Source organism: Heptranchias perlo, chromosome 43, assembly GCF_035084215.1.
Source record: "Heptranchias perlo isolate sHepPer1 chromosome 43, sHepPer1.hap1, whole genome shotgun sequence".
Classification (NCBI taxonomy): Eukaryota; Metazoa; Chordata; class Chondrichthyes; order Hexanchiformes; family Hexanchidae; genus Heptranchias; species Heptranchias perlo.
This window is the reverse complement of record NC_090367.1, coordinates 8,071,606-8,142,180: the sequence shown is the minus strand read 5'-3', so window position 1 is coordinate 8,142,180 and position 70,575 is coordinate 8,071,606. Positions and strand designations below refer to the sequence as shown.

Genomic DNA, 70,575 nt, shown 5'->3' with positions numbered 1-70,575 from the left:
CTCGAACCCGCGACCTCCTGACTCGGACACGAGAGTGTTACCTACCAACTGAGCCAAGCTGACAAGCCTCCCACTGTTGGCCCGGACGGTCAGGTTGAGGTCTACCTGCCACGGCTTCAACAACATGGCGGACTAGTAACCTTTGACCCTGCTGGTGATGGCCGTTTGCCTCGGGGTGGGGGGGGGGAGGGTGGGGGCAGGGAGCTCGCTGCCTCCACAGGCAAGCACTCACTGGATTTATAACAGCACTGCTAACATTGGCTTAGCGTCTCAGCGGAAAGACGGCATCTCCAACATTGCAGCGCTCCCTCAGTACTGCACTAGAGTGTCAGCCTGGATTGTGGGCTGGAGTCTCTGGAGCGGGGCTCAAACCCGCGACCTTCCACCTCAGGAGAGAGATACAGGCTCTGATCAGACCCCATCTGGAGATACTGCGTTCAGTTCTGGGCACCGTCCCCTCAGGAAGGATATATCGGCCTTGGAGGGGGTGCAGCGCAGATTCACCAGAATGTTACCGGGGTTAAAAGGGTTAAATTACGAGGACAGGTTGCAGAGACGAGGCTTGTATTCCCTCGAGTGCAGAAGATTAAGGGGTGATCGAATTGAGGTGTTTAAGATGATTAAAGGATTTGATAGGGTCGATAGAGAGAAACTATTTCCTCTGGTGGGGGGAGTCCAGAACAAGGGGGCAGAACCTTAAAATTAGAGCCAGGCCGTTCAGGGGTGATGTCAGGAAGCGTTTCTTCACACAAAGGGGAGTGGGAATCTGGAACTCTCTCCCCCAAAAAGCTGTCGAGGCCGGGGGTCAATTGAAAATTTCAAGACTGAGATTGGTCGATTTTTATTGGGTGAGGGGATTAAGGGTCACGGAACCAAGGCGGGTAGATGGAGTTAAGATACAGATCAGCCACGATCTAATTGAATGGCGGAACAGGCTCGAGGGGCTGAATGGCCTCCTCCTGTTCCTATATTAGCCGAGCTGATCGCTAACCTTTCGCCTCCCCCCCCACCCCCTTCTCTCCGTTCCAGGGCGTCATCGACACCGCTCAGACGATCTGCGACGTGGCCGCCCGCGGGCACGAGCAGAAGGGCATCACGGGGGCGGTGGGCGGGGTCCTGAGGCAAATCCCGCCCACGGTGGTCAAGCCGCTGATCGTGGCCACGGAGGCCACGTCGAACCTCCTCGGGGGCATGCGGAACCAGATCAAGCCGGACGCCCGCAAGGAAGACTGCCTGAAGTGGCGCACGGACGAAGCCCAGGAATAGCCAGCCATCTCCGCCGTTTGATTTATCGTTCTTTTTATATTATTATTATTAATAAGGAAAGTGCCATCCACTTCAGTCGGGTTCAAGCGAACTGCATTTCAGATTAGCGACGACGAAAGCGAAAACAACCACCAACAAAAGCCCTTCATGTAGAGTGACTGAACCAGAGGGACAGACGGAGCAGGACTTGGGAGCGAGAGCAGGTATCCCTTGTCGGAGAAGTCCATGCGATCTCTGTGCTGCACAGAACCCTTGTCTGTCAGAGTGTGTGTGTGTGTGTGTGTGCGCGCGCGTGCATGTGTGTACGAATGTGGCGGGGACCAGCGTTAACCTGTCATTTAAAAAAAAAATGGAACATTCGGGATTGGCCCCCTTCCCCCCCCAATAAATAAAATCTCGTTCTAATTTCGGAGAATCGATCTTCTTCAGGAAACGGTCAGAAGGCTTTGTTGCAAAATGGGCGGACTCGACTCGTGCCTCCACGGTTACGAACGGATGCTTTCATGGCAGGGATGTATCCCCCGTCGCATACCGCAGCGATCCCGGCAATTGTCAAACCGGTGGGTTCGGAATGTGCTGTCGGCTGTCGCCAGAACGGAGACTGGGTGCTCCAGACGGAGGGTCGTTCACCTCAGGTACCCGGGTTCGAGTCCCCTCCGTGTCAGAGTCCCCACCCCTCACAATCCTCTGTGAGCCCTCTCGAGCTGGCACTGCTACCCGAACCCACTGCCCCAGATTGGCACTGACCTGCCAAGGAAAGTAGGCTGGTGCGGGGAAAATTAAGGCAGACTGGCGATGCCTGACAAATGCCCCCTTAGAGGGGGGGGGGGGCGGGGGGGGCGGAGGCTCAGTGTCGGGGCAGCGTGGAGAGACGGGTTTGCTGTGTAGCTGCCTGGGAGATCTTAACGCCGACACTGAGTGCCGGTGGAACTTTGAATGCTGAATACCCCCCTTGACCAGGGGGAAAAGTCGCTGTGACCAGGACTTGGAACCACTGACCGCATCCCTGTGGAGATCCAGCCCGTGGACGATATCCTGAAGCCCCTCCCCCTTCCACACCCGGCTCCGGATATCCCAACGCTGTGTCGAGATCGGGGGGTGGAGGGGTAAAGTGTGATGCCCACTGCAGTGGAATAGCCCACTGAAGATCGTCCGCCTTGCCTCGCACTTAAAGGACGGTCCTCTTGGGTGAGGGCTGTGTGTGCAGCGGGTCTGTGACCACCCCCCCCCCCCCCCCCACCTTCCTCCCTCCCCCCCCCCCCCCCCCCCAAATCTGGGGCTTCAAGAGGGCAAAATCTGGAGATTAACTGAACAGCGGAGCGGGAGCAATTACGGACCAGCGTCGGGAGTAATCCCCTCGGAGGCGCTGGCTAAAAGCAGACGCTCAGTCCCGCCGTACTGCTGAATGTCTCGTTCGCTGATGCCTGGGGGGCTGGCAGTCTCTCAGGACTCAGGTGAGAGGTAACTCAAGATAGTGCAGGCCGACGCCCTGGAGGTATCGCTCCCCCATTGCACTGGGGCGCGGAGCCAGAGGATGCCAGTGTTCCTCCGCCTACTGTGTTATTCCCGCTGTACTCGGAGAGGCCTTGTGGAGTCTGAGCACTTCCTGCAGGGCGGGAGTTTAAAACCAGGGGAGCTGTCTGTCCATCTGAGGGAGGGGGCAGGTTAGCCGTCCGCTTACTAAGTTGGGGCATGGAGTGGGCTCAGAGATGCATAGAACAGGGGGAGATAACTTCATGGGGTGATGAGGGGGGAGGGAGGAAGTGAAATTCCCTCATTAACCATTAAAATATCCCCACCCCCCACCAAAGTACCCTGGGCACAGCTCACTTTGAGACAGTAACTAAAAGGCAACAGGATGCCATTGACGGAGATGTGAGTTGTGACAGGTACAATGGAGTGTGTGCAGTTCCTCCAGAAACAGAGGTCAGAACAATCTTATCGATCGGAGGAGCTCCGTTGGAGTACAGGCTGCCCCAGATCATTGCCCCAGCAGCTAGTGTCCTGAGCCATCGCGGGTAGGTAAGAATACATTGAATTTTATAATGGACGGGGGAGGTGTTTATATTACTGATTTACGATGAGCGTCCCCACACTGGGATCTGGGGGGGTGCGGAGGGAGGGAAACCCAGATTTGGAAACACCCTGGTTGCCGACCCACTCCGCGCTGAGTCTGCCGATCTCGAAAACCGAAAGCAGCTGGATCTCCCCCACTCCCGATCCGCCGGGCAGCCAGTCAGGACTGGGCTGCGATGCCCTCCCTGGTGGAAGAACCGGGCAGCCGCCTTCGCCTGCGTCTGACGAACGGGCACTCGGGACAAGTTACCGGAGGCGGTGCAGGCTCTCCCGCCGGCAAAAATAGGCCCTGCTTGCCGGTGAATGAGTGACGGCACGGGGATGTCACTCGAGGCCCGGTCACGAGGGTGGTGTACATGCAATCTAGGTATGCTGCCTGTATCCCAACTCGCACCAAGTCCCGTTCACCCATCACCCACTGTGCTCGCTGACCTACATTGGCTCCCAATCCGGCAAAGCCTCGATTTTAAAAACTCTCATCCTGGTTCTCAAATCCCTCCATGGCCCTCGCCCCCCTCCCTATCTCTGTAACCTCCTCCAGCCCCTACAACCCTCCGAGATTTCTGCGTTCCTCCAATTCTGGCCTCTTGCACATCCCCCACTCCCATCCCCCCGCCATTGGCGGCCGTGCCTTCAGCTGCCTCGGCCCGAAGCTCTGGAATTCCCTCTCCGCCTCTCTCTCCTCCTTTAAGACGCTCCTTAAAACCTACCTCTCTGACCAAGCTTTTGGTCGCCTGTCCTAATATCTCCTTATGTGGCTCGGTGTCAAATTTTGTCTGATAATCGCTCCTGTGAAGCGCCTTGGGACGGTAAAGGCACTATATAAATGCAGGTTATTATTGGTGTAGAAACTGTCCCAAATTTCAGAAAGGTTAGGGACAATTTTGAACTAAAGTAACTGTGGGGGTGGGGGGGGGGGGGGGAAGAGTTAGAATCAAAAATAGAGTGGCATGCTATAAAATGCAAAAAAAAATATTAAGCAGCCTGAATGTTAGTACCCCATAAATTTGCATTTTTAAAATTAATTTCTACATTAACCGACATAAAATCTGGAGCTATATGAGAAAGCCAGAGAGTGAATTATACCCGCTAGTTCCAGTTTTCTTGGTGAGTTCTTTTATTCTGCATGTATGGAAGAAGTTTTGAGATTTTTAATTGAAATATATAATATATAATATATATATATATATATATATATAGCGAGAGAGAGAATTTTTAACATGTAAGTTTGGTGACAACACTCACTGGTTACTGAACTCAATGCCTGACGGTTCAGAATGGTTGTGGTGTGAACTATCTTAATTCTATTAAATATCTTGCTTCTGTGTGCACTTTCCCTAATATCAATTCCTTAGTCTACATTTATAATGGAAATTTCCTATGTCAACTTGTCACGCTGTAATTACACCCTCCCACCCAGTGGTGGCGCTGCAGTGCCGCCTCCCAACAGGACCGGGGCCCCCTTCAGAATGGGTGTAAATGTGGGAGGGGAATATATGGCTGAAGCTTACGTAACGAGCACCCATTTTTTTTTTGTGCGGGGTGGGGGGGTTGTCGCAAAACATCTCGTCCCCACATGGTCATTCAGCGGCGAGGATCTTTGACGGTTCGTTCCACCGACAGCGAGATCTGGCGACCGGCTTTGAGCAGAGTCTGGGGCCTGTGCGTGTGACTGGTTTGGGGCAGCGCCTGGGGTCCGCGCCCTGCTGGTTCCAGCACTGCGTTATTCTTGCACGGAAGGGTGATTCGTTTTTAAGTGGAGCTTAGCTGCGGAGTTGAAACAAAGTAAACCTAACCGGTACATGCTGATCCCACGTACACACGAGACCCTAGGCCAGGACGACCTCTGTGCACTTAGTGCAGCAAAATCCATTCTGTCTATTGTGCGTTTCCAGTTTCGGTTACACTGACACACACACACACACACAGGAAATCTCCTGCCTCGTGTCCCTGACTTGAAGTTAGGTCTCACGCGGACTGTATAACTGCTAAGTATTCAGCGACTAAATTCAAATCTTACCAGCGTTATCGATGACCGGGAACGGTTGTAACAAGTGCTCGTCATAACCACCTAGATGTAGGTGTCCCCCCAAGCTCGGCACAGATCCCAGCCTCAACCTGTGCCGAGTTTACTAATCTTAACCAGGGGCGGCTCTCGGGAGCTAGGATTATCCGCACCGACCACCTGTTAGGGATTTGGGAAGGGGGGGTAAGGGTAAGGGTGAGGGGAGGGGTGGGGTTGGGGGTGTGAGAAAGGGGGAATCAGCTCCCGATCACTGGAAAATGTGCCTGAGCGAGTCATCGGGCGAGGTTGGGACCGGGCGTGGCTGTGATGCCGCCTGTGGGCGAATAGCCCGGCGCCGCTCGTCCCTCCGGGCTGGCGGGTGCAGAGCGGGCACTCGGGGTGAGGTGCCAGCGAGCCCGTCTGAGTCGGGGCGGTGGGGTAAGGGAGGGGAGGAACGCGAAGATCAAACGGCTTAGCCGTCTCTTTGTCTTACAAAGGATGTATCAGGCCTGGCTGTACAGTAGATGCTTGTGTGGGCGTGCGAGATGTCTCTGTTGTTCACTTGCACACCATCGACACGCTGTGTGTGTAAATGTGTGTGAGTGCTGACCCCCCTCCCCCCCCCCCATCCACCTGTGTAATATGAGTGTTAATCTGTGTTCAGACACTTGTGTAAAAAATTATATAAAAGAACACACAATTTATGTAATAATAAAAGATGTTTAAGTGCAATTATTTAAAAAAAAACAAAGGGCTTCCTTGTGTGATTTACAGGGTTTTTTTTCTCATTCTCGCTGGCAATCTTTCGTTCAATTTTCTGCCCTCTCCTGGAATGATACAACGCAGAAGGAGGCTATTCGGCCCATCGTGCCTGTGCCGGCTCTTTGAAAGAGCTGTCCAATTAGTCCCATAGCCCTGCAAATTTTCCCGATCTGTCGATCATTCCTTGCTGGGATGTCGTTCCATGGGGAAGGCGAGACCAACCTTATACTATTCCACCTTGGAAAGAGGCCATTGTGCTTTTTAAAAGGAAAGACTTGCATTTATATAGCGCCTTTTACGACCTCGCGACATCCCAAAGCACTTCACAGCCAATGAAGTACTTTTTTTTTGACGTGTGGTCACTGTTGAAATGTAGGAAACGCGGCAGCCAATTTGCGCACAGCAAGATCCCACTAGCAATTTGATAATGGGCAGATCGTCTGTTTTTAATGATGTCGGTTGAGGGATAAATGTCGGCCCCAGGACACCGGGGAGAACTCCCCCCTGCTCTTCTTCCAATAGTGGGATCTTTCACCTGAGAAGGGCAGACGGGGCCTCGGTTTAACGTCTCATCCAAAAGGCGGTGCCTCCGACAGTGCGGCACTCCCTCAGTACCGGCACCGGGAGTGTCAGCCTGGATTGTGAGGCTCAAGTCTCTGGAGTGGGGCTCGAACCCACGACCTTCTGACTCGGTGAGGGGGGGAAAGAGAGAGAGAGAGAGACCTACTGAGCCATGACTCATGCAGTAAAGCTTTGCACCGACTTGCACGGTAGAGCAGGAGCAATTAAAGACCGAGGGATATATAGTTTCAGGCACGCAGTAACACGAGGGAAATGAATACATGAATGTGGGAAATGCAAGGGCTGTATTTAATTTGTTTCAGACGGAGTTGAGGGGGGGGGAGGTGGAAGATACTCGATAACTTTTACATACCAGAGAGCGAGCAGTGGGAGGGGCTAGCATTGATTGTAGGGGGTCTGATATCAAATAATAAGAGACTGGGGAGTCGAAACAAAAGAAAGTGCAGGCAACAGCACGAACTGGGACCGCGCAGATCAGATTCCGGTTGTGGAATCCGAGCCGGGGTTTTCCGTCTCATTCCGGCCGCTGCGCTGGAAGGATTTGCCCCCTCCCCTCCCTTAACCGCGTCTCTGCTCTGCGAAGGATCCACCGCCTGAGTGCCCCACCGAGGGGGGCTTCATCCAGGGCTCCTGCTCCTCATCGCGACTCTCGGGCGGACGGACGGGCCGCGGGTGAGATCAGGATCAGCTGTGAAGGCCCCCATGGTCGAATATGCCTCTGACGCCAAGTGACAGCGCAGCCTCTCTCCACCCAAACTCCTTTCTCCCACTTGTGATGCTTGCTAATTATTCTATAGTCCTTAAGAATGCGTCTTTTAAAATTGGGTCGGGTGGGAGTAGATCTGGTCAAAAGTATTCCATACCGAGTTACGGGCTAGTTCAGGGGCCATCCCCTCATAGTCTGGGCAACTCAACCTTACTGGCACGGATACAGCCTACTCTGCTTAATTCAGGGCCTAAAGGGTTAAATCACGAGGCCAGGTCGCATAAACTTGGTTGATGTTCCCTTGAATTTCGAGAGCCGATCTGAGCGAGGTCTTTAAAATGATAACGGGAGTCCAGAAGAAGGGGGCACAATCTTAAAATCAGAGCTAGGCCGTTCAGGGGTGACGTCAGGAAGCACTTCTTCGCACAAAGGAGAGTGGGAATCTGGAGCTCTCTTTCCCCCCCCCCCCCCCAAAAAAGGCTGTGGATGCTGGAGGGGGTCAGTTGGAGCTTTAAGACTGAGAGCGATAGATTTTTGTTGGGTGAGGGGATCGAGGGATATGGAGTTGAGGTACAGATCAGCCATGACCTGATTGAATGGGAAACAAGCTCGAGGGGCTGAATGGCCTCCTCCTGTTCCTAGGTAACAGGCTCGAGGGCCTAATAACCACCGTGCTGCAGAACACCCAGAGGTCGAAGAGAAGCTCTTTTTTTTTACTGGAATTGGCACAACTGACACGTACCTCTTTAACTTCTACTCTTGCGGAGACCATTCTATTGGGTTGTGGGACTCAGGCCAAAACTGGACCGGCCCCCACCCCCACCCGACGCAGCGTGTACATGAGGTTTCGTCTGCTGGCGCGGAGCCTCCTGCCTCTACCTTGATGGGCTGCATTGGAGTGTTTCACTATCAGTGAAGCCCCCGCAGGTCGATCCAGCAGAAGCCTCTCACCTTCCTCCAGCCCCGCAAGCCTCCGAGATCTCTGCGCTCCTCCAATTCTGGCCTCTTCCCCATCCCCGATTTTCACGGCTCCGCCATCGGCGGCCGTGCCTTCAGCTGCCTGGGCCCCGAAGCTCTGGAATTCCCTCCCTAAACCTCTCCACCTCTCCCTCTCTCTCCTTTTAAAACCCTCCTTAAAACCTACCTCTTTGACCAAGCTTTTGGTCACCTGTCCTAATATCTCCTTATGCGACTCGGTGTCTGATTTATGCGTCTGTGAAGCGCCTTGGGACGTTGTCCGAAGTTAACGGTGATATATAAATGCAGGTTGTTGCGAGAGGGAGGGTACAGATGGGCAGGGAGGTGAGGGTGAACTCCAAGGGGAGAGCGAGACATTGCAGTAAATGGCAGCTGCTGTAAGGTATGTGTAAAGCTGGTTTGTCAAAAACCCCTTTTGTTAAGCCTGTGTTCAACTCCTGTGTAACCTGAGTTGGTAAACCAATCTCTGAAAATGGTTTATCTCCTGTACAACTGGTTTTCCCTAAAAGCTGTCCCTCATCGGACGCAGTGCGAAACAAGCCTTCGATTCAGTTACCATGGTTACCACACCGTTCGATCCGAAACTTTAATGGGATTTTTAAAAAGCAAAATCCCCAGGAATGTTTGGGTGGGAGGAAAGACGTTAAGTTTGCCCTCCCCCACCCCGCCCCAAGGACGCGAGTGTTGGCAAGCTATTCGACCACAGAGGCCTCGCCTCAGCAGAGCAGGATCCTGCCAGGGGGGGATTAGAGGCTTCAGGGGAACCGGGAGCCGATGTAGGTCAGCGAGCACAGGGATGATGGATGAGTGGGTTAGGAGACGGGCAGCAGAGTGCAGGTCGAGCTCAGGTTTATGGAGGATGGGAGGCCGGCCAGGAGAGCATTGGCGTAGTTGAGTCTGGAGGTGACAAAATCATGAAAAGCCTTTCCACCATCTACAAGGCACAAGTCAGGAGTGTGATGGAATACTCTCCACTTGCCTGGATGAGTGCAGCTCCAACAACACTCAAGAAGCTCGACACCATCCAGGACAAAGCAGCCCGCTTGATTGGCACCCCATCCACCACCCTAAACATTCACTCCCTTCACCACTGGCGCACCATAGCTGCAGTGTGTACCATCCACAGGATGCACTGCAGCAACTCGCCAAGGCTTCTTCGACAGCACCTCCCAAACCCACGACCTCTACCACCTAGAAGGACAAGAGCAGCAGACACATGGGAACAACACCACCTGCACGTTCCCTTCCAAGTCACACACCATCCCGACTTCGAAATATATCGCCGTTCCTTCATCGTCGCTGGGTCAAAATCCTGGAACTCCCTTCCTAACAGCACTGTGGGAGAACCGTCACCACACGGACTGCAGCGGTTCAAGAAGGCGGCTCACCACCACCTTCTCAAGGGGCAATTAGGGATGGGCAATAAATGGCGGCCTCGCCAGCGACGCCCACATCCCATGAACGAATAAAAAAGAGCTTCAGCAGCCAGCACCCTGTGTTACTGACTGTATCTCTTCTGATGTTAATCCCTCTCCCTCACACTGTCACTCAGTAACCCCTCTCCCCCCAGCACCCTGTGTTACTGACTGTATCTCCACTGATGTTAATCCCTCTCCCTCACACTGTCACTCAGTAACCCCTCTCCCCCCAGCACCCTGTGTTACTGACTGTATCTCTTCTGATGTTAATCCCTCTCCCTCACACTGTCACTCAGTAACCCCTCTCCCCCCAGCACCCTGTGTTACTGACTGTATCTCTTCTGATGTTAATCCCTCTCCCTCACACTGTCACTCAGTAACCCCTCTCCCTCCAGCGCCCTGTGTTACTGACTGTATCTCCACTGATGTTAATCCAGCTCCCTCACACTGTCACTCAGTAACCCCTCTCCCCCCAGCGCCCTGTGTTACTGACTGTATCTCTACTGATGTTAATCCCTCTCCCTCACACTGTCACTCAGTAACCCCTCTCCTCCCAGCGCCCTGTGTTACTGATTGTATCTCTACTGATGTTAATCCCTCTCCCTCACACTGTCACTCAGTAACCCCTCTCCCCCCAGCGCCCTGTGTTACTGATTGTATCTCTACTGATGTTAATCCCTCTCCCTCACACTGTCACTCAGTAACCCCTCTCCCTCCAGCGCCCTGTGTTACTGACTGTATCTCTTCTGATGTTAATCCCTCTCCCTCACACTGTCACTCAGTAACCCCTCTCCCCCCAGCACCCTGTGTTACTGACTGTATCTCTTCTGATGTTAATCCCTCTCCCTCACACTGTCACTCAGTAACCCCTCTCCCTCCAGCGCCCTGTGTTACTGACTGTATCTCCACTGATGTTAATCCAGCTCCCTCACACTGTCACTCAGTAACCCCTCTCCCCCCAGCGCCCTGTGTTACTGACTGTATCTCTACTGATGTTAATCCCTCTCCCTCACACTGTCACTCAGTAACCCCTCTCCTCCCAGCGCCCTGTGTTACTGATTGTATCTCTACTGATGTTAATCCCTCTCCCTCACACTGTCACTCAGTAACCCCTCTCCCCCCAGCGCCCTGTGTTACTGATTGTATCTCTACTGATGTTAATCCCTCTCCCTCACACTGTCACTCAGTAACCCCTCTCCCCCCAGCGCCCTGTGTTACTGATTGTATCTCTACTGATGTTAATCCCTCTCCCTCACACTGTCACTCAGTCACATCGAGGTGGTCCATGTTGGCAGAGGAAGCTACAAGTAATGATCCAGGCAACATGAGGAGCTTTCTGTTTAATTGTGAAGGAGAAAGCCTAAATGTATTTACACAGTGAGTGTACACCACACGTGGAGTCTGTACATTTACAGACTGCGCTCTCAGCCGTTGTATTGCTCGTCGAATCACAATACACAGGGAGGTCAATACATTGTGACATTCCAACAGGAGAAAGCCTGAAAGAAAATGAGCAGCTTCGACACATGGGAATTAAGGCCGCTGTGTTTCCTTCCCAACCTGTGCCCACAAAATCATCAGAAATGACAGGGCGAGAGGCCATTTAAAAACTGAGATTGATCGATTTTTGTTGGGTGAGGGGATTATGGGTTACAGAACCAAGGCGGGTAGATGGAGTTAGGCTACAGATCAGCCATGATCTAATTGAATGGCGGAACAGGCTCGAGGGGCTGAATGGCTTCCTCTTGTTCCTGTGTAACAGGCTCGAGGGGCTGAACGGCCTCCTCCTGTTCCTGTGCAACAGGCTCGAGGGGCTGAACGGCCTCCTCCTGTTCCTGTGCAACAGGCTCGAGGGGCTGAACGGCCTTCTCCTGTTCCTGTGCAACAGGCTCGAGGGGCTGAACGGCCTCCTTCTGTTCCTGTGCAACAGGCTCGAGGGGCTGAATGGCTGGATGAGACTCTCTCATTCACTCCTGTGTAGTTTAATACATAAATTGGCTGCCATCTTGGAACTTGAGATAAACACAGATCGGATCTGGGGGGGATACAGAATTCCGACAGACCAAAATGCTCCCCCTTAATCCCATTGCAACAGAAATCCGACAAAGCATGCCCCATTCTTTCAGTACAAACAGCACCCAGACAGGGGCACCCTCCCAGATTTAAAACCAGTTTCGCACAAAATGTGCCTTCTGCTCTCGTACTGACGATTTTATAAGATTCGGAGCGCAGAGAAATTCTGCGATTATCTGAAATGATCGGATTTCTTGACTTCACAACTCATTGAGGCTAAAATCACCGCCTCGATGTGTCTCCCAGTCCCCGTGGGCAAAATAGTGTCAAGTGTTCCAGTTTACGGCTGTAGTGTGTTGAGAGGCTGCCCTGATACCAGACCAACTGTCCATCAGGTACTCCGCGAAACAGCTCTGGGACAGACCTGCTGCTCCAAGGACTTTTACATTCACATGCAGAGGGAGCTTTGCCCTGTATCTGACTCGTGCTGTACCTGCCCTGGGAGAGTTTGATGGGACAGTGTAGAGGGAGCTTTATTCTGTATCTAACCCGACACCTGCCCTGGGAGTGTTTGATGGGACAGTGTAGAGGGAGCTTTACTCTGTATCTAACCCTGTACCTTCCCTGGGAGTGTCTGATGGGACAGTGTAGAGGGAGCTTTACTCTGTATCTAACCCGTGCTGTACCTGCCCTGGGAGTGTTTGATGGGACAGTGTAGAGGGAGCTTTACTCTGTATCTAACCCGTGCTGTACCTGCCCTGGGAGTGTTTGATGGGACAGTGTAGAGGGAGCTTTACTCTGTATCTAACCCTGTACCTTCCCTGGGAGTGTTTGATGGGACAGTGTAGAGGGAGCTTTACTCTGTATCTAACCCGTGCTGTACCTGCCCTGGGAGTGTTTGATGGGACAGTGTAGAGGGAGCTTTACTCTGTATCTAACCCTGTACCTTCCCTGGGAGTGTTTGATGGGACAGTGTAGAGGGAGCTTTACTCTGTATCTAACCCGTGCTGTACCTGCCCCGGGAGTGTTTGATGGGACAGTGTAGAGGGAGCTTTACTCTGTATCTAACCCGTGCTGTACCTGCCCTGGGAGTGTTTGATGGGACAGTGTAGAGGGAGCTTTACTCTGTATCTAACCCTGTACCTTCCCTGGGAGTGTTTGATGGGACAGTGTAGAGGGAGCTTTACTCTGTATCTAACCCTGTACCTTCCCTGGGAGTGTTTGATGGGACAGTGTAGAGGGAGCTTTACTCTGTATCTAACCCTGTACCTTCCCTGGGAGTGTTTGATGGGACAGTGTAGAGGGAGCTTTACTCTGTATCTAACCCTGTACCTTCCCTGGGAGTGTTTGATGGGACAGTGTAGAGGGAGCTTTACTCTGTATCTAACCCTGTACCTGCCCTGGGAGTGTTTGATGGGACAGTGCAGAGGGAGCTTTACTCTGTATCTAACCCGTGCTGTACCTGCCCTGGGAGTGTTTGATGGGACAGTGTAGAGGGAGCTTTACTCTGTATCTAACCCTGTACCTGCCCTGGGAGTGTTTGATGGGACAGTGTAGAGGGAGCTTTACTCTGTATCTAACCCGTGCTGTATCTGCCCTGGGAGTGTTTGATGGGACAGTGTAGAGGGAGCTTTACTCTGTATCTAACCCTGTACCTTCCCTGGGAGTGTTTGATGGGACAGTGTAGAGGGAGCTTTACTCTGTATCTAACCCTGTACCTTCCCTGGGAGTGTTTGATGGGACAGTGTAGAGGGAGCTTTACTCTGTATCTAACCCTGTACCTTCCCTGGGAGTGTTTGATGGGACAGTGTAGAGGGAGCTTTACTCTGTATCTAACCCTGTACCTTCCCTGGGAGTGTTTGATGGGACAGTGTAGAGGGAGCTTTACTCTGTATCTAACCCTGTACCTTCCCTGGGAGTGTTTGATGGGACAGTGTAGAGGGAGCTTTACTCCGTATCTAACCCTGTACCTGCCCTGGGAGTGTTTGATGGGACAGTGTAGAGGGAGCTTTACTCTGTATCTAACCCTGTACCTGCCCTGGGAGTGTTTGATGGGACAGTGTAGAGGGAGCTTTACTCTGTATCTAACCCTGTACCTGCCCTGGGAGTGTTTGATGGGACAGTGTAGAGGGAGCTTTACTCTGTATCTAACCCTGTACCTGCCCTGGGAGTGTTTGATGGGACAGTGTAGAGGGAGCTTTACTCTGTATCTAACCCGTGCTGTACCTTCCCTGGGAGTGTTTGATGGGACAGTGCAGAGGGCAGGTACACTCTACACTGTCCCCATCAATATGACATTTCCTTCTCCCACACCAGCCGTTCTGTGGCCTCTCTAAGCGAGACAGGCAGTCGTGTACCAGTTAGAGCCATATTGGGGCAGTATCGAGACTGTCCAAACTCCTTTCACCTTACAGCCAGCACCCAATCAGTCTGGACCGGTGTGACCCTGGGCCCAAAGGTGAAAGGTCAGTGTCTGACCAATATGTACCCCCAGTGAAGCAGTGTCCGGGTGACCATTTGTTTTATAATGGGAGTGGGGGCATAAATAGTGCGTGTTATGGAGCGGCCAAGTGGTATGGGGGCAGTGAGAGGGTGTGTTTTAACACTGAGGCCTCTGATACAACAGAGGGAGCGTCCCGATATTCAGGGCCCCACATATCACCCACAATCTGACCTGCGGTCAAGAAACGGTTCGTCTGGTATCTGCCGGGTTGACCCCTCCCCCTTGCCCCTTGACCTCCTCGCCTAACCGTCGCCGGTCGATTCAGTCAGGGCGGCCTGTCTGGCCATGGTCTCGGAGAAAAGGTCCAGCAGGTTGTTGAGTCCCACCAGGTAACCGTCCTCTCGGTTCCCCTCCTCCCAGGCCAGGTCGTGCTGCAAGGTCTGGCCCGCGGGCAGGGCCATCGTCTTCCCAAAGTCGATCATCCAGACGTTGCCCTGACCTTTCTTCTCGTGGATGAACAGCAGGGAGCTCCCGATCACCTTGGGAGCGGGGGGGGGGAGAAGGGAGAAAGCATCTCTTGTGGATCGCACTCGAGGAAGAATTGAATAAATACTGGAAAAAGAAAATATCTGCAGGGCTTTGAGGAAGGAGCAGGGGGGAGTGGGACTAATTGGATCGCTCTTTCAAAGAGCCAGCACAGGCATGATGGGCCGAATGGCCTCCTTCTTTACGCAGAGAGTGGTGAGAATGTGGAACTCGCTCCCGAAAGGAGTAGTTGAGGCGAACAGATAAACACATGAGGGAGAAAGGAATAGAAGGATAGGCTGATAGGGTGAGATGAAGTAGGGAGGGAGGAGCCTAAACACCAGCATGGACCATTCGGGCCGAATGGCCTGTTTCTGGTGCTCTACGTTGGATGTCATTCTGGGCTGTATTATTCGATGATTCCTCCCCTGATCCCAAAATATTGTCCCCCTCCTCTCCCCAGGGGCCGACTTTTGCTCAGTTCCGCAGCCGCTGACAAGGCCACCTTCACATGCGAGCGTGGAATCACGGGGCGGGGGGGGGGGCGGAGGCTGTTTGGCTATTTGACCACGGAGGGCGTCGCAGCGGCAGCCGGACGGGAATCTGAATGGGGAAACCCCCTCCGTCTCCACCCCTCGCGTTTCCCACCCGAGCTCAGGGCGCTGAGACCAAAATTGATACGATACATTCACCCTACATCGTGACAGTGACTGCAGTTCAAAAACGACATGGGACGTCGTGAGACCATTAAAGGAACTACACAAATGTCAGTTCTTTGTCTCTCTCTCTCGCTAACTCGGCTGACATCAGCAATCTCAGCACAGACTGCAGAGAGAAATGGGGCCCTTCAGTATTCAGGGCGAGTCGGAGGATTGAGTGGGGGGGCCAGGCGTTGGGGGGAGGTGGGTGCAGAGGGCTATTGAGATATATTCATTTAATCACCAACTTTCAGTATCAAAATTCACAGGGGTTGGGAGCCGCAGGCAACAGTACCCTGAGATCCCAATATTGGAAGCCCAATTACTTTGGTTAAATGGCTAGAAGATTAAAGACTTGCATTTATATAGCGCCTTTCACAACCTCAGGACGTCCCACAGCGCTTTACAGCCAATTAAGTACTTTTCTGAAGTGTGGTTGTAATGTAGGAAACGCGGCAGCCAATTTGCGCACAGGAAGATCCCACAAACAGCAATGTGATAATGAGCAGATCATCTGTTTTTTAGTGCTGTTCGTTGAGGGATAAATATCGTCCCAGGACACCGGGGAGAACTCCCCCCTGCTCTTCTTCCAATAGTGGCCGTGGGATCTTTTGCGTCCACCTGAGAGGGGCAGACGGGGCCCTCGGTTTAACGTCTCATCCGAAAGACGGCATCTCCGGCAGTGCAGCGCTCCCTCAGTACTGACCCTCCGACAGTGCGGCGCTCCCTCAGTACTGACCCTCCGACAGAGCAGCGCTCCCTCGGTACCAACCCTCCGACAGTGCGGCGCTCCCTCACTACTGACCCTCCGACAGTGCGGCGCTCCCTCAATACCGACCCTCCGACAGTGCGGCGCTCCCTCACTACTGACCCTCCGACAGTGCGGCGCTCCCTCAGTACTGCCCCTCCGACAGTGCAGCGCTCCCTCAGTACTGACCCTCCGACAGTGCGGCGCTCCCTCAGTACCGACCCTCCGACAGTGCGGCGCCCCCTCAGTACCGACCCTCCGACAGTGCGGCGCTCCCTCAGTACCGACCCTCCGACAGTGCGGCACTCCCTCAGTGCCGACCCTCCGACAGTGCGGCGCTCCCTCAGCGCTGACCCTCCGACAGTGCGGCACTCCCTCAGTACCGACCCTCCGACAGGGCGGCGCTCCCTCAGTACTGACCCTCCGACAGTGCAGCGCTCCCTCAGTACTGACCCTCCGACAGTGCGGCATTCCCTCAGTACTGACCCTCCGACAGTGCGGCGCTCCCTCAGTACTGACCCTCCGACAGTGCGGCGCCCCCTCAGTACTGACCCTCCGACAGTGCGGCATTCCCTCAGTACCGACCCTCCGACAGTGCGGCGCCCCCTCAGTACTGACCCTCCGACAGTGCGGCATTCCCTCAGTACTGACCCTCCGACAGTGCGGCATTCCCTCAGTACCGACCCTCCGACAGTGCGGCGCCCCCTCAGTACTGACCCTCCGACAGTGCGGCATTCCCTCAGTACCGACCCTCCGACAGTGCGGCATTCCCTCAGTACCGACCCTCCGACAGTGCGGCGCCCCCTCAGTACTGACCCTCCGACAGTGCGGCATTCCCTCAGTACTGACCCTCCGACAGTGCGGCATTCCCTCAGTACCGACCCTCCGACAGTGCGGCGCCCCCTCAGTACTGACCCTCCGACAGTGCGGCACTCCCTCAGTGCCGACCCTCCGACAGTGCGGCGCTCCCTCAGTACTGACCCTCCGACAGTGCGGCATTCCCTCAGTACCGACCCTCCGACAGTGCGGCGCCCCCTCAGTACTGACCCTCTGACAGTGCGGCACTCCCTCAGTACCGACCCTCCGACAGTGCGGCATTCCCTCAGTACTGACCCTCCGACAGTGCGGCATTCCCTCAGTACTACACTGGGAGTGTCGGCCTGGATTATGGGCTGGATAAAGATCCACTTCCCAAATGGGATTTGGCGACATCCAACCAATGGGACCAATGAGGGAGAATAATCTGGCAGGATGTGGAGTGTGGAACCTCCTTGTGAGTTATGATGTTTGGTACAAGTAATGAGTTCAAGTAAGTAATAATGAACAGAAAGTGCGTTCTACACTGTGTATTGGATATAGATAACTCCAAGCATACAATCCCAACGGACCAAACCCCTTCCCATTCACCCCCATTGTACACAATCCCAATGGACCAAACCCCTTCCCATTCACTCCCATTGTACAGAATCCCAATGGACCAAACCCCTTCCCATTCACTCCCATTGTACAGAATCCCAATGGACCAAACCCCTTCCCATTCACTCCCATTGTACACAATCCCAATGGACCAAACCCCTTCCCATTCACTCCCATTGTACAGAATCCCAATGGACCAAACCCCTTCCCATTCACTCCCATTGTACACAATCCCAATGGACCAAACCCCTTCCCATTCACTCCCATTGTACAGAATCCCAATGGACCAAACCCCTGGATCAACACAGCAGTTATCTGTCAGCTGTGGCTCAGTGAGTATCTCTCTCTCTCTCTCTCTCTCTCGCCCCTGTGTCAGAAGGTCGTGGGTTCGAGCCCCACTCCCGAGACTCGAGCCCATAATCCAGGCCGACACTCCCAGTGCCAGTACTGAGGGAGTGCCGCACTGTCGGAGGTGCCGTCTCTCGGATGAGACGTTAAACCGAGGCCCCGTCTGCCCCTCTCAGGTGGACATAAAAGATCCCACGGCCACTATTGGAAGAAGAGCAGGGGGGAGTTCTCCCCGGTGTCCTGGGCCGATATTTATCCCTCAACCAACATCACTAAAAAAACAGATTATCTGCTCATTATCACGTTGCTATTTGTGGGATCTTGCTGTGCGCAAATTGGCTGCTGCGTTGCCTACATTACAACAGTGACTACACTTCAAAAGTATTTCATTGGCTGTAAAGCGCTTTGGGACGTCCTGAGGTTGTGAAAGGCGCTATATAAATGCAAGTCTTTCATTGTTTTCCCCTAAACAAGCTCTTGTAACCAAGGCAACCCATCGCTCTGGGCCAAACCCAGTTGACGCACTTGAGAATCCCACACAAGCTCTATCCTGAGGGCATGGGACGAGCTCTCAAGTCCAACTACAACAAACTTACAACATACCTCGTGGGATCTGAAAAAGGGAGACAGCAGTAATGCGTCCCTGATCGCTTGCAGTCGATTCCAATAGTCTTCCTGTGAAACAGAGAGAGACCTTTTCAAAATGAGACACTCTACGCCAAACTTAAAAACATACAGATTGTCCAAGCGTCCCCCCTTAACCCACTCCCCTCACAGAGAGCGTTCCCACCACCGTTAGACCAGGAGCAGGGTGAGGAGGACTCAATCCAGTTCCGAGTGGGATTGTCCCCAACTGGACACTAATTGGAAACCTGACTCAGGAAAGGCCACAGGACGGCTGGTGTGGGAACTGGGTCATGAGGCAGGAGAAGGGGCTCTTCGCAAACCGCCCTGGGAGTGTTTGATGGGACAGTGTAGAGGGAGCTTTACTCTGTATCTAACCCTGTACCTGCCCTGGGAGTGTTTGATGGGACAGTGTAGAGGGAGCTTTACTCTGTATCTAACCCATGCTGTACCTGCCCTGGGAGTGTTTGATGGGACAGTGTAGCGGGAGCTTTACTCTGAATCTAACCCTGTACCTGCCCTGGGAGTGTTTGATGGGGACAGTGTAGAGGGAGCTTTACTCTGAATCTAACCCTGTACCTGCCCTGGGAGTGTTTGATGGGGACAGTGTAGAGGGAGCTTTACTCTGTATCTAACCCTGTACCTGCCCTGGGAGTGTTTGATGGGGACAGTGTAGAGGGAGCTTTACTCTGTATCTAACCCTGTACCTGCCCTGGGAGTGTTTGATGGGACAGTGTAGAGGGAGCTTTACTCTGTATCTAACCCATGCTGTACCTGCCCTGGGAGTGTTTGATGGGGACAGTGTAGAGGGAGCTTTACTCTGTATCTAACCCGTGCTGTACCTGCAGAATAGAATTACAGAAATTTACAGCACGGAAGGAGGCCATTCGGCCCATTGTGTCCATGCCGGCCGAGAAAGAGCTATCCAGCTTAATCCCACTTTCCAGCACTTGGTCTGTAGCCCTGTGGGTTACGGCACCTCGAGTGCACATCCGAGTACTTTTTAAATGAGCTGAGGGTTTCTGCCTCTCCCACCCTTTCAGGCAGTGAGTTCCAGACCCCCACCACCCTCTGGGTGAAAAAATTTCTCCTCAGCTCCCCTCTAATCCTTCTACCAATTACTTTAAATCTATGCCCCCTGGTTATTGACCCTCTCTGCTAAGGGAAATAGGCCCTCCCTATTCACTCTATCCAGTCCCGTCATAATTTTATACACCTCAATTAAATCTCCCCTCAGCCTCCTCTGTTCCAAGGAAAACAACCCCAGCCGATCCAATCTTTCCTCATCGCTAAAATTCTCCAGCCCTGGCAACATCCTTGTAAATCTCCTCTGCTCCCTCTCTAGTGCAATCACATCTTTCCTGTAATGTCCCTGACTCTCTGCTCTCCCTGGTCTGAGACTCAGACAGATGGTCACGAGCAGCCATCAGATGAAGGACAACACTGTAAGAACGGGAACTTTGAACCCGAAACAGAAAGTTGTGGAAATGCATAGCAAGTCCCTCGGAGACTGGGAGGGGAAAAGCTTGCTGCGTTCTACTGAGAACCTGTACCCCCAAACGTTACCCTGTCCCCTCTCTCTTTATGGGTGCTGACGGACCTTGCTTGTGGATTTCCAGAACTTTCTGTGTAGGTTTCTGAGAGGAGCCTGAACGCCCTGATATTTAGCGAGTTCTGGTATTGGGCCGGGCAGTGTTGTGTTTGTGTTGGCCGATCGGTTGACCTCTGAACTCTAAAAGATCAAATATCTTCTGTCTAAAGTAAAAGAGCCTGCCACGTTCCACGTTCTGCCCTCCGCCCCGTTCCGCCCCCTCCAATTTCTGCCCCCTCCGACCCCTCACGTTCCACGTTCCGCCCCGTGCCTTGTGAAGAGGGAGAAACAAAATGTGAGCAGACAAAGCACCTTTGTCCAGAGACTCCCATGACGCCCTTATGGGTTTGGTGAAAACCGGTATCTTAATCGGGGTTTGGCAGCATTCCCACGACGGTCACGGTGATGTGGCAATTCTGTCGAGTGCACCTCCCCTTTAACCCATTCCGTAAGAGTGCACCTCCCCTTTAACCCATTCTCTCGGGTGCCCCTCACCTTTAACTCATTCCGTAAGCGTGCCCCTCCCCTTTAACCCATTCTCTCGAGTGCACCTCCCCTTTAACTCATTCCGTAAGCGTGCACCTCCCCTTTAACCCATTCTCTCGAGTGCACCTCCCCTTTAATCCATTCTGTAAGAGTGCACCTCCCCTTTAACCCATTCTGTAAGAGTTATCCCTCCCCTTTAACCCAGTCTCTCGGGTGCCCCTCCCCTTTAACCCATTCTGTAAGAGTTATCCCTCCCCTTTAACCCATTCTGTAAGAGTTATCCCTCCCCTTTAACCCAGTCTCTCGGGTGCCCCTCCCCTTTAACCCAGTCTCTCGGGTGCCCCTCCCCTTTAACCCATTCTGTGGATGGGTTATTGGGAAGGAGGCGATGTTGCAAGTCTCCTCTCTCCGTGCGAAGCCTCGCCGGACAGCGACGTGGGCCCGAAGGCAGCCGGTAACACCACAGCCTCGCGTGGCCTCACACCAGGACTGCCGCCTCGCAATCGCTCCTGACCCACCCCCCGCCCCCAGCTCTCTCTGAACGGCAGATTTAAATCCTTGTAAAAACAGACTTCAAAAACTAGAGCTGTGCAAACACATGGTGGGAAAGGGGACTGAGTGGTTTTAGGGTCATCACTGACCCAGCAGATAATTAATGAGCTGTGTGGCGGTCGGGGGGGGGCGGGCAGGTTATGGAGAATCGATGATGCCAATCATGGTTGAATAGTGGAGATGGGAGGATGGGAATATATCCGGGGGTACTGATTGATTATCAGTGGGGAGTATTTACACAGGAGATTCAATGGGGGGCGGGGGAGGGTGGAGTCCACGATGAGCATACATGGGCTGTGAGAGGGGTGGGATTGATGGGCTGAATGGCCTCGCCTTAGTTGCAGGGTTTGTGGCGTTTGCAGAGATGAGGCGGGACCGAGTCCTCAGGATGTGGAGGTTTGGCCTATTTATAAATTCGGCAGAGGGCACCGCCCCTTTAATGCATCGCTTTGGCAGGTTAATTAAAGCTTTGGGATGTCACTGTAGTGTCAAATTATACAGTTCCTTCAGAAACAGAAGGATGAAAATTTGCTGCAGGGTCGAAGCCGTGCCCTAACCTCCATGGAAACCATGGCTGCAGTGACCGAATTCTTCAAAGTCCAGGCGAGCTGCCAAACACCTATAATGCTGGCAGGAAACTGCAATTATCTGCTGTGCAAGGTATGAGCCCAGGATTGCCTGAGCTTGTTCTGACGACAATACGCTCGAAAGGACCTGCAGGTGTTTTTCCAAAATGCAAATGTTTTGCAGTGGGTGTGACCTTCTGTTATGGAGTTGAGAGGAATGAGTGTACAAGGAACAGGGGCTACTTCAAATGACTCTCCCAGCGCCTGAGATACAGAGTAAAGCTCCCTCTACACTGTCCCGTCAAACACTCCCGGGGCAGGTACAGGGTTAGATACAGAGTAAAGCTCCCTCTACACTGTCCCGTCAAACACTCCCAGGGCAGGTACAGGGTTAGATACAGAGTAAAGCTCCCTCTACACTGTCCCGTCAAACACTCCCGGGGCAGGTACAGGGTTAGATACAGAGTAAAGCTCCCTCTACACTGTCCCATCAAACACTCCCAGGGCAGGTACAGGGTTAGATACAGAGTAAAGCTCCCTCTACACTGTCCCATCAAACACTCCCAGGGCAGGTACAGGGTTAGATACAGAGTAAAGCTCCCTCTACACTGTCCCATCAAACACTCCCAGGGCAGGTACACAGGGGTTAGATACAGAGTAAAGCTCCCTCTACACTGTCCCATCAAACACTCCCAGGGCAGGTACAGGGTTAGATACAGAGTAAAGCTCCCTCTACACTGTCCCATCAAACACTCCCAAGGACATTTCCATTTCTCACACCAGGCGTCCTGTGGTCTCTCTGAGTAAGTCTGCTAGTTTAATAGGGGTAATTATGTGCTCTGGGCCTATGACCACTGGTAAGTGTATTGCGACTGTCCTGATCTGGGCCCCAGTTGAGGGCCAAGCAGTGATGTCATACTAATGGCAACCGGTCTGAATGGAGCTGGGTCATCACACCGCCCTTTCACCTCTGACCCCTGGGCTTGAATGCAGCCTGGTCGGACTTTTGGTGAAATGGTCTTTCTACATCCTAGTGGGCAAGGTAGGTCTGAGATAATAGAGGGGGTCTGGTTGGGGTTGTGACCAAACACTTGGTCGAAGAGGTGGGCTTTAAGAAGGGTCGTAAAGGAGGAGAGGGATGCGGAGGGGGGAATTCCAGAGCGTGGGGCCTAGGCGGCTGAAGGCATGGCCGCCAATGGTGGAGCGAAGGGAGGGGATGGGGAGGGGTGGACAATCGTCTGCAATCAGAGGGACGGAGACCTCAAACGAGAAGGGACAAACCTGTCACTCGTCCTTTGGGCTCTGTACAACCTATGTACTGACTGCTGTTGCCCTGTCCTGGGGTTGCCAACTCTGGATGGACGCATTCCTGGAGGTTTCATCACGTGACCTCCCATCTCCCGCCTCCCATTCCCCCCTCCCCCCCCACAATTGGTCAACCAACGCGTCCGTCCTCGAGATGCCCCGCCTTCCCAACGGCCAATCGCGAAGCAAACAGACTCCTCGTTACCCCATCGACTGATTCTCAACTTCAGGTCGACAGCCCGTTCTCCCCTCTCTCAATTCTAACCAATAAACGAGAGGGTTCGTAGGAGGTCAATTCATTAAAAAAAAACACTGCACTTTTTGACGTCCCGACGACTTTTCTCCAGGACTTGCTCGCAGCGGTGTCCTGGAGATCAGTCTTCAATTCCTGGAGACTCCAGGGCAATCCTGGAGGATTTGGCAACACTGCCTCTGTCCCCTTTCATTCTGAAGGATGAGGACGAGCCAGTGAGCCACCTGCACTGGACTGGCCCCGTGTCGACCGGGAGACGGGCCCATCCCACCGTTTGCCGGTTACGGACGGCGCTGAGTTCGGGAAAACCCACCATAATTCCCAAGTGTCCTTTGGTGAAACGGGTCAGAGCGTTGATAATCTGCTCCCTTGTCTTTGTCCTCTTGAAGTCTTTCAGGACTGCCCCGTCATCCATCTGCAAAGCAAGAATCATCAGAGTCGTGCAACACAGGAAGACGCCATTCGGCCCATCGTGCTTGTGCTGGCTTTCTTCGCAGACGCCAATTGATAGCGCGCCCCCCCCCTCCCTGGAGAGTGGAGCCCGGAGCTCGGAATTCCACGATCGAGGGGGATACTCGTATCCGGTGGGTGTGGGTGGCCCCTCCCTCATCGTATGGGTTGTGGGAGCCAATGAAACCCCCCTCCGTCATCTGATATAGAAATGGTTGCAGCCATGGGAGGAGCGTTCAGGTCGCGGCCCGTCAGGCTGTTAATCAGCCTGCTAATCCTTCCACTACACTATTCTCCAAGGGAAGAGTGTGAAGATGAGAAATAATGAATTGGGACAGTGGTCAGGTACAGTTTGGGAAGGGGGAACTCAGCCAGCTTCTGACCGCCCGGCTGGAAAAGCTCACCTGTGATGCCCTCGTGGTTGAATAGCCAGCGAGCATTCATTACCTGCGCCCCTCGATGGAGAACGGCCACTTGGAGGCGGACCCTGGGTGCCCGCGGGCCTGCGCCCCTCGCCACCTTCGAGAGGGCAGAGGGGGAGGAACGTCGTATCCTTTGCAGATGCGCATGGACCCACCAACTCCGAGACGGGGGGCAACGTCCCAGAGTCAGACCCACCGTCCCTCGAACGTCGCACTCCCAACGGGCGATGGCAAGCGCAGGACGAGGCATTTTCCCCACTGCCGGGGGGGAGGGGGTGGGGGGAGTAAAAGATGAATAGAAAAATGAGGGCCATCCCCCCCCAAGTATGACCCTCAACGGGAGGAGAGGGCATGGGTTAACACGGGTCGGTGTGCCACGCCATAGCGGGGGAGGGCAAGTCGGCATTTTAAAAAATTCGTTTATGGGATGTGGGCGTCGCTGGCGAGGCCGGCATTTATTGCCCATCCCTAACTGCCCCTTGAGAAGGTGGTGGTGAGCCGCCTTCTTGAACCGCTGCAGTCCGTGTGGTGACGGTTCTCCCACAGTGCTGTTAGGAAGGGAGTTCCAGGATTTTGACTCAGTGACGATGAAGGAACGGCCGATATATTTCCAGGTCGGGATGGTGTGTGACTTGGAGGGGAACATGCAGGTGGTGTTGTTCCCATGTACCTGCTGCTCTTGTCCTTCTAGGTGGTGGAGGTCGCGAGTTTGGGAGGTGCTGTCGAAGAAGCCTTGGCGAGTTGCTGCAGTGCATCCTGTGGATGGTGCACACTGCAGCCACAGTGCGCCGGTGGTGAAGGGAGTGAATGTTTAGGGTGGTGGATGGGGTGCCAATCAAGCGGGCTGCTTTGTCCTGGATGGTGTCGAGCTTCTTGAGTGTTGTTGGAGCTGCACTCATCCAGGCAAGTGGAGAGTATTCCATCACACTCCTGACTTGTGCCTTGTAGATGGTGGAAAGGCTTTGGGGAGTCAGGAGGTGAGTCACTCGCCGCAGAATACCCAGCCTCTGACCTGCTCTCGTAGCCACGGTATTTATGTGGCTGGTCCAGTTACGTTTCTGGTCAATGGTGACCCCCAGGATGTTGATGGTGGGGGATTCGGCGATGGTAATGCCGTTGAATGTTAAGGGGAGGTGGTTAGACTCTCTCTTGTTGGAGATGGTCATTGCCTGGCGCGAATGTTACTTGCCACTTATGAGCCCAAGCCTGGATGTTGTCCAGGTCTTGCTGCATGCGGGCACGGACTGCTTCATTATCTGAGGGGTTGCGAACGGAACTGAACACTGTGCAATCATCAGCGAACATCCCCATTTCTGACCTTATGATGGAGGGAAGGTCATTGATGAAGCAGCTGAAGATGGTTGGGCCTAGGACACTGCCCTGAGGAACTCCTGCAGCAATGTCCTGGGGCTGAGGTGATTGGCCTCCAACAACCACATGTCGCTACAGGGACCAGCGCTTGGAGGGACAACAATAAACTCAAGGTGGAAAGGGGTTGGAAAACTGGAAAGGGACGGACGAGAGAGCTGGAGTTAAATTTTCCCACGCACTGTTATCCCTTCTATACGGAAGCCTAGAGTGGCGGTCGAGCTGATGGTCTCCCTCCATTGCATGTAGCGGGGTTTGGTCACGCCCCCTTGGCTGTGCTCTTCCTCGGTCGGGGCCCCCGGGTCCACCTTGGTCATCTTCTGGTACATGTCCTTGCGCACGCACTGCTTCTGCCGGGCTTTGAAGAGCTCCTCTTCCAGGTAGGTCCTGCGCAGAGAAACAAAGTGCCAACTTGCATTTATATAGCGCCTTCCACCACCTTTCAGGACGTCCCAAAGCGCTTGGCAGCCAATGAAGCACTTTTTTTTTTGAGGCGTAGTCGCTGTCGTGATGTCGGAAACGCGGCGGCCGATTTGCGCACAGCAAGATCCCGCAAACAGCAATGCGATAAGCAAGCAGATCATCTGTTTTTTTTAGGTGTTGGTTAAGGGATAAATATCGGCCCCAGGACACCCCCCTGCTCTTCTTCCAATAGCGGCCGTGGGATCTTTTACGTCCACCCGAGAGGGGCAGACGGGGCCCTCGGTTTAACGTCTCGTCCGAAAGACGGCGCCTCCGACAGTGCGGCGCTCCCTCGGTACCGGCACTGGGAGTGTCGGGCCTGGGTTATGGGGCTCGAGTCTGACTCACTTTGGGGATGGGATGGGGAATTGGAATTCCCCAACTGGTACCCAACACTCAGTGAGACACCAGATGCAGCAATTCCCCATCGGGGAGCCTCTCAATGTGGAATCGAGCAGAGAAGGGGGCCGCACTTTAGGTACCTGATGTAACAACAAATTGCATTTATATAGTGACTTTAACATCCCAAGGCGCTCCACAGCAGCGTGAGCCATCAAAATTTGACACTGAGCCACATAAGCAGATATTAGGATAGAACATAAGAACATTAGAAATAGGAGCAGGAGTAGGCCAATCGGCCCCTCGAGCCTGCTCCGCCATTCAATAAGATCATGGCTGACCTGATCCTAACCTCAAATCTAAATTCATGTCCAATTTCCTGCCCGCTCCCCGTAACCCCTAATTCCCTTTACTTCTAGGAAACTGTCTCTTTCTGTTTTAAATTTATTTAATGATGTAGCTTCCACAGCAAATTCCACAGACCTACCATCCTCTGAGTGAAGAAGTTTCTCCTCATCTCAGTTTTGAAAGAGCAGCCCCTTATTCTAAGATTATGACCCCTAGTTCTAGTTTCACCCATCCTTGGGAACATCCTTACTGCATCCACCCGATCAAGCCCCTTCACAATCTTATATGTTTCAATAAGATCGCCTCTCATTCTTCTGAACTCCAATGAGTAGAGTCCCAATCTACTCAACCTCTCCTCATATGTCCGCCCCCTCATCCCCGGGATTAACCGAGTGAACCTTCTTTGTACTGCCTCGAGAGCAAGTATGTCTTTTCTTAAGTATGGACACCAAAACTGTATGCAGTATTCCAGGTGCGGTCTCACCAATACCTTATATAACTGCAGCAATACCTCCCTGTTTTTATATTCTATCCCCCTAGCAATAAAAGCCAACATTGCGTTGGCCTTCTTGATCACCTGCTGCACCTGCAAACTAACTTTTTTGATTTTCTTGCACCAGGACCCCCAGATCCCTTTGTACTGCAGGACTTTCCAGTTTCTCGCCATTAAGATAATAACTTGCTCTCTGATTTTTCCTGCCAAAGTGCATAACCTCACAAGCTTGGTCAAAGAGGTAGGTTTTAAGGAGCGTCTTAAAGGAGGAGAGAGAGGCGGAGAGGTTTAGGGAGGGAATTCCAGAGCTTAGGGCCCAGGCAGCTGAAGGCACGGCCGCCAATGGTGGAGCGATGGGTGAACGGGACCTGGTGCGAGTTAGGATACGGGGGGTCGGCCGAGTTTTGGATGAGCTGGAGTTTACGGAGGGTGGGGGATGGGAGGCCGGGCCAGGAGAGCATTGGAATAGTGGAGTCTGGAGATAAGTGAAAGTATCATCTTTTGATAGACGTACAAAGACATGAGGACGGGGGAGGGGGAAGAGTCATGCTTTGAAGGTGGCAGGACAAGTCGCAAAGGCTGATAAAAAAGCATATGGGATCCTGGGCTTTATTAATAAGAGTACAAAAGCAAGGAAGTTATGCTAAACCTTTACAAATCACTGGTCAGGCCTCAGCTGGAGTATTGTGTCCAATTCTGGGCACCGCACTTTAGGAAGGATGTCAAGGCCTTGGAGAGGGTGCAGAGGAGATTTACCAGAATGGGACCAGGGATGAGGGACTTCAGTTATGTGGAGAGACTGGAGAAGCTGGGATTGTTCTCCTTAGAGAAGAGAAGGTTAAGGGGAGATTTAATCGAGGTGTTCAAAATCATGAGGGGTTTTGATAGAGGAGATAGGGAGAAACTGTTTCCAGTGGCAGGAGGGTATCCTGGGGATCCCAAATCGGACTTGGCTCTTATGCGTTTGAGTCTGGCTGAGTCGTGTGATAATCTGTTCTTTTGTCGTCCGTGAAGAATGGAAATCAAATAAGGGGGTTTGTTGCTAGAGGAACGGAATTCAGAAAAGCAGAGAGGTCATGGGCCTGGCCACAGTGAGGGGAGCAGAGAGGGGCCCGGCCACGGAGAGGGGAGTGGAGAGAGACCTGGCCATGGCGAGGGGAGTGGAGAGGGGCCTGGCCATGGAGAGGGGAGTGGAGAGGGGCCTGGCCACGGAGAGGGGAATGGAGAGGGGCCTGGCCATGGCGAGGGGAGTGGAGAGGGGCCTGGCCATTGAGAGGGGAGTGGAGAGGGGCCTGGCCACGGAGAGGGGAGTGGAGAGGGGCCTGGCCACAGTGAGGGGAGTGGAGAGGGGCCCGGCCACGGAGAGGGGAGTGGAGAGGGGCCCGGCCATGGCGAGGGGAGTGGAGAGAGGGGCCTGGTCATGGCGAGGGGATTGGAGAGGGGCCTGAGCCATGGCGAGGGGAGTGGAGAGGGGCCTGAGCCATGGCGAGGGGAGTGGAGAGAGGGGCCTGTCCATGGCGAGGGGATTGGAGAGGGGCCTGGTCATGGCAAGGGGAGTGGAGAGAGGGGCCTGGTCATGGCGAGGGGAGTGGAGAGGGGCCTGAGCCATGGCGAGGGGAGTGGAGAGGGGCCTGGTCATGGCGAGGGGATTGGAGAGGGGCCTGAGCCATGGCGAGGGGATTGGAGAGGGGCCTGAGCCATGGCGAGGGGAGTGGAGAGGGGCCTGAGCCATGGCGAGGGGAGTGGAGAGAGGGGCCTGGTCATGGCGAGGGGATTGGAGAGGGGCCTGAGCCATGGCGAGGGGAGTGGAGAGGGGCCTGAGCCATGGCGAGGGGAGTGGAGAGGGGCCTGGCCATGGCGAGGGGAGTGGAGAGAGGGGCCTGGTCATGGCGAGGGGAGTGGAGAGGGGCCTGAGCCATGGCGAGGGGAGTGGAGAGGGGCCTGGTCATGGCGAGGGGAGTGGAGAGGGGCCTGAGCCATGGCGAGGGGAGTGGAGAGGGGCCTGGCCATGGCGAGGGGAGTGGAGAGGGGCCTGAGCCATGGCGAGGGGAGTGGAGAGGGGCTTGGCCATGGCGAGGGGAGTGGAGAGGGGCCTGGTCATGGCGAGGGGAGTGGAGAGGGGCTTGGCCATGGCGAGGGGAGTGGAGAGGGGCTTGGCCATGGCGAGGGGAGTGGAGAGGGGCCTGAGCCATGGCGAGGGGAGTGGAGAGGGGCTTGGCCATGGCGAGGGGAGTGGAGAGGGGCCTGAGCCATGGCGAGGGGAGTGGAGAGAGGGGCCTGGTCATGGCGAGGGGATTGGAGAGGGGCCTGAGCCATGGCGAGGGGAGTGGAGAGGGGCCTGAGCCATGGCGAGGGGAGTGGAGAGAGGGGCCTGGCCATGGCGAGGGGAGTGGAGAGGGGCCTGGCCATGGCGAGGGGAGTGGAGAGAGGGGCCTGGTCATGGCGAGGGGAGTGGAGAGGGGCCTGAGCCATGGCGAGGGGAGTGGAGAGGGGCCTGGTCATGGCGAGGGGAGTGGAGAGGGGCCTGAGCCATGGCGAGGGGAGTGGAGAGGGGCCTGGCCATGGCGAGGGGAGTGGAGAGGGGCCTGAGCCATGGCGAGGGGAGTGGAGAGGGGCTTGGCCATGGCGAGGGGAGTGGAGAGGGGCCTGGTCATGGCGAGGGGAGTGGAGAGGGGCTTGGCCATGGCGAGGGGAGTGGAGAGGGGCTTGGCCATGGCGAGGGGAGTGGAGAGGGGCCTGAGCCATGGCGAGGGGAGTGGAGAGGGGCTTGGCCATGGCGAGGGGAGTGGAGAGGGGCCTGAGCCATGGCGAGGGGAGTGGAGAGGGGCCTGGCCATGGCGAGGGGAGTGGAGAGGGGCCTGAGCCATGGCGAGGGGAGTGGAGAGGGGCCTGGTCATGGCGAGGGGAGTGGAGAGGGGCCTGAGCCATGGCGAGGGGAGTGGAGAGGGGCCTGGCCATGGCGAGGGGAGTGGAGAGGGGCCTGAGCCATGGCGAGGGGAGTGGAGAGGGGCTTGGCCATGGCGAGGGGAGTGGAGAGGGGCCTGGTCATGGCGAGGGGAGTGGAGAGGGGCTTGGCCATGGCGAGGGGAGTGGAGAGGGGCTTGGCCATGGCGAGGGGAGTGGAGAGGGGCCTGAGCCATGGCGAGGGGAGTGGAGAGGGGCTTGGCCATGGCGAGGGGAGTGGAGAGGGGCCTGAGCCATGGCGAGGGGAGTGGAGAGGGGCCTGGCCATGGCGAGGGGAGTGGAGAGGGGCCTGAGCCATGGCGAGGGGAGTGGAGAGGGGCCTGAGCCATGGCGAGGGGAGTGGAGAGGGGCCTGAGCCATGGCGAGGGGAGTGGAGAGGGGCCTGAGCCATGGCGAGGGGAGTGGAGAGGGGCCTGAGCCATGGCGAGGGGAGTGGAGAGGGGCCTGGCCATGGCGAGGGGAGTGGAGAGGGGCCTGGCCATGGCGAGGGGAGTGGAGAGGGGCCTGAGCCATGGCGAGGGGAGTGGAGAGGGGCCTGAGCCATGGCGAGGGGAGTGGAGAGGGGCCTGAGCCATGGCGAGGGGAGTGGAGAGGGGCCTGAGCCATGGCGAGGGGAGTGGAGAGGGGCCTGAGCCATGGCGAGGGGAGTGGAGAGGGGCCTTCAAGGCTTTTAAATCCTGCATCTGCCACACAAATTCCACTGCCAACTTTATGTTTGCCTCCCCCCCCAACTCTTTTCAGGTGAACTGTTCCAATGGATCGCATGAACAGGAATGAGATTCAACCAATGACATCAGCGGAACGGTCCATTGGTAATGTGGGGGGGGATGGGGATAATGCCAATCCAATCTAATTAAAGGCACACACACACTGTTTTTGTCCAGTTCCACATTCTCACCACTCTCTGGGTCAAGAAGTTTCTCCTGAATTGCCTATTGGATTTATTAGTGACTATCTGATATTTATGACCCCTAGTTCTGGTCTCCCCCACAAGCAGAAACATCTTCTCTACGTCTACCCTATCGAACCCTTTCATAATCTTAAAGACCTCCATCGGGTCACCCCTCAGTGGGTGAATGGAGTTAAGATACAGATCAGCCATGATCTCATTGAATGGTGGAACAGGCTCGAGGGGCTGAATGGCCTCCTCTTGTTCCTATATTCTTAATGATCTCGAGGGGCTGAATGGCCTCCTCCTGTTCCGATATTCTTAACGGCTTCGAGGGGCTGAATGGCCTCCTCCTGTTCCGATATTCTTAACGGCTTCGAGGGGCTGAATGGCCTCCTCCTGTTCCGATATTCTTAACGGCTTCGAGGGGCTGAATGGCCTCCTCCTGTCCCTATGTAACAGACAACTTGGCCACCCTTGAGCTGTCTGCCTTCCGGAATAGTCCGTTTTCCGACGGCCTGGCCGCGCCCCCCCTCCCCCTCCCCCTCCCCCTCCCCCCCTCCCCCCCTCCCCCCACCCCGAGCTCACCGCGTCCCCATTTTGCAGTCCATGATGCTCGGCGAGGTGAGCCCCGCCAGGAGGTGCTCCATCTGGACGAACCGTTCCCCTTCCTTCTCCACCACCCCGAAGTAGCTTGGGACGAAGGGCCGCAGGACGTCTCCCATCAGCTGCTCCAAGCAGCGGCTTTCGATCTCGCTGAACTTCTTCAAGATCTGGCCCGTCTCGCTGAGACGGAAGTGGCCTGGGAGAGAAACGGGAGGCGGGTTTGAATCAAGGGATGCGGTGGGGGGGGGAGTCAAATCAGGGGCAATCAGAAGAAAGCCCCCCCCCCCGCGGCCCACCCCAACTCCCATCCCTTCCCAAGGACGTCCCAACTGTCCATTTCCCCTAGACTGAGATCGACAGATCGTCGTTGGGTAAGAGTTTGCATTTATATAGCGCCTTTCACGACCTCAGGACGTCCCAAAGCGCTTTACAGCCAATGACTGTTTGAAGTCTGGTCGCTGTGGTAATGTGGGGGTGGGGGTGGGGGCGCGGCAGCCGATTTGCGCTGTTGCTAAGCGTCAGCACCGACTGGGTCAGAGGTCGTGGGTTCAAGGCCCAGTCTGGGACCTAGGCCTGTAATCCAGGCCGACAGTGCCAGTACTGAGAGACGTTAAACCGAGGCCCCCGTCTGCCCCTCTCAGGTGGATGTGAAAGATCCCACGGCCACTATTGGAAGAAGAGCAGGGGGGAGTTCTCCCCGGTGCCCTAGGCCGATATTTATCCCTTGACCAAATGAAACTCTTTGTCGAAAGCTCAGGCTGCAGTCGGTGACATGTAGTCTCAGTCCCTGAACTTTAAAGCCCAGACTTTAAGCACCAACACCACTAGCCTCCCTCCCTCCAGAGGCTCGTCAGCCAGCTGAGACCTTACTTCAAGTATCTATAATCCTGAGGGCCTGTTACTTGGGTCCGTCTGCCCACTAACTCCAACCCTTCACCACCTCCAGCGAGCGGAGATCTCTCCCACCCTCACACCACTGATCTGACTCCTCCGGAACTCTTGCTGAGTCTCTCCGTGCCAGGAGCTGGGTTACTCTTTGCCCCCCTTCTCCCGAGGGGTACAGTTCCACCCGTACCTGCTCCCCTCTGATACCCCACCCAGGAGCCTCTTCAAGCTGTGTGACCATGAGTCCAGTCCTGTGCTAATTGATATTGGTACACACAATACGCACATGTTCAACAACACGCACATACGCACAACACGCACATGTTCAACAACACGCACATACACACAACACGCACATGTTCAACAACACACACATACACACAACACACACATGTTCAACAACACACACATACACACAACACGCACATTTTCAACAACACGCACATACGCACAACACGCACATGTTCAACAACACGCACATACACACAACACGCACATGTTCAACAACACACACATACACACAACACGCACATGTTCAACAACACACACATACACACAACACGCACATGTTCAACAACACGCACATACACGCAACATGCTCATAGACACAACACTCTCACACAAACAACGGGCTCATACACACAACACGCTCATACACACAACACGCACATGTTCAACAACACGCACATACGCACAACACGCACATGTTCAACAACACGCACATACACACAACACGCACATGTTCAACAACACACACATACACACAACACGCACATGTTCAAGAACACGCACATACACGCAACATGCTCATAGACACAACACTCTCACACAAACAACGGGCTCATACACACAACATGCTCATACACACAACACGCTCATACACACAACATGCACATGTTCAACACCACGATCATACATGCAACACGCACATACACGCAACACGCTCATAGACACAACACGCACACGTTCAACAATATGGACACAACATGCTCATACACACAACATGCACACACAACACACTCATACACACAACACGCTCATACACACAACATGCTCATACACACACAACACGCTCATACACACAACACGCTCATACACACAACACGCACACACAACACGCTCATATGCACAACGCGCACATGTTCAACAACATGCACACACAACATGATCATACACACAACATGCACACAGAACACACTCATACACACAACACATACAACACGCTCATACACAACACACACAACACGCTCATACAACACACACAACACACTCATACATACAACACACACACAACACGCTCATACACACAACACACACACAACATGCTCATACACACAACACACACCTACACAACACGCACATAATGCACACGCACACAACCTGCATACACGCAACACGCACACACAACACATGCTCAACGCGCACACATATACAACATACTCAGACACGCCCCCGCCCCCCCCCTCGGGGAGAGGCCAGCGGAGTTGGTTTACGGTCTAACCTTCATGTCCCGCGAGCTGGACCCAGGTGTTTGACCTTCGGAAGGACCAGTGCACCACTGCGAAAAAAGTCTTCCAGGATTTAGACTGTGAGAGGCGGAGGGGGGGGGGGAGAAGAGAGAGAACAAATCACATCGAGTCTCACTTAATTCCGTCCAAAGGGTCGGGGACTTTTGGAGGCATCAATTGTTTGCGGAGAGGGCCTGAAAATAACCCTTCAAATTTTCAGGGAAAAAAAAATCGTCGACAGTTGGTCTCAGAAACCCCCTGGGATCAGCAGTGGAAAAATTAACCCAGGGCCTCACACGGGTCATGTGTGTGTTGGCATCGAATGACGGAAGGATCTGGCTTGGCTCTGATGGCCCTCACATCCCTAATAGTTACTGTCTGGAGTTGTACTTCGAGAAAGACCAGCCCAGAAATCACTAAAAGCCAGCCGACAGGTACAAAAAATAATTAAAGAGGCCAATGGATTGTCGGCCTTTATCTCGAGGGGGCTGGAATACAAAAGGGGAGGAAGTTGTATTACAGCTGTCCAGAGCTCTGGTCAGATCCCGTCTGGAGATACTGCGTCCAGTTCTGGGCACCGTCCCCTCAGGAAGGATATATCGGCCTTGGAGGGGGTGCAGCGCAGATTCACCAGAATGATACCGGGGTTAAAAGGGTTAAATTACGAGGCCAGGTTGCAGAGACGAGGCTCGTATTCCCTCGAGTGTAGAAGATTAAGGGGTGATCTAATCGAGGTGTTTAAGATGATTAAAGGATTTGATGGGGTCGATAGAGAGAAACTATTTCCTCTGGTTGGGGAGAGTCCAGAACAAGGGGGCAGAACCTTAAAATTAGAGCCAGGCCGTTCAGGGGTGATGTCAGGAAGCGTTTCCTCACACAAAGCCCAGGAGACAAATCATAGGGGCATTAAATAATTGTGTGTTTTTTCAATTTTCTTTGAACGCTTTTGATTTGCTCTCCGATTGGCCGTGGGAAGGCGGGGCTCCATGAAGATGGACGTGTCGGGCGACCAATGGCGGGAGTGTGGGGGGCGGGGCTCCGCGAGGTTGGACATGTCGGGCGGGCGTGTGGGGGCGGGGCTCCGCGAGGGTGGACATGTCAGGCGACCAATGGCGGGCATGCGAGGGCGGGGCTCCGCCAGGATGGACGTGTCGGGCGACCAATGCCGGGTGTGTTTGGGGGGGGGGAGGCGGGGCGTTTGGAGGCAGGAGGTCATGTGATGAAACCTCCAGGGAAACGTCCAACCGAAATTGTTTATCTCGTTCACGCCCTGGTTTCGTCGCGCGCTGTGCCTTTAAGACAATGGCTGCTCAGCAAAAGTTCCAACAACAATAGGAGGGATTCCAGTCCGGAACTGTCCCTATCGACCCCTCGCAAAGGTTTGCAGGCTCACTGCGCGGACACACGGAGCTTAGAGCCGATAAAGGTGACTCGGGGGTCGTGACACCGGGCCGCTGTGGACAGTGAGGGTCGTGACCTTTCACCTCCAGGGTGGGGTTCGTCTTCAGACTATTGGCCGAGATATGAGAGAGGGCGCAGAGGAGATTTACTAGAATGGGACCAGGGATGACGGACTTCAGTTATGCGGAGAGACTGGAGAAGCTGGGATTGTTCTCCTTAGAGCAGAGAAGGTTAAGGGGAGATTTAATCGAAGCGTTCAAAATCATGAGGGGTTTTTGATAGAGGAGATAGGGAGAAACTGTTTCCAGTGGCAGGAGGGTCGGTGACCAGAGGACACAGATTTAAGATAATTTACAAAAGAACCAGAGGGGGGGAGATGAGGAGAATTTTTTTACGCAGCGAGTTGTGATGATCTGGAATGCGCTGCCTGAAAGGGCGGTGGAAGCAGATTCAATAATAACTTTCGAAAGGGGAATTGGATCAATATTTGAAGGGGAAAAAATTTGCAGGGCTACAGGGTGACTAATTGGACAGCTCTTTCGAAGGGCTGGCACAGGCACGATGGGCCGAACGGCCTCTTTCGATGCTGTAGGATTCCATAAATTGAGCTTGGGACTGACTCAACGCAGTTTCTGGCTGCAATATTTTTGTCTCAAATTCTCTTATTTTAGCTGCAATTTATATTTAAGGACGAAGTTAAATTTAGCGACCAAACATGCAATCATTCTCTTTCCCGTTCGACCTGGCGAAAATAAAACAGACTCTTCGGGAGTACGAAGGCACGGGGAGAGTCCAGACAACGAGAGCTGCTTTGACTGGGCGCAGCTGGCTATCACACATGTGTCTCTCTCGGACTTGCTTTCTGTAGTTCACTTGGGTTTTTACTGAGGCCACGGTTCACTTTTAAGGGATTTGAAAAGGTCGAACTTGCATTTATATAGCGCCTTTCATGTCCTCAGGACGTCCCAAAGCGCTTTACAGCCAATGAAGTACTTTTTCTGAAGTGTAGTCACTGTTGTAATGTAGGAAACGCAGCAGCCAATTTGCGCACAGCAAGATCCCACGAACAGCAATGTGATAATGAGCAGATAATGTTGTGAAGTGGGTTGAGGGATAAATATTGGCCCCAGGACACCGGGTTAGAAAGCAGCAGAAATCTCTTCACACAGAGAGTTGTGAGGCAGGTACAGCACGGGTTAGGTACAGAATAAAGTAACTTCCAGAGTTAGTGGTCGAAGCAGTAACTGTCTCAGCATTCAAGATTAGATTGGATAGGTGGACAAAAAGGGGGTGAAGGGATATTGGAACAGGGTGGGAATGTTTGATGGGACAGTGTAGAGGGAGCTTTACTCTGTATCTAACCCCCTGTACCTCCCTGGGAGTGTTTGATGGGACAGTGCAGAGGGAGCTTTACTCTGTATCTAACCCTGTCCCTGCCCTGGGAGTGTTTGACGGGACAGTGTAGAGGGAGCTTTACTCTGTATCTAACCCTGTACCTGCCCTGGGAGTGTTTGATGGGACAGTGTAGAGGGAGCTTTACTCTGTATCTAACCCTGTACCTGCCCTGGGAGTGTTTGATGGGACAGTGTAGAGGGAGCTTTACTCTGTATCTAACCCTGTACCTGCCCTGGGAGTGTTTGATGGGACAGTGTAGAGGGAGCTTTACTCTGTATCTAACCCTGTACCTGCCCTGGGAGTGTTTGACGGGACAGTGTAGAGGGAGCTTTACTCTGTATCTAACCCTGTATCTGCCCTGGGAGTGTTTGATGGGACAGTGTAGAGGGAGCTTTACTCTGTATCTAACCCTGTACCTGCCCTGGGAGTGTTTGACGGGACAGTGCAGAGGGAGCTTTACTCTGTATCTAACCCTGTACCTGCCCTGGGAGTGTTTGACGGGACAGTGCAGAGGGAGCTTTACTCTGTATCTAACCCTGTACCTGCCCTGGGAGTGTTTGATGGGACGGTGTAGAGGGAGCTTTACTCTGTATCTAACCCTGTACCTGCCCTGGGAGTGTTTGACGGGACGGTGTAGAGGGAGCTTTACTCTATCTAACCCTGTACCTGCCCTGGGAGTGTTTGACGGGACAGTGTAGAGGGAGCTTTACTCTGTTATCTATCTAAAATTCAACTCGAATTGATGAATAAAGAACATGGCTCCCTGCCTTCGATTCCACCACAGTTCATTTTGTGCCTGCTATGTGTTGACTCTGGTTGTCTCATCGTGATGGCAACTGCTTTGTTTAGGAACGATCTTGGTCTATTTTCAGTTGCTCGCGAGCTGATATCATGTGTTGAATCTGATGATGTTATCTGGGAAACAATGAGAAAGGCCAAGCAGGAAGCTTGAGTAAAAAGATCCACATAGTGCAGTGGAAGTTTCCAAAATAAGTGTTTCACTCCAACTGAGAAATTCGGCTGGGGGGGGCGGTCCCAGAGTCCAGGAGAGAAGAAATTAACAGAAGACTTGCATTTATGTAGCCTGTTTCACAACCTCAGGATGATCTCACTGACACTGGGCTGTCCTCCACCGCCTCACCCAAAAAAACAGCGAGAGTCCACCGTGGGGGGCATCGCAGGGAGAGTCTACCGTGGGGGGTCATCGCAGGGGGATTCCGCCGTGTGGGGCGTAGCAGCGAGAGTCCGCCATGTGGGGCGTCGCAGGGAGAGTCCGCCGTGGGGGGGCGTCGCAGGGAGAGTCTGCCGTGGGGGGCGTCGCAGGGGGAGTCCGCCGTGGGGGGCGTCACAGGGGGAGTCCGCTGTGGGGGGCGTCGCAGGGGGAGTCCGCCGTGGGGGGGCGTCGCTGGGAGAGTCCATCGTGGGGGGCCTCGCAGGGAGAGTCCGCCGTGGGGGGCATCACAGGGAAAGTCCACTGTGGGGGGTAGCGCAGGGTGAGTCCACCATGGGGGGCACCTCAGGGAGAGTTGACCATCGGGGGCATCGCAAGGACAGACCACCGTGAGGGGGTATCGCAGGGAGAGTCCACCATGGGGGGCATCACAGCAAGAGTCCACCGTGGGGGGTATCGCAGGGAGAGTCCACCATGGGGGGCACCTCAGGGAGAGTTGACCATCGGGGGCATCGCAAGGACAGACCACCGTGAGGGGGTATCGCAGGGAGAGTCCACCATGGGGGGCATCACAGCAAGAGTTCACCGTGGGGGGTATCGCAGGGAGAGTCCACCGTGGGGGGTATCGTAGGGAGAGTCCACCATGTGGGGCATCTCAAGGAGAGTTGACCATGGGGGGCATTGCAGGGAGAGACCACCGTGAGGGGCATCACAGGGAGTGACCACCGTGAGGGGCATTTCAGGGAGCGTCGACCGTGGGGACATCACAGCGAGAGTCGACTGTGGGGGGGGGGCATCGCAGCCGATCCCATCCTGATGTCCACACTTTCCCTGGAGTCCCTGGACAGTGTTGAGGAGTCAATGTCTCCCCTCATTTGAGCCCAGGAACGTTCCAGTCAATTGAGTGACCCACCTGGTTGAGGAGATCAGCTGACTCTTGCCGTGCGATGCACCCCATGGAGGACTCTCCCTGTGATGCCCCCCAAGGCAGACTCTCCCTGCAATGCCCCCGAAGGTGGACTCTCCCTTTGATGCCCCCGACGGTTGACTCTCCCTTTGATGCCCCCCCCACGGTGGACTCTCCCTGCGATGCCCCCCCACGGTGGACTCTCCCTGCGATGCCCCCCACGGCGGACTCCCCCTGCGATGCCCCCCACGGCGGACTCCCCCTGCGATGTCCCCCACGGCGGACTCTCCCTGCGATGCCCCCCACGGTAGACTCTCCCTGAGCCTTGGACCACACCTCGGATCTCCTACTGGGGCTCAGTATCCCACCAGGGGTGGGGAGTGGGGGGAGAGGGAGACGCCTTTACCCATTGGTCATTGAGTAAAGAATGACTTGTATTTATTTTACAGCCAATTAAATACTTTCTGAAGTGTAGTCACTGTTGTTATGCAGGAAACACGGCAGCCAATTTGCGCACAGCAAGATCCCACAAACAGCAATGTGACAATTGACCAGATAATCTGTTTTTTAGTGATGTCGGTTGAGGGATAAATACTGGCCTCAGGGCACCCCGGGGAGAACTCCCCTGCTCTTCTTCCAATGGCGCCAATATCGCTAAAACAGATGATCTGGTCGTTCATCTCATCGCTGTTTGTGGGATCTTGCTGTGCGCAAATTGGCTGCCTCCATTACAACAGTGAGTACACTTCAAAAAAAAAAAGTACTTCATTGGCCGTAAAGCGCTTTGGGACGTCCCAGGGCCGTGGGAGGAGGGACAGAAATGGAATTTCGTTCTTTAATCACCGCGATCGTTTTTTTGTAATCTACGGCAAAGAGGAAGCAGAGAGCAAGAGATGGGTGAAACAAACCGAGATCAGGCCAAGTTAAGTCACACACCTCTTGGTTCCCATCATGCGGAACGCAGAGGAAACCCCAGTCCTGGCTCGGGACCAGCTGATTTCAGAGTTTCCACTGTGGTTTTCAGTTAAGCTTGCAGCGTCAAAGCCTGACAAGGCTTGCCTTGTGCTGCGGATTCTCTCCGCAGAGCTCTGGTTAACCCTTTGCTGGCTGCATCGCTTCCATTTGGTGAATATTCTTCGGTCCATGTGTCTGAGCCTGAATGTTTCTTTCCTCCCCGCTCTCACTCCATGCCCGATTTTCACCACCCTCCCTCCCCCTTCAGCTCCCGAGGGCGCTGACTCTTTTCCTGTGTGTGAGTGTCGGTGGGTTACGTGACTCACCGCACTGTCCCAGAGCAGACAATAGGGGCGTCCCAGAGCAGACTCTAGGGGTGTCCCAGAGCAGCCACTAGGGGCGTCCCAGAGCAGACACTAGGGGTGTCCCAGAGCAGACACTAGGGGTGTCCCAGAGCAGACACTAGGGGTGTCCCAGAGCAGACACTAGGGGTGTCCCAGAGCAGACTCTAGGGGTGTCCCAGAGCAGACTCTAGGGGTGTCCCAGAGCAGACTCTAGGGGTGTCCCAGAGCAGACACTAGGGGTGTCCCAGAGCAGACACTAGGAGTGTCCCAGAGCAGACACTAGGAGTGTCCCAGAGCAGACACTAGGGGTGTCCCAGAGCAGACTCTAGGGGTGTCCCAGAGCAGACACGAGGAGTGTCCCAGAGCAGACACGAGGGGTGTCCCAGAGCAGACTCTAGGGGTGTCTCAGAGCAGACACTAGGGGTGTCACAGAGCAGACACTAGGAGTGTCCCAGAGCAGACACGAGGGGTGTCCCAGAGCAGACACGAGGGGTGTCCCAGAGCAGACTCTAGGGGTGTCCCAGAGCAGACACTAGGGGTGTCACAGAGCAGACACTAGGAGTGTCCCAGAGCAGACACGAGGGGTGTCCCAGAGCAGACACGAGGGGTGTCCCAGAGCAGACACTAGGGGTGTCCCAGAGCAGACTCTAGGGGTGTCCCAGAGCAGACTCTAGGGGTGTCTCAGAGCAGACACTAGGGGTGTCCCAGAGCAGACACTAGGAGTGTCCCAGAGCAGACTCTAGGGGTGTCTCAGAGCAGACACTAGGGGTGTCCCAGAGTAGACACTAGGAGCGTCCCAGAGCAGACTCTAGGGGTGTCCCAGAGCAGACACTAGGGGCGTCACAGAGCAGACTCTAGGAGTGTCCCAGAGCAGACACTAGGAGTGTCCCAGAGCAGACACTAGGAGTGTCCCAGAGCAGACACTAGGAGTGTCCCAGAGCAGACTCTAGGAGTGTCCCAGAGCAGACACTAGGAGTGTCCCAGAGCAGACACTAGGAGTGTCCCAGAGCAGACTCTAGGAGTGTCCCAGAGCAGACTCTAGGAGTGTCCCAGAGCAGACACTAGGAGTGTCCCAGAGCAGACACTAGGAGTGTCCCAGAGCAGACTCTAGGGGTGTCTCAGAGCAGACACTAGGAGTGTCTCAGAGCAGACACTAGGAGTGTCTCAGAGCAGACACTAGGAGTGTCCCAGAGCAGACTCTAGGGGTGTCTCAGAGCAGACACTAGGAGTGTCTCAGAGCAGACACTAGGGGTGTCTCAGAGCAGACACTAGGGGTGTCCCAGAGCAGACTCTAGGGGTGTCTCAGAGCAGACTCTAGGGGTGTCTCAGAGCAGACACAAGGGGTTTCCAGAGCAGACACGAGGGGTGTCCCAGATCAGACTCTAGGGGTGTCCCAGAGCAGACACTAGGAGTGTCTCAGTGCAGACTCTAGGGGTGTCCCAGAGCAGACTCTAGGGGTGTCCCAGAGCAGACTCTAGGGGTGTCCCAGAGCAGACACTAGGGGTGTCCCAGAGCAGACACTAGGAGTGTCCCAGAGCAGACACTAGGAGTGTCCCAGAGCAGACACTAGGGGTGTCCCAGAGCAGACTCTAGGGGTGTCCCAGAGCAGACACGAGGAGTGTCCCAGAGCAGACACGAGGGGTGTCCCAGAGCAGACTCTAGGGGTGTCCCAGAGCAGACACTAGGGGTGTCACAGAGCAGACACTAGGAGTGTCCCAGAGCAGACACGAGGGGTGTCCCAGAGCAGACACGAGGGGTGTCCCAGAGCAGACACTAGGGGTGTCCCAGAGCAGACTCTAGGGGTGTCCCAGAGCAGACTCTAGGGGTGTCTCAGAGCAGACACTAGGGGTGTCCCAGAGCAGACACTAGGAGTGTCCCAGAGCAGACTCTAGGGGTGTCTCAGAGCAGACACTAGGGGTGTCCCAGAGTAGACACTAGGAGTGTCCCAGAGCAGACTCTAGGGGTGTCCCAGAGCAGACACTAGGGGCGTCACAGAGCAGACTCTAGGGGTGTCCCAGAGTAGACACTAGGAGCGTCCCAGAGCAGACTCTAGGGGTGTCCCAGAGCAGACACTAGGGGCGTCACAGAGCAGACTCTAGGAGTGTCCCAGAGCAGACACTAGGAGTGTCCCAGAGCAGACTCTAGGGGTGTCTCAGAGCAGACACTAGGAGTGTCTCAGAGCAGACACTAGGAGTGTCTCAGAGCAGACACTAGGAGTGTCCCAGAGCAGACTCTAGGGGTGTCTCAGAGCAGACACTAGGAGTGTCTCAGAGCAGACACTAGGGGTGTCTCAGAGCAGACACTAGGGGTGTCCCAGAGCAGACTCTAGGGGTGTCTCAGAGCAGACTCTAGGGGTGTCTCAGAGCAGACACAAGGGGTTTCCAGAGCAGACACGAGGGGTGTCCCAGAGCAGACTCTAGGGGTGTCCCAGAGCAGACACTAGGGGTGTCTCAGAGCAGACACTAGGAGTGTCCCAGAGCAGACTCTAGGGGTGTCTCAGAGCAGACTCTAGGGGTGTCTCAGAGCAGACACAAGGGGTTTCCAGAGCAGACACGAGGGGTGTCCCAGATCAGACTCTAGGGGTGTCCCAGAGCAGACACTAGGAGTGTCTCAGTGCAGACTCTAGGGGTGTCCCAGAGCACACTCTAGGGGTGTCCCAGAGCAGACTCTAGGGGTGTCCCAGAGCAGACTCTAGGGGTGTCCCAGAGCAGACACTAGGGGTGTCCCAGAGCAGACTCTAGGGGTGTCCTAGAGCAGACACTAGGGGTGTCCCAGAGCAGACTCTAGGGGTGTCCCAGAGCTGACACTAGGGGTGTCCCAGAGCAGACTCTAGGGGTGTCCCAGAGCAGACTCTAGGGGTGTTCCAGAGCAGACTCTAGGGGTGTCCCAGAGCAGACTCTAGGGGTGTCCCAGAGCAGACACTAGGGGTGTCCCAGAGCAGACTCTAGGGGTGTCCCAGAGCAGACACTAGGGGTGTCCCAGAGCAGACTCTAGGGGTGTCCCAGAGCAGACACTAGGGGTGTCCTAGAGCAGACACTAGGGGGTGCCCCAAGAGAAGACACTAGGGGTGTCCTAGAGCAGACACTAGGGGTGTCCCAGAGCAGACTCTAGGGGTGTCCCAGAGCAGACTCTAGGGGTGTCCCAGAGCAGACTCTAGGGGTGTCCCAGAGCAGACTCTAGGGGTGTCCTAGAGCAGACACTAGGGGTGTCCTAGAGCAGACACTAGGGGTGTCCCAGAGCAGACTCTAGGGGTGTTCCAGAGCAGACACTAGGGGTGTTCCAGAGCAGACTCTAGGGGTGTCCCAGAGCAGACTCTATGGGTGTCCCAGAGCAGACTCTAGGGGTGTCCTAGAGCAGACTCTAGGGGTGTCCCAGAGCAGACTCTAGGGGTGTCCTAGAGCAGACTCTAGGGGTGTCCCAGAGCAGACACTAGGGGTGTCCCAGAGCAGACACTAGGGGTGTCCCAGAGCAGACTCTAGGGGTGTCCTAGACTCTAGGGGTGTTCCAGAGCAGACTCTAGGGGTGTCCCAGAGCAGACTCTAGGGGTGTCCCAGAGCAGACTCTAGGGGTGTCCCAGAGCAGACTCTAGGGGTGTCCCAGAGCAGACACTAGGAGTGTCTCAGTGCAGACTCTAGGGGTGTCCCAGAGCAGACACTAGGAGTGTCTCAGTGCAGACTCTAGGGGTGTCCCAGAGCAGACTCTAGGGGTGTCCCAGAGCAGACTCTAGGGGTGTCCCAGAGCAGACACTAGGGGTGTCCCAGAGCAGACTCTAGGGGTGTCCTAGAGCAGACACTAGGGGTGTCCCAGAGCAGACTCTAGGGGTGTCCTAGAGCAGACACTAGGGGTGTCCTAGAGCAGACTCTAGGGGTGTCCCAGAGCAGACACTAGGGGTGTCCCAGAGCAGACTCTAGGGGTGTCCCAGAGCAGACTCTAGGGGTGTTCCAGAGCAGACTCTAGGGGTGTCCCAGAGCAGACTCTAGGGATGTCCCAGAGCAGACACTAGGGGTGTCCCAGAGCAGACTCTAGGGGTGTCCCAGAGCAGACACTAGGGGTGTCCCAGAGCAGACTCTAGGGGTGTCCCAGAGCAGACACTAGGGGTGTCCTAGAGCAGACACTAGGGGGTGCCCCAAGAGAAGACACTAGGGGTGTCCTAGAGCAGACACTAGGGGTGTCCCAGAGCAGACTCTAGGGGTGTCCCAGAGCAGACTCTAGGGGTGTCCTAGAGCAGACACTAGGGGTGTCCTAGAGCAGACACTAGGGGTGTCCCAGAGCAGACTCTAGGGGTGTTCCAGAGCAGACACTAGGGGTGTTCCAGAGCAGACTCTAGGGGTGTCCCAGAGCAGACTCTAGGGGTGTCCCAGAGTAGACTCTGTGGGTGTCCCAGAGCAGACTCTAGGGGTGTCCCAGAGCAGACTCTAGGGGTGTCCCAGAGCAGACACTAGGGGTGTCCCAGAGCAGACACTAGGGGTGTCCCAGAGCAGACTCTAGGGGTGTCCCAGAGTAGACTCTAGGGGTGTTCCAGAGCAGACTCTAGGGGTGTCCCAGAGCAGACTCTAGGGGTGTCCCAGAGCAGACTCTAGGGGTGTCCCAGAGCAGACTCTAGGGGTGTCCCAGAGCAGACACTAGGGGTGTTCCAGAGCAGACACTAGGGGTGTCCCAGAGCAGACTCTAGGGGTGTCCCAGAGCAGACTCTAGGGGTGTTCCAGAGCAGACTCTAGGGGTGTCCCAGAGCAGACTCTAGGGGTGTCCCAGAGCAGACTCTAGGGGTGTCCCAGAGCAGACTCTAGGGGTGTCCCAGAGCAGACTCTAGGGGTGTTCCAGAGCAGACACCAGAGGGTGTTCCAGAGCAGACTCTAGGGGTGTTCCAGAGCAGACACTAGAGGGTGTTCCAGAGCAGACACTAGGGGGTGCCCCAAGAGAAGACACTAGAGAGTGTGCCCCAGTACAGAAACGCCAACTGGAAATGTTTCAAAAACAAGCAAAGGCCAGAGAAAGACACTGGGTCACTGGTGAAAGACATTGGATCACTAGTGAAAGACATTGGGTCACTGGTGAAAGACACTGGGTCACTAGTGAAAGACACTGGATCACTAGTGAAAGACACTGGATCACTAGTGAAAAACACTGGGTCACTAGTGAAAGACACTGGGTCAGTAGTGAAGGACACGGGGTCAGTAGTGAAGGACACGGGGTCAGTAGTGAAGGACACGGGGTCAGTAGTGAAAGACACTGGGTCAGTAGTGAAGGACACGGGGTCAGTAGTGAAGGACACGGGGTCAGTAGTGAAGGACACGGGGTCAGTAGTGAAAAACACTGGGTCAGTCGTGAAAGACACTGGGTCAGTCGTGAAAGACACTGGGTCAGTCGTGAAAGACACTGGGTCAGTAGTGAAAGACACTGGGTCAGTAGTGAAGGACACGGGGTCAGTCGTGAAAGACACTGGGTCAGTCGTGAAAGACACTGGGTCAGTCGTGAAGGATACTGGGTCAGTCGTGAAAGACACTGGGTCAGTCGTGAAAGACACTGGGTCAGTAGTGAAAGACACTGGGTCAGTCGTGAAAGACACTGGGTCAGTCGTGAAAGGCACTGGGTCAGTCGTGAAGGATACTGGGTCAGTAGTGAAGGATACTGGGTCAGTAGTGAAAGACACTGGGTCAGTCGTGAAAGACACTGGGTCAGTCGTGAAAGACACTGGGTCAGTCGTGAAGGACACGGGGTCAGTAGTGAAGGACACGGGGTCAGTAGTGAAGGACACGGGGTCAGTAGTGAAAGACACTGGGTCAGTAGTGAAGGACACGGGGTCAGTAGTGAAGGACACGGGGTCAGTAGTGAAGGACACTGGGTCAGTAGTGAAGGACACGGGGTCAGTAGTGAAAGACACTGTGTCAGTAGTGAAGGACACGGGGTCAGTAGTGAAGGACACGGGGTCAGTAGTGAAGGACACGGGGTCAGTAGTGAAGGACACGGGGTCAGTAGTGAAAGACACTGGGTCAGTAGTGAAGGACACGGGGTCAGTAGTGAAGGACACGGGGTCAGTAGTGAAGGACACGGGGTCAGTAGTGAAAGACACTGGGTCAGTAGTGAAGGACACTGGGTCAGTAGTGAAGGACACGGGGTCAGTCGTGAAAGACACTGGGTCAGTAGTGAAAGACACTGGGTCAGTAGTGAAGGACACGGGGTCAGTCGTGAAAGACACTGGGTCAGTCGTGAAAGACACTGGGTCAGTCGTGAAGGATACTGGGTCAGTCGTGAAAGACACTGGGTCAGTCGTGAAAGACACTGGGTCAGTAGTGAAAGACACTGGGTCAGTCGTGAAAGACACTGGGTCAGTCGTGAAAGGCACTGGGTCAGTCGTGAAGGATACTGGGTCAGTAGTGAAGGATACTGGGTCAGTAGTGAAAGACACTGGGTCAGTCGTGAAAGACACTGGGTCAGTCGTGAAAGACACTGGGTCAGTCGTGAAGGACACGGGGTCAGTAGTGAAGGACACGGGGTCAGTAGTGAAGGACACGGGGTCAGTAGTGAAAGACACTGGGTCAGTAGTGAAGGACACGGGGTCAGTAGTGAAGGACACGGGGTCAGTAGTGAAGGACACTGGGTCAGTAGTGAAGGACACGGGGTCAGTAGTGAAGGACACGGGGTCAGTAGTGAAGGACACGGGGTCAGTAGTGAAGGACACGGGGTCAGTAGTGAAAGACACTGGGTCAGTAGTGAAGGACACGGGGTCAGTAGTGAAGGACACGGGGTCAGTAGTGAAGGACACGGGGTCAGTAGTGAAAGACACTGGGTCAGTAGTGAAGGACACTGGGTCAGTAGTGAAGGACACGGGGTCAGTAGTGAAGGACACTGGGTCAGTAGTGAAGGACACGGGGTCAGTAGTGAAGGACACTGGGTCAGTAGTGAAAGACACTGGGTCAGTAGTGAAGGACACTGGGTCAGTAGTGAAGGACACGGGGTCAGTAGTGAAGGACACTGGGTCAGTAGTGAAGGACACGGGGTCAGTAGTGAAGGATGCTGGGTCAGTAGTGAAGGACACGGGGTCAGTAGTGAAGGACACGGGGTCAGTAGTGAAAGACACTGGGGGGGAGAGGGGATGGGCAGGGTGTGAGCACGGAGAAGTTGTTGAAATCCTAAACCACAGATTTGCAAAACAGTGTCAGGAATGAAACAGGGCACAAATTACCAGAACTGAGAAACAGCCTGACAGTGTAAGTCTTTGGACTCAGAAGGAGGGGAGTGGGTTCCAGGAGCCCAGGACAGACAAAGTCCCCAGAGCCCAAGGCCAGACAGTTTTGGCTCTGGGGGTTGTAACTTCCCTCAGCCTTATTTCCCAGACCTCCACAGACTCGGGTCATAACCCTGGAGGTTTGGGAAAGCAGCCAATGGGACTCCTGCTTTTAAAACATCGCTCAGCACGAATCATAAATAAGGAATGTCTCCGAGCAAGCATTCCCCTCTCTGAGTCTGAAAAGTTGGGCTCGAGCCCCACTCCCGATAGTCCTGGTGAGCAGAGAGGTGCCGCCCAGTAACACAGGGCACTGTGGAAGGAGGGGTAACTGAGTGACAGTGTGAGGGAGCTGGATTAACATCCAGATTAAAATAGATAAATCGCCAGGCCCGGATGAAATGTATCCCAGGCTGTTAAGAGATGCAAGGGAGGAAATAGCGGAGACTCTGACCATCATTTTCCAATCCTCCCTGGCTACATGCTTGGTGCCGGAGAATTGGAGGACTGCTAACATTGTATCGTTGTTTAAAAAGGGAGAAAGAGATAGACCGAGTAATTATAGACCAGTCAGCTTAACCTCAGTGGTGGGCAAATTACTGGAATCAATTCTAAGGGACAGTATTAATCGTCATTTAGAAAGGCACGGGTTAATCAAGGACAGTCAGCATGGATTTGTTAAGGGAAGGTCGTGTCTGACTAACTTGATTGAATTTTTTGAGGAGGTAACAAGGAGGGTCGATGAGGGTAGCGCGTTTGATGTAATCTACATGGATTTTAGCAAGGCTTTTGATAAGGTCTCACATGGCAGACTGGTCAGAAAAGTAAAAGCCCATGGGATCCAAGGGAAAGTGGCAAGTTGGATCCAAAATTGGCTCAGTGGCAGGAAGCAAAGGGTAATGGTCGATGGGTGTTTTTGCGACTGGAAGGCTGTTTCCAGTGGGGGCCCGCAAGGCTCAGAACTAGGCCCCTTGCTTTTTGTGGAATATATTAATGATTTGGACTTGAATGTGGGGGGCTTGATCAAGAAGTTTGCAGATGATCCAAAAATTGGCCGTGTGGTTGATAGTGAGGAGGAAAGCTGTAGACTGCAGGAAGATATCAATGGACTGGTCAGGTGGGCAGAAAAGTGGCAAATGGAATTCAATCCAGAGAAATGTGAGGTAATGCATTTGGGGAGAGCAAACAAGGCAAGGGAATACACAATAAATGGGGGGATACTGAGAGGTGTAGAGGAACAGAGGGACCTTGGAGTGCATGTCCACAGATCCCTGAAGGTAGCAGGACAGGTAGATAAGGTGGTTAAAAAGGCATACGGGATACTTTCCTTTATTAGCCGAGGCACAGAATATAAGAGCAGGGAGGTTATGCTAGAACCGTATAAAACACTAGTTAGGCCACAGCTTGAGTACTGCGTACAGTTCTGGTCACCACATTACAGGAAAGATGTGATTGCACTAGAGAGGGTGCAGAGGAGATTTACAAGGATGTTGCCAGGACTGGAGAATTTTAGCGATGAGGAAAGATTGGATCGGCTGGGGTTGTTTTCCTCGGAACAAAGGAGGCTGAGGGGAGATTTAATTGAGGTGTATAAAATTATGAGGGGCCGAGATAGAGTGGATAGGGAGGACCTATTTCCCTTAGTAGAGGGGTCAGTGACCAGGGGGCATAGATTTAAAGTAATTGGTAGAAGGATTAGAGGGGAGCTGAGGAGAAAGTTTTTCACCCAGAGGGCGGTGGGGGTCTGGAACTCACTGCCTGAAAGGGTGGGAGAGGCAGAAACCCTCAACTCATTTCAAAAGTACTTGGACGTGCACCTGAAATGCCGTAACCCACAGGGCTACGGACCAAATGCTGGAAAATGGGATTAAGCTGGATAGCTCTTTTTCGGCCAGCACAGACACGATGGGCTGAATGGCCTCCTTCTGTGGCGTAACTTTCGATGATTCTATCATTCTAGGATGAGTCGAGATACAGTCAGTAACACAGGGCGCTGGGGAGAGAGGGGTTACTGAGTGACAGTGTGAGGGAGAGGGATTAACATCAGTAGAGATACAGTCAGTAACACAGGGCGCTGGGGGGAGAGGGGTTACTGAGTGACAGTGTGAGGGAGAGGGATTAACGTCAGTAGAGATACAGTCAGTAACACAGGGCGCTGGGGGGAGAGGGGTTACTGAGTGACAGTGTGAGGGAGAGGGATTAACGTCAGTAGAGATACAATCAGTAACACAGGGCGCTGGGGGGAGAGGGGTTACTGAGTGACAGTGTGAGGGAGAGGGATTAACGTCAGTAGAGATACAATCAGTAACACAGGGCGCTGGGGGGAGAGGGGTTACTGAGTGACAGTGTGAGGGAGAGGGATTAACATCAGTCGAGATACAGTCAGTAACACAGGGCCTGCTTTGTTGGGGGGAGAGGGGTTACTGAGCCTGTCAGCTATCTGGGCAAACTCTGAGACTCTCAATGCTTTGTTTTAAGAATCATGTTAAAATTGAAAGCTTTGCAAACCAGGTCACTGCTGTCAAACGGACTGGGTGGAGCTATAGACGGCTGCCGGGTTTTACCCTCAACCCTTCGGGCCGTCTGGAATGCTCCTTCCAGAGTTTAACTCTTCCCAAAAATTTCACTTCTGCCCATCTTACCTGCTTTGCGATGACTTCCTTCGCCACTCCCCCGCCCCTGTCCTACAATACCACCCCATCTGCACGTGCAGCCTGCGCAGTGATTGTCGGACTGCTATTCGGCCACGGAGGGCATCGCCGGACTTGCTATTCGGCCACGGAGGGCATCGCAGCCGAGCCCCACCCTTGCGACTCGCTCACAGTCAGCCACTGACTTCCTGGCCCTCACAGCCAGCTATTGACGTGCAGGGTGAGGACTGGATTTGCTGGTTACTGGGATTCTCCGCGGGCTCTGTTTACCCAGGACAGGTGCCAGAGAGAATGCCCGGGCGGTTAGGGAAGGTTTATGACGGGCCTGCGGAACCTGTTCTTTTGTTTTGCCTTCGATTCGGCGCTGTCCCAGATTCTGAGGCTTTTGCATCAGTGTACTCCCGCACCTGGACTGTGCAGAGGTAGCTGGTCGCAACAGAGAGAGGGAGAGAGAGAGAGAGAGAGAAACGGGGAGACAGAAGCAGACAGCAGAGAAAGAAAGGCAGATGGTGAGGGAGAGAGACTGACAGAGAGAGAGAGAAAGGAGAAACAGATAGAGAGAGGAGAAACAGAGACAGAGGAGAAACAGAGAGAGAGAGAGGAGAAACAGAGAGAGAGAGAGGAGAAACAGAGAGAGAGAGAGAGGAGAAACAGAGAGAGAGAGAGGAGAAACAGAGAGAGAGAGGAGAAATGGAGCGAGAGAGAAGCAGAGAGAGACAGAGGAGAAACAGAGAGAGACAGAGGAGAAACAGAGAGAGAGAGAGGAGAAACAGAGAGAGAGAGAGGAGAAACAGAGAGAGAGAGAGGAGAAACAGAGAGAGAGAGGAGAAACAGAGAGCAGAAACAGAGAGTGAGAGGAGAAACAGAGAGTGGAGAAACGGAGAGGAGAAACAGAGAGAGGAGAAATAGAGAGAGAGGAGAAATAGAGAGAGGAGAAATAGAGAGAGAGGAGAAAGAGAGAGAGGAGAAATAGAGAGAGAGGAGAAATAGAGAGAGGAGAAATAGAGAGAGAGGAGAAATAGAGAGAGAGGAGAAATAGAGAGAGAGGAGAAATAGAGAGAGAGGAGAAATAGAGAGAGAGGAGAAATAGAGAGAGAGGAGAAAGAGAGAGAGGAGAAATAGAGAGAGAGGAGAAATAGAGAGAGAGGAGAAAGAGAGAGAGGAGAAATAGAGAGAGAGGAGAAAGAGAGAGAGGAGAAATAGAGAGAGAGGAGAAAGAGAGAGAGGAGAAATAGAGAGAGAGGAGAAATAGAGAGAGAGGAGAAAGAGAGAGAGAGGAGAAATAGAGAGAGAGGAGAAATAGAGAGAGAGGAGAAATAGAGAGAGAGGAGAAATAGAGAGAGAGGAGAAAGAGAGAGAGGAGAAATAGAGAGAGAGGAGAGAGAGAGAGGAGAAATAGAGAGAGAGGAGAAAGAGAGAGAGGAGAAATAGAGAGAGAGGAGAAATAGAGAGCGAGGAGAAACAGAGAGGAGAAACAGAGAGAGAGGAGAAACAGAGAGGAGAAACAGAGAGGGGAGAAATAGAGAGAGAGGAGAAACAGAGAGGAGAAACAGAGAGAGAGGAGAAACAGAGAGGAGAAACAGAGAGGGGAGAAATAGAGAGAGAGGAGAAAGAGAGAGGAGAAACAGAGAGAGTGGAGAAATAGAGAGAGAGGAGAAACAGAGAGTGGAGAAATAGAGAGAGAGGAGAAACAGAGAGGGGAGAAATAGAGAGAGAGGAGAAAGAGAGAGTGGAGAAATAGAGAGAGAGGAGAAAGAGAGAGGAGAAACAGAGAGAGTGGAGAAATAGAGAGAGAGGAGAAACAGAGAGTGGAGAAATAGAGAGAGAGGAGAAAGAGAGAGGAGAAACAGAGAGTGGAGAAATAGAGAGAGAGGAGAAACAGAGAGAGAGGAGAAATAGAGAGAGAGGAGAAATAGAGAGAGAGGAGAAAGAGAGAGGAGAAACAGAGAGAGTGGAGAAATAGAGAGAGAGGAGAAACAGAGAGAGAGGAGAAATAGAGAGAGAGGAGAAAGAGAGAGGAGAAACAGAGAGAGTGGAGAAATAGAGAGAGAGGAGAAACAGAGAGTGGAGAAATAGAGAGAGAGGAGAAAGAGAGAGGAGAAACAGAGAGAGTGGAGAAATAGAGAGAGAGGAGAAACAGAGAGTGGAGAAATAGAGAGAGAGGAGAAAGAGAGAGGAGAAACAGAGAGTGGAGAAATAGAGAGAGAGGAGAAACAGAGAGAGAGGAGAAATAGAGAGAGAGGAGAAACAGAGAGTGGAGAAATAGAGAGAGAGGAGAAACAGAGAGAGAGGAGAAATAGAGAGAGAGGAGAAACAGAGAGTGAGGAGAGAAACAGACGGCAGAGCAAATATATTCAAATGAACTTCTAGAGAAAAATGTTTCAGAGATAAGATTTAATAATCGCAGCAACCAATCTCTTTCCCAAGTCTAAAATAACCCTGGGACTGAGGAGATCTTTTTTCTTGAGACAAGGGAAGTTTCTGATGGAGAAAGGAGCCCTTTCTTATTTCAAACACTCCCAGGGCAGGTACAGGGTTAGATACAGAGTAAAGCTCCCTCTACACTGTCCCATCAAACACTCCCAGGGCAGGTACAGGGGGTTAGATACAGAGTAAAGCTCCCTCTACACTGTCCCATCAAACACTCCCAGGGCAGGTTCAGCACGGGTTAGATACAGAGTAAAGCTCCCTCTACACTGTCCCATCAAACACTCCCAGGGCAGGTACAGGGTTAGATACAGAGTAAAGCTCCCTCTACACTGTCCCATCAAACACTCCCAGGGCAGGTACAGGGTTAAATACAGAGTAAAGCTCCCTCTACACTGTCCCATCAAACACTCCCAGGGCAGGTACAGGGTTAGATACAGAGTAAAGCTCCCTCTACACTGTCCCATCAGACACTCCCAGGGCAGGTACAGGGTTAGATACAGAGTAAAGCTCCCTCTACACTGTCCCATCAAACACTCCCAGGGCAGGTACAGGGTTAGATACAGAGTAAAGCTCCCTCGACACTGTCCCATCAAACACTCCCAGGGCAGGTACAGGGTTAGATACAGAGTAAAGCTCCCTCGACACTGTCCCATCAAACACTCCCAGTTGATTTGAAATGATTCACCTCTTGGCCATTTGCAGTTTGGGTTTCTGTCACCCCATGCACCAGCAGCTCTGTGTCAGGACGGGCAGGCCCAGCACCACACCACAGATCTGCTGCTGGTTAGAGGCCTCGGTTTTCTGCTCTTTCTTTCCCACTGTTTTTACCTCTTGCACAAATAAATCGAGGGTCACTAGGTGGTTGCTGTGGAAACTGCGGTGTCACCTCAATGGCCGTGCACTCAATTGCCGCTATCATTCCCTCCCCTCTGACCCAGAAGGTCGTCGGTTCGAGCCCCCACTCCAGAGACTCGAGCCCCATTATCCAGGCCGACACTCCCGGTGCCAGTACTGAGGGAGTGCCGCACTGTCGGAGGTGCCGTCTTTCGGATGAGACGTTAAACCGAGGCCCCGTCTGCCCCTCTCAGGTGGATGTAAAAGATCCCACGGCCACTATTGGAAGAAGAGCAGGGGGGAGTTCTCCCCGGGTGTCCTGGGGGCCGATATTTATCCCTCAACCAACATCACTAAAAAACAGATGATCCGGTCATTTATCTCATTGCTGTTTGTGGGATCTTGCTGTGCGCAAATTGGCTGCCGCGTTTCCTACATTACAACAGTGACTACACTTCAAAGGTACTTAATTCGCTGTAAAGCGCTTTGGGATGTCCTGAGGTCGTGAAAGGCGCTATATAAATGCAAATCTTTCTTTATTTTGGCTGCCTCTTGCAGTCAGCTTGATTTGTGTTCCCAGTTTCAAAGCCTTCCTCGAGAATAGTGGCTGTGGGATCTTTTACATCCACCCGAGAGGGGCAGACAGGGCCTCTGTTTAACGTCTCACCCGAAAGACGGCACCTCCGACAGTGCAGCACTCCCTCGGTCGATAAACCCTCAGGGGATAACCTCGTTGCTCTGGAAGGTTTTATTGGTGACGCTGGGTCTTTAAACGCTGGTTATTTACTTCTTGCACCTGGCTCTGTTAATCTTCCGACAGCTAACACACGTCCTGGGAGAATTGCTCAAGGTCCCTCGAGAATCAGCGACGGAGGGGGAAGTTTATTTTTGAGTAAAGGGGAAGTACGGAACGAGATCGATTGAGGACAGCCTGGAGTTTCCTCAGTGTCAGCAGGAGGGTTCCTGCACAGGCCTCGCCTCTGCCTGCGAGGTTTGAGGGGGCGGAGGAGAGGGGGACATTCTGTATCCTGACCCCTTCCCAAGGCACGAGGCAGCTTGCGACTCGACCTGGGGTGTGGCGCCGGGCAAAAAGGAGGAACGGCAAGTCGTAGAATCACACAGCAGAGGAAAGAGGCCGCTCGGCCCATCGTGCCTGTGCCGGCTCTTTGAAAGAGCTCTCCAATTAGGCCCTCTGCCTCCCCCACCTCAAACCTTGCTCTTTCCCCATTAGCCCTGCAGGTTTTTTTTTTCCTTTTCAAGTCTTTATCCAATTCCCCTTTTGAAAGTTATTATTGAATCTGCTTCCACCGCCCTTTCAGGCAGCGCATTCCAGATCATCACAACTCGCTGCGTTAAAAAAACATTCTCCTCGTCTCCCTCCCTCTGGTTTATCTTAAATATAACAAACAAGAGGCAGTGAGGGGTTTAAACAAGGCCGGAGAGTTATCAGCTAAGAGTTAATTCAAGCGTCACGGTGATCCCGAGGGGAGGGGGAGGGGTACAGTTCATCGCCGTCATGACAACCAATGCCAATCTTCTGCCCACGTCCCCCCTTGTCCCTGACTCTAACCCTCCACCCCAGTCCTCGCCCCCCACCCCCCACATCTCAAAACGGATCCCCCTTCAGCACCTGACCACCAGTCACGTGCGGGCAGCGAGTGTTTCGCGGGGCTATTCGACTGCCGGAGGCGTCGCAACCCCGACCCGATCGCGCCCTCGCCCCGACGCGCACGCGCGCGCGCGCTACCCTTCCTTGTCTATTTAGCCTGGGCCTCGTGCTTCCTGATCGTTATCCGGCGAGCTCTACCGGCTTATCAGGCGAGGACGGCGTGGTGCTTCCCGCGGTCGAATAGCCGCCCCCTCTCCCCTTCCCCCTCGCCGCCCCCCCCCCCCCCCCCCCCCCCGCCACCCTCACTTCCCACCCACCCCGACTCTCGCCCTCTGGGCCCGGCCTGGAAGAACGGTCACTTGGGGTGAGGTACCTGAGGGCGTACAATGCTCATATACCCAGCGAGAGGCAGCGCCCTCGGGACAGGAGCAAAGGGTTTGGTTGGAAATCAAGGGAAGGGGAGGAACAGGCAGGAGGAACGGGCAGGCAGTAGAATAAACAATAAATGCGTCATAAATTACCAAAATAAAATAAGAGAACCCTGGGGGTGTATGTACACAAATCTTTGAAGGTGACAGGACAGGTTGAGGAGGCTGTTAAAAAGCATCTGGGATCCTGGGCTTTATAAATCGAGGCGTAGAGTACAAAAGCAAGGAAGTTATGCTGAACCTTTATAAATCACTGGTTAGGCCTCAGCTGGAGTATTGTGTTCTATTCTGGGCTCCACACTTTAGGAAGGATGTCAAGGCCTTGGAGAGGGTGCAGAGGAGATTTACTAGAATGGGACCAGGGATGAGGGACTTCAGTTATGTGGAGAGACTGGAGAAGCTGGGATTGTTCTCCTTAGAGCAGAGAAGGTTAAGGGGAGATTTAATCGAGGTGTTCAAAATCATGAGGGGTTTTGATAGAGTAAATAAGGAGAAACTGTTTCCAGTGGCAGAAGGTGACCAGAGGACACAGATTTAAGATAAAAGAACCAGAGGGGGGGAGATGAGAATTTTTTTTACGCAGCGAGTTGTGATGATCTGGAATGCGCTGCCTGAAAGGGCGGTGGAAGCAGATTCAGTAATAACTTTCAAAAGGGGAATTGGAGAAATACTTGAAAAGGGAAAATTTGCGAGGGGAGTGGGACTAATTGGAGAGCTCTTTCAAAGAGCCAGCACGGGCACGATGGGCTGAACGGCCTCCTTCTGTGCCGTATCGTTCTATGTATTTCAGGATGAGATAATGGCGGTCATTCAACCACAGGTTGCACGCGCGTTCCTGTCTTGTGGTCGAAGATGTCTATATGATCCCGTTAAACGTCCAGTGACGTCGAAGTGACATGTGGCCTGTAGCTATTTCTAATTCGAGGGCTGGTTGCCGTTGGTGACAGAGAGCCCAAGAGGTGCCCGAAGGAGGCTCCCACCTATCCAGGGAGGGCAAGGAGCCACATCCCAAGGATTGTCAACTCAACTAGGAAACAGCAAGGGCCAAGAAAGAGGAGGTACAGTCCAAGAGTAGGCCTACGGTTCCCCTCACACCCAGGAATGGACCTGAGCACCTTCCCGTATGTATCCCTAGCTCTGTTGGTCCTATCATCCTGCTGAAGGCCAGTCCAATAGTCGGAGAGAATGCTCTGAGAGTTGGGACAACAGCTGGCGGATGGTGTTCCCCGGAGGCTGGGTTATGGGACCACGGCCTCACAGCTCCAGGGCTCGGGGCCCACCATGGTTCGGTGGGCCATACCTCCAACTGGAGGCCCTGCGGTCCCATGGGGTAGGGTATGTGTGTGCCCAGGGTGTGGGCGGGAGGATGTTGGCACTGCCCTCCCACATCTTATGGGGAGTTCCCTCGGTCGTGAGAGGTCCGCATGTCTTTCCGGGAGGGGTCGGGGGGTGAGAGAGCGGACGCTAGTGAGAGAACAGAAACTCTACCTGTGTGGGTTTCTCCGTACGTTTGGGTTTTTGGAGATTCCGAAATATGGTGATGGCCAAAGGAAAATGGCGTAGATTATTTCGAAGTTCTGTGCTTGGAGGTGCACCAGCATCTTCACAGGGGGTAGAAACTAACCCTAACCCTTCACCTTTACCCTACAACCCTCCGAGATCTCTGCGCTCCTCCAATTCTGGCCTCTTGCGCATTCCCCGATTCCCATCGCTCCACCATTGGCGGCCGTGCCTTCAGCTGCCTGGGCCCCTAAGCTCTGGAATTCCCTCCCTAAACATCTCCGCCTCTCTCTCCTCCTTTAAGACGCTCCTTAAAACCTACCTCTTTGACCAAGCTTTTGGTCACCTGTCCTAATATCACCTTATGTGGCTCGGTGCCAAATTCTGACTGATAATCGCTCCTGTGAAGCCCTTGGGATATTCTACTATCTTAAAGGCGCTATATAAATGCAAATTGTTGCTGTTGTCTAGAACACAAACAACCGAAAAGTAGGATATTCCCCTGTTCCTTGCCTTGAGGGATAAATATTGGCCGTGCAGCACTCCCAGTGCCAGTACCGGGGGAGTGCCGCACTGTCGGAGGTGCCGTCTTTCGGATGAGGCGTTAAACCGAGGCCCCGTCTGCCCCTCTCAGGTGGATGTAAAAGATCCCACGGCCACTATTGGAAGAAGAGCATGGGGGAGTTCTCCCCAGGTGTCCTGGGGCCAATATTTATCCCTCAACCAACATCACTAAAAAAAAAACAGATGGCCTGGTCATTATCACATTGCTGTTTGTGGGATCTTGCTGTGCGCAAATTGGCTGCTGCGTTTCCTACATCACAACAGTGACTGCACTTCGAAAAAAGTACTTCATTGGCTGTAAAGCGCTTTGGGACATCCTGAAAGGCGCTATATAAATGCGAGTCTTTCTTTTTAAGTGCACATTAATGACATGGGTTTTCAAGATGGGATCTCGGGGACAGATCCCATGGGATTTTTGGCACTCAACTGTTTGATAATTTTGTTAAATATGATATATATATATGACGGAGAGAGAGAGAGAAAGTTAAAAGCATTATTTTTATATATATATATTGTTTTTTAGAAAAACTTAATAGCAGATCATATCAGTAATATAAAAATGCAATTTTCCTTCAGACAGCTGACAAGGTCTTTTGAAAGTTAGGACCCGGGTAATCTTGTCCCTGGGCGTGTACATTATTTCCAGACCCCCTCCCTCTTCCCCTTCTCCCCCTCCCCCCTCCCCCTCATCGTCAAAGTTTGGAAACGATCTCTCACCTTTCTCAGATGGCCCCTTTTCCCCGGCTTGTCTTTCTCTCTCTGCTCCTCCTCGCTGAACACATTGTCCTCGGACTCAGCGGACGAGTAGTTGAGGGACGAGGCGGAGGAGGAGGATGCTCTTCGGTCCGAGGACCTGCAACGTCTCTCCTTCAGCTCGCTGGCCGCCTGCGCCTCGCGGGGGACCGTGGAGGCTGGGTCCCACTGCTGGTCCTCGGGTCGCCTCTCCCCGCTTGCCTGGACCTCGCCTCCATTTCCCAGATCTGGATCCATGGAACCGTGGGCCTTGTGGAGATCACTGGCCAACAGCTGATGGGCAATGGCCAGGGATGGACTATCACCTTGAATGCTCCCCTCTTGCACCACCTCCAGATCTCCGCCGGTCTGCTTGGCACCATCTGCTTCCTGGTCCGTTGACTGGTGGCCCACTCTTCCTCCTTCCAGCTCAGGAGAGGACCAGACTCCATCCATGCCTGTAGACCTACCCCAGAACGTTGCTTTGCACCACCCCCCTGACCTCAAAAAAAAAAGCCACGCAGAGTCGTGCGATGTAATTCAAGCTTGTGTGGGGAAGAGCATTGCAGGAGTAGCTTAGATCTTCTTAGACCTCTTTGCTATGTCCTCAAACCCACTGCCGGCTGCTCCATCTGGGCCCCCCAACAGATGACAGAAAGCACCTCTCTCGCTGAGCCACCTCCAGTGGATTTTAACAATAGAGAAACAAGCTTACCATCCAAGGGTTAAGGCAGCTCAGAGTCCAATTGGGCTTCCGTGGTGAGTCTGGATCGGTGGCCGAGGGAGCTAGTCGGCTTTTTTTTTTTGGAGTGGCTCTTTCTTTGTTCGTTCAGCTGCTGTGCAAGGACAGGAAGACACTTGATGATGTAGACCTCATCACCGAGTGTCTACCACCGGGTATTTTCCATGAATTTGACAAGTCGGCTTTGAAAGGCTCGCAACTTTGCCTGTGTCAATAGCCCCTGTGCTTGGTCACATAGCGCCCTCAAGCCCTCTGTAAAAAACATTGCAGTTTGCTGTTACACAAAGACAGAAAGATTTGCATTTCTACAGCGCCTTTCACAACCTCAGGGCGTCCCAAAGCGCTTCTCGGCCAATGAAGCGATTCTGAAGCGTGGTCACTGTTGCAATATGGGAAACTTGGCGGCCAATTTGCGCACAGCAAGATCCCGCAAACAGTAGCGTGATAACTGACCGGGTAATTCTGTTTTGGTGATGTCGGCTGAGGGCTAACTATTGGCCAGGACGCCGGAGAGAACTGGTAGAAGCACAGGAAGGAGGCCATTCGGCCCATTGTGTCCCGTGCCGGCCGAAAAAGAGCCACCCAGCTTAATCCCACTTTCCAGCACTTGGTCCGTAGCCCTGTGGGTTACGGCACTTCAAGTGCACATTCAAGTACTTTTTAAATGAGTTGAGGGTTTCTGCCTCTTCCGCCCTTTCAGGCAGTGAGTTCCAGACCCCCACCACCCTCTGGGTGAAAATATTTCTCCTCAGCTCCCCTCTAATCCTTCTACCAATTACTTTAAATCTATGCCCCCTGGTTATTGATCTCTCTGCTAAGGGAAATACATCATCCCTATCCACTCTGTCTAGGCCCCTCATAATTTTATACACCTCAATTAAATCTCCCCTCAGCCTCCTCTGTTCCAAAGAAAACAACCCCAGCCTATCCAATCCTTCCTCATCGCTAAAATTCTCCAGTCCTGGCAACATCCTCGTAAATCTCCTCTGTACCCTCTCTAGTGCAATCACATCTTTCCTGTAGTGTGGTGACCAGAACTGTACGCAGTACTCTAACTGTGGCCTAACTAGTGTTTTATACAGTTCCAGCATAACCTCCCTGCTCTTATATTCTGTGCCTCGGCTAATAAAGGAAAGTATTCCATATGGCTTTTTAACCACCTTATCTACCTGTCTTGCTACCTTCAGGGATCTGTGGACATGCACTCCAAGGTCCCTCTGTTCCTCTACACCTCTCAGTATCCTCCCATTTATTGTGTACTCCCTTGCCTTGTTTGCCCTCCCCCAATGCATTACCTCACACTTCTCCGGATTGAATTCCATTTGCCACTTTTCTGCCCATCTGACCAGCCCATTGATATCTTCCTGCAGTCTGCAGCTTTCCTCCTCACTATCAACCACACGGCCAATTTTTGTATCATCTGCAAACTTCCTAATCATGCCCCCCCTACGTTTAAGTCCAAATCATTGATAAATACCAGAAAAAGCAAGGGACCTGGTACTGAGCCTTGCGGGACCCCACTGGGAGGAGGCTCGTGTGGAGCATAAACACCGGCATAGACCTGTTGGGCCGAATGGCCTGTTTCTGTCCTGTAAATTCTACGTAAGTATCAAAACTGGACTCCTGAGGGAAGGGGCAAGAAAGGGAGACCCTCAGTGCCAGAATTGTCACACGGTCCTTACTCCCATTAGGAGGGGCCTCTAGTGTTCAATATGCAAGTACAATACATAGCATCCACCATTGGGTGTCAGCCCTGACTCAGTGGGTGTCTCTCTCTCTCGCCTCTGAGGCAGAAGGTCGAGGGTTCGAGCCCCACTTCAGAGCCCATAATCCAGGCCGACACTCCCAGTGCCAGTGCTGAGGGAGCGCTGCACTGTCGGAGGTGCCGTCTTTCGGATGAGACGTTAAACCGTGGCCCCGTCTGCCCCTCTCGGGTGGATGTAAAAGATCCCACGGCCACTATTGGAAGAAGAGCAGGGGGCATTGTAGTTAAGGAGGAGGAGTGTGAAATATTGGATTGGATAAACATAGTGAGAGAGGGAGTATTAAGGGGTTTAGCATCTTTGAAAGCAGATAAATCACCAGGCCTGGATGAAATGTATCCCAGGCTATTAAGGGAAGCAGCTGAGGCTCTGACCATCATTTTCCAATCCTCTCTGGCTACAGACGTAGTCCCAGAGGACTGGAGGATGCTAACGTTGTTTAAAAAGGGAGAAAGGGACCGAGTAATTATAGGCCAGTCAGCCTTCCAATCACAAAAACACCCATCGACCATTACCCTTTGCTTCCTGCCACTGAGCCAATTTTGGATCCAAGTAACCACTTTCCCTTGGATCCCATGGGCTTTTACTTTTCTGGCCAGTCTGCCATGCGGGACCTTGTCAAAAGCCTTGCTAAAATCCGTGTAGATTACATCAAACGCGTTACCCTCATCGATCCTCCTTATTACCTCCTCAAAAAATTCAATCAAGTTAGTCAGACACGACCTTCCCTTAACAAATCCATGCTGACTGTCCTTGATTAACCCGTGCCTTTCTAAATGACCATTAATACTGTCTATCAGAATTTTTTCCAATAATTTTCCCACCACTGAGGTTAGGCTGATTGGCCTGTAATTACTCGGTCTATCCCTTTCTCCCCTTTTTAAACAAGGGTACAACATTAGCAGTCCTCCAGTCCTCCGGCACCACATCTGTAGCCAGAGAAGATTGGAAAATGATGGTCAGAGCCTCAGCTGCTTCCCTTAACAGCCTGGGATACATTTCATCCAGGCCTGGTGATTTATCTGCTTTCAAAGACGCTAAACCCATTAATACTTCCTCTCTCACTATGTTTATCCCATCCAATATTTCACACTCCTCCTCCTTAACTACAATGTGCCCTGCTCTTCTTCCAAAAGCGACCGTGGGATCTTTTACGTCCACCTGAGAGGGGCAGACGGGGCCTCGGTTTAACGTCTCATCCGAAAGACGGCACCTCCGACAGTGCAGCACTGGCACTGGGAGTGTCGGCCTGGATTATGGGGCTCAAGTCTCTGAACCCTCGACCTGAAGTGGGGCTCGAACCCTCGACCTCCTGCTTCAGGGGCAGGAGAGAGAGACACCCATTGATTCAGGGCTGACACCCAATGGTGGATGCTATGTATTGTACTTGCATATTGCAAGTTGAACACTAGAGGCCCCTCCTGATGGGAGTAAGCACCGTGTGACAATTCTGGCACTGAGGGTCTCCCTTTCTTGCCCTTCCCTCATGAATCCAGGAGTCCATTTTTGATACTTACATAGCATTTACAGGACAGACACAGGCCATTCGGCCCAACTGGTCCATGCTGGTGTATACGCTCCACACGAGCCTCTTCCCTCCCTACTTCATCTCACCCTATCAGCATAGCCTTCTATTTGGTTGCCAACTCTGTTTGGACGTATTCCTGGAGGTTTCATCACATGACCGCCTGCCCCCACACATCTGCCATTGGTCACCCGACATGTCCGTCACCACGGTGGCCCTGCCCCCGCCCCCACACTCTCCCGCCATTGGTCACCCGACATGTCCATCATCCCGGTGCTCCGCCTGCCCACAGCCAATCAGCGAGTGTTCATTCCCTGATTGGATGATTCTTGACTGTCAGTCAAACAGCTTTTTTTCCCCCCACCTCCAGTATTTTTATAACTAATTAGCAAAACTTTATTTCCTGATTAGTTATAACCTCTCAGTTCTGGTATCATCCTGGTGAATCCTTTTTTGCACCTTCTCCAGTGCCTCTACATCCTTTTTATAATATGGAGACCAGAACTGTTCACAATACTCCAAGTGTGGTCCAACCAAGGTTCGATACAAGTTTAACATAACTTCTCTGCTTTTCAATTCTATCCCTCTCGAAATGAACCCCAGTGCTTGGTTTGCCTTTTAGCCTTATTAACCTGCGTCGCTGCTTTTATTGATTTGTGATCAGAGAACGAAGGAGGCCATTCAGCCCGTCGAGTCATGACGTGTGTGATGTAAGTGATGATTTTGGTCTGGGAGGATGGGGAGCGATCAAAACTTATTCTGATGAAATTTAGGCAGAAGATTTCAAGGAAATCAGGCCAGCGAGATGTGAAACAGAGACAGCCAGTGCTGTGGCCACTCGGCAGGTCAGGCAGCGTCTGTGGAGAGAGAAACAAGGGTTAATGTTTCGGATCACCAGAGCTGGAAGTTGATAAGTAAGTTCAGAACGAAAGCTCTCATAAAGCAAGACTTGCATTTATATAGCACCTTTCATGACCTCAGGACGTCCCAAAGCGCTTTACAGCCAATGAAGTACTTTTGAAGTGTAGTCACTGTTGTGATGTAGGAAACACAGCAGCCAATTTGCGCACAGCAAGATCCCACAAACAGCAATGAGATAATGATCAGATAATCTGTTTTTTAGTGATGTTGGTTGAGGGATAAATATTGGCCCCAGGACACCGGGGAGAGCTCTTCTTCCAATAGTGGCCGTGGGATCTTTTACCTGAGAGGGGCAGACGGGGCCTCGGTTTAACGTCTCCTCCGAAAGACGGCGCCTCCGACAGTGCGGCGCTCCCTCAGTACCGGCACCGGGAGTGTCGGCCTGGATTGTGGGGCTCGAGTCTCGGGAGTGGGGCTCGAACCCACGACCTTCTGACTCAGAGGCGAGAGAGAGGGAGACCCCAACTGAGCCACAGCTGACATCCTACGGATTCTGCATCGTCCCCAAACCGAGTCAATCATGTCGGAGTGGGACTGGAGTCACGAATAGTCCCAGGCTCGGTAAGGACGGGAAGTTTCCTTGCCATTAATGAAGAAGTTGGGTTATTTTGATAATCAGTCAGCCTTACACCCGTCATGTGTTTAAATGGTCGATCGACCTGGTGGGAGGTATAGTCTGGAATGGTTGGTTGGGTTTTAAGGCCAGTTGAAAGCAGCCCCTAACTCGTCACCTCTCAGGGCTCTTCTACAAAGAGGGTTTGGAAAGAGCCCGATGTAGAGATCCTTGCGAAAGAGAGCAAAGAAGACGACCAAAACCCCAACAATTGGCGGGGGACCTGGTGCCCCTGGACTGCTGGGCATGCGGTGACCTCCCCCAGGGTCTCAAGGTGAATGGATAGCAAAGCACGCCTTTGTGAGATTGTGCTTTGCAAAGCCTTCTCAGCTAGGCCTCAGTGCGGCCCAGGACGTGTTCCGCACGCTCAGTGAGATCGGGGATGTGGGCATCGCTGGCAAGGCCGGCATTTATTGCCCATCTCCAGTTGCCGCTGACTTGCTGGACCACTTCAGGGCGCAGTTAACCCTGACTCCGGTCAGATCCACTGCGGGGAGGAAGAGGCCGCAGTAGGCCGCAGCCTGGGACCCAGGTATGTGGGTCTGGATAGGGGTAGAGGGGGCTCTGGATGCGAGCGAGGCGGGGAAAGGGAGGACCAAGGCTTCCTTGTGAGGCCCAGTGGAGCGCTCCTGCCCGGGCCTCACCCAGCCCACGATCCCCCCTCCCGGCAGGTCTGGTCTGGCGCTCAGGCCTCTGACTGAAGGTGACGCAGTGGGAAGGCTGCGGGATCGGAGGGGCTGCCCTCGTTTCAACAGCCGCGCCCCCCGCCCCCCCCACCGCCGCCCGCCAAGTGCCCACTCCTGGCGTGCGGGCCGACGCAGCGAGGCTATTCGAACCTGGGAGGCATCGCGACCGAGCCCGATCGTGTTGTCTCGCCCGTCTGCCGGGTGGGTGGGTTCAAATCGGGGAGTGGGGGGGGGGGGGACACTGTCTCATGTTAAACTAGGGAAAGGGAACGCAGGGAAAAAGCAGGAAAAGGCCGACATCCTTCTCAACTCACGGAGAGAGATTCAGACTTGGAATGGGTGGGGAAGGGGGAGCACGATGGGCCGAATGGCCTCCATTTTTTTTTCCTCTCCCAGCACCGCTGGGGCGCTGGATCGCACGGCAACAGGCGTTGTCCCGGTAACGAAGCGGAGAGTGTCGCAGGGATGGATAGCGTTGTACTCCCTGTGTTTGGGGCTGAGAGAGTCACTCGGCCTGCTGCAGTCGTGGTTTCTCTTTCGTCTGGAGCTGACAGTAAAAGAGAAAAAGATTTGCATTTATATAGCGCCTTTCACGACCTCAGGACGTCCCAAAGCGCTTTACAGCCAATGAAGTACTTTTGAAGTGTGGTCACTGTTGTAATGGAGGAAACACAGCAGCCGATTTGCGCACAGCAAGATCCCACAAACAGCGATGAGGTAATAATAAGACAGCACCTCCGACTGAGCAGCACACCCTCGGTAGTGGCACTGGATTTAGCATTACAGAAACGGTGGGGGTGATTCTAACTCCCCGAGGACGGGCGGGAGTTGAAAATAGTTGCTTTCTCGGGTCGCAACAGCGAAATTTTCGCGACCCGAAAAAAAAACTATTTTCAAATCCCAACTGGCCCCCAACCCACCCGTTCTTGAGGGTTTAAATCACCCCCTGTGTGTCTATATGTGCGTGTGCGTGTGTCGTGTGTGTGTGTCCATGTGCGTGTGCACGTGCTTCTCAAAAAGTATTCGGCATTCACCATCGAAGCCCCTTCAGTGAGGTCAGTCAGTGTTTTTCAGGAGACGCACAACACCAGGTTATAGTCCAACAGTTTTATTTGAAATCATAAGCTTTCGGAGCTTTGCTCCTTCATCAGGTGAGTGAAGGGTTCCATAAAGGCACAGCATATATAGTCAGAGAACAATGCCTGATGATTACAGATAATCTTTCCAACCTCGGCAGAGAGATAATCACAGCAATCAAAGGAGTGAATGGTGTTCAGACTGTTAGTCAGGGAAATATTACATCCAAGAATACTGAGGTGGGGTCACAAGGGGTCAAATGTAGCAGATGCTGGGGTTTGTATTAAAAACAGATAACTTTTTTTCGCTGGTGGGGTTACGTGTAGCGTGACATGAACCCAAGATCCTGGTTGAGGCCGTCCTCATGGGTGCGGAACTTGGCTATCAATTTCTGCTCGACGATTTTGCGTTGTCGTGTGTCTCGAAGGCCGCCTTGGAGAACGCTTACCCGAAGATCGGAGGCTGAATGTCCCTGACTGCTGAAGTGTTCCCCGACTGGGAGGGAACCCTCCTGTTTGGCGATTGTTGCGCGGTGTCCGTTCATCCGTTGTCGCAGCGTCTGCATGGTCTCGCCAATGTACCATGCTCCGGGGCATCCTTTCCTGCAACGTATGAGGTAAACAACGTTGGCCGAGTCGCAGGAGTATGAACCGTGCACCTGGTGGGTGGTGTCCTCTCGTGTGATGGTGGTATCTGTGTCGATGATCTGGCATGTCTTGCAGAGTTGCCGTGTGGCAGGGTTGTGTGGTGTCGTGGACGCTGTTCTCCTGAGAGCTGGGTAATTTTCTGCGAACGATGGTCTGTTTGAGGTTGGGTGGCTGTTTGAAGGCGAGTAGTGGAGGTGTGGGGATGGCCTTAGCGAGGTGTTCGTCGTCATCGATGACATGTCGAAGGCTGCGGAGAACATGGCGTAGTTTCTCCGCTCCGGGGAAGTACTGGACCACGAAGGGTACTCTGTTGGTTGTGTCCCGTGTTAGTCTCCTGAGGAGGTCCATGGCATTTTTCGCTGTGGCCCGTTAAGCTGATCTCATTCCTTTCTGGTTACTGCAGTTACCATCCCCCCATCAGGCTACATTGGGGAAGGTCTCAAGGCAGTTTCAAACCCTTTATATATTCTCGGGCATGGCTATTTCTGATAGTAGCTGGGAGATTGATGGTAATTCTTGTCCTTTCCAGTTTGTGAAGGAACATGTCTAATTCTGTCTGGCTGGGATAGACTCTCTTTTCCTCGTTTTTGTATGTCCGTAGAAGACGCTGTTGATTCCCACGTTCAATTAATTTGCTGATGCGTTCTACATAATCACGGCCACTATTTGCCTTCGTAACTGATGGCCTTTTGGTTTTAAAAGCTTCTCCTTTGGTTTCTCATCTCCTTGAGGTTCTGTTTCTCGCTGGGGATTGGTATCAGTGGGCATCGCCTGATCTCCGATGCTGTGCCCGCCTGCCCATGTACCCTAGATGGAAAGGACAAACTTGCATTTATATAGCGCCTTTCACGACCTCAGGACGCCCCAAAGCGCCTGACAGCCAATGAAATACTTTTCGAAGAGTCGTCACTGCTGTAATGTAGGAAAAGCAGCAGCCAATTTGTGCACAGCAAGATCCCACAAACAGCAATGTGATAATGACCAGATGATCAGTGATGTTGGTTGAGGGATAAATATCGGCCCAGGACACCGGGGAGAACTCCCCCCTGCTCTTCTTCCAATAGCGGCCGTGGGATCTTTTACGTCCACCTGAGAGGGGCAGACGGGGCCTCGGTTTAACGTCTCATTCGAAAGACGGCACCTCCGACAGTGCGGCGCTCCCTCAGTACTGGTACTGGGAGTGTCGGCCTGGATTATGGGCTCAAGACTCTGGAGTGGGTCTCGAGCCCACTCAGAGGCGGAGTGATACCGACTGAGCCAAGCTGAGCAAATGTTAGTCCACTGTCGGTGAGTGTTGGGGTCGTTCCTCATTCTGCTCTCGCTCAACGTCCATCCAACATTCTTGGGGGGGGCCGGGAGGCGGGGGGGGGGGGGGTCACTGGATAGCGATTAGGAGCAGGAACCCTGGCTCATCTCCTTCTATCCCCAGCCCAGTTGTTGCATCCCAAATGCTGCTCCAGGATGCGACCCACTAACTCAGCATTGACCAGGGATAAATCCAGGGCCCTTCCTGGTGTGTGTGGCTCTGTATCACACCAGGTAGAGCATTAAACCAGCATGGGCCAGCAGAGACTTCTAAAAGTATTTTATTTAAAATAAAACAAATATAAATCTTTTTATGTATGTAAATAACTTCCAATACTTCTAGTCACGATTTTTAGTCACACTTTTCTTTTTGTCAACATTCCTCATTGTAAATTACAATGTCAACATTCCAGTTGTAAATTACTATTTCAACATTCCCCATTGTAAATTTCTATGTCAACATTCCCCATTGTAAATTTCTATGTCAACATTCCCCATTGTAAATTACTATGTTTACATTCCCCTTTGTAAATTACTATTTCAACATTCCCCATTGTAAATTTCTATGTCAACATTCCCCTTTGTAAATTTCTATGTCAACATTCCCTACTGTAAATTTCTATGTCAACATTCCCCTTTGTAAATTACTATGTCAACATACCCCTTTGTAAATTTCTATGTCAGCATTCCCTACTGTAAATTTCTATGTCAACATTCCCCATTGTAAATTACTATGTCAACATACCCCTTTGTAAATTTCTATGTCAGCATTCCCTACTGTAAATTTCTATGTCAACATTCCCCATTGTAAATTTCTGTCAACATTCCCCATTGTAAATTTCTGTCAACATTCCCCATTGTAAATTTCTATGTCAACATTCCCTACTGTAAATTACTATGTCAACATTCCCTACTGTAAATTTCTATGTCAACATTCCCCTTTGTAAATTTCTATGTCAACATTCCCCTTTGTAAATTTCTGTCAACATTCCCCTTTGTAAATTTCTATGTCAGCATTCCCTACTGTAAATTTCTATGTCATCATTCCCCATTGTAAATTTCTGTCAACATTCCCCATTGTAAATTTCTGTCAACATTCCCCATTGTAAATTTCTATGTCAACATTCCCTACTGTAAATTACTTTGTCAACATTCGCCATTGTAAATTTCTATGTCAGCATTCCCCATTGTAAATTACTACACCAACATTTCCCATTGAAAATTTCTATGTCAACATTTCCCATTGTAAATTTCTATGTCAACATTCCCCATTGTAAATTACTTTGTCAACATTCCCCATTGTAAATTACTGCATCAACATTTCCCATTGTAAATTTCTATGTCAACATTTCCCATTGAAAATTTCTGTCAACATTCCCCACTGTAAATTTCTATGTCAACATTCCCCACTGTAAATTTCTATGTCAACATTCCCCACTGTAAATTTCTATGTCGACATTCCCCACTGTAAATTTCTATGTCAACATTCCCATTCAATGTTTCTATGTCAACATTCTCCATTCAGTGTTTCTATGTTAACCGTCACGGTGTAGTTGCAGGTTCTGGCCATTTGGTTCTTGAACCAGGGGTGGAGTTTGTCAGCGTTGGGAGGTCGTGCTCTATTGCGACTCCTTTGCTCTGCAAGAGCGTTCAGTCTTTGACTCCTAAAGGTTATTTACGGACCAGTAGAGGTTGGGTGGGGGAGGAGGGTGCAGTCAGCTCCACTCGACCCGCCCATTTTAGACATAATCTTAAAATAAGAGCTAGGCTGTTCAGGGGTGATGTCAGGAAGCACTTCTTCACACAAAAGGGAGTGGAAATCTGGAACTCTCTCCGCCCAAAAAGGCTGTGGATGCTGGGGGTCAATTGGAGCTTTCAAAACTGAGAATGATGGATTTTTGTTGGGTGAGGGTATCGAGGGATATGGAGCAGAGGCGGGTAAACGGAGTAGAGGCGCAGATCAGCCGTGATTGAATGGCGGCACAGGCTCGAGGGGCTGAATGGCCTCCTCCTTTTTCCAATGTTCCTATGCTCCCTTCTCCAGTCGGAAAATGAGGGATGGGGCAGAGAGAGAGGAGTTGAGACGGAAAGAAGTGTTACAGATATTCGGGACTGGACGTTTGCAGGGGAGAGCAGGAGGGTGTTTTCGGAAGCTGGAATGCGAAGGGTTAATAATGATTCTGCCAGCTCATGCCGGGTGTCGACAATCAGCTCTCATTTACCTGGTGGTATCTGCCCCTGACAACCGGAGTCTGCAGATTGTGTGCAACCCGACCTCAGTCAAACCCACTAAATAAATAGCTGATTACTTTGCTCAGGCCTGACTGGCCTCCAGAAGGTTTGTGCTTGTTTTAAGAATGGATGTGGCTGAAAGGGAGAGCCGGGTCCCCGAAACTGCCCCCTGAGAGGGAGTTGATTCTCCAGTCGGATCCACCCGAAAGCAAGTGGACTCTCCTGTCGGATCCCCCCCCCCCTGAAAGCAAGTGGATTCTCCTGTCGGATCCCCCCGAAAGCAAGTGGACTCTCCCGTCGGATCCCCCCTGAAAGCAAGTGGACCCTCCAGTCGGATCCCCCCTGAAAGCAAGTGGACTCTCCCGTCGGATCCCCCCTGAAAGCAAGTGGATTCTCCCGTCGGATCCCCCCTGAAAGCAAGTGGACCCTCCCGTCAGATCCCCCCCTGAAAGCAAGTGGGTTCTCCCGTCGGATCCCCCCTGAAAGCAAGTGGACCCTCCCCTCGGATCCCCCTGAAAGCAAGTGGGTTCTCCCGTCGGATCCCCCCTGAAAGCAAGTGGACCCTCCTCTCGGATCCCCCTGAAAGCAAGTGGGTTCTCCCGTCGGATCCCCCTGAAATCAAGTGGACCCTCCTGTCGGATCCCCCTGAAAGCAAGTGGACTCTCCCGTCAGATCCCCCCCTGAAAGCAAGTGGATTCTACCGTCGGATTCCCACCCTGAAAACAAGTGGATTCTCCCGTCGGATACCCCTGAAAGCAAGTGGACTCGCCCGTCGGATCCCCCCCTGGAAGCAAGTGGACCCTCCTGTCGGATCCCCCCTGAAA

General features: G+C 53.2%; 2 protein-coding genes across 3 annotated transcripts in view; one reads left to right on the top strand and one right to left on the bottom strand.

The window, feature by feature from the left end:
* The window catches only part of LOC137306365 (autophagy-related protein 2 homolog A-like), a 78,031-nt gene extending 76,360 nt beyond the window's left edge, over positions 1–1,671 (top strand). The window contains 1 exon segment of the mRNA XM_067975519.1: positions 1,030–1,671. Coding sequence (XP_067831620.1) covers positions 1,030–1,266 — 237 coding nt within the window. The 3' untranslated portion in view covers positions 1,267–1,671.
* A 12,265-nt stretch (positions 1,672–13,936) lies between these two features.
* LOC137306480 (inositol-trisphosphate 3-kinase B-like) lies at positions 13,937–59,151 on the bottom strand. 2 transcript variants are annotated; one of them, XM_067975738.1, is made up of 7 exons: positions 58,226–59,151; positions 34,089–34,173; positions 31,685–31,898; positions 25,784–25,988; positions 23,675–23,776; positions 18,588–18,659; positions 13,937–14,788 (listed from the first exon to the last, which is right to left on the bottom strand). In XM_067975738.1, exons 1-7 carry the CDS (start codon positions 58,694–58,696, stop codon positions 14,552–14,554), a joined length of 1,386 nt encoding a protein of 461 aa, XP_067831839.1. In that variant the 5' UTR covers positions 58,697–59,151; the 3' UTR covers positions 13,937–14,551. The 2 variants fall into 2 exon arrangements, with proteins under 2 accessions (XP_067831839.1, XP_067831840.1); XM_067975739.1 differs by having other exon boundaries at positions 13,937–14,752.
* Positions 59,152–70,575: the final 11,424 nt, after the last annotated feature.

Excerpts from the sequence above, each read along its gene's own strand:
- LOC137306480 (XM_067975738.1), bottom strand. The coding sequence starts at position 58,696 with ATGGATGGAGTCTGGTCCTCTCCTGAGCTGGAAGGAGGAAGAGTGGGC. Across the intron at positions 25,989-31,684 it reads GACTGCAAAATGGGGACGCG|GACCTACCTGGAAGAGGAGC; the intron begins GTGAGCTCGGGG and ends TTCTCTGCGCAG. Across the intron at positions 23,777-25,783 it reads TCCGTATAGAAGGGATAACA|ATGGATGACGGGGCAGTCCT; the intron begins GTGCGTGGGAAA and ends CTTGCTTTGCAG.